Source organism: Notamacropus eugenii, chromosome 4 (assembly GCF_028372415.1).
Source record: "Notamacropus eugenii isolate mMacEug1 chromosome 4, mMacEug1.pri_v2, whole genome shotgun sequence".
Classification (NCBI taxonomy): domain Eukaryota; kingdom Metazoa; phylum Chordata; class Mammalia; order Diprotodontia; family Macropodidae; genus Notamacropus; species Notamacropus eugenii.
In genome coordinates, this window is record NC_092875.1 from 84,019,799 (window position 1) to 84,091,887 (window position 72,089).

General features: G+C 39.8%; 1 long non-coding RNA gene across 3 annotated transcripts; it reads right to left on the reverse strand.

Moving 5' to 3' along the window:
• Positions 1-24,080: 24,080 nt before the first annotated feature.
• Positions 24,081-34,050, reverse strand: LOC140500223 (uncharacterized). 3 transcript variants are annotated; one of them, XR_011965646.1, is made up of 5 exons: positions 33,962-34,050; positions 26,995-27,108; positions 26,273-26,386; positions 25,563-25,797; positions 24,081-24,612 (listed from the first exon to the last, which is right to left on the reverse strand). It is a non-coding gene; the product is annotated as an uncharacterized lncRNA (long non-coding RNA). The 3 variants fall into 3 exon arrangements; XR_011965645.1 differs by having other exon boundaries at positions 24,081-24,695; XR_011965647.1 differs by having other exon boundaries at positions 24,384-24,695; positions 27,074-27,261; positions 33,962-34,039.
• Between the last annotated feature and the right edge of the window lie 38,039 nt (positions 34,051-72,089).

The window sequence follows — 72,089 nt, forward strand, 5'->3', positions numbered from 1 at the left end:
GAGCCAATTGGTGTAATTGATGCTGTGAATTGGGCATGAGTTTCAAGTACAAAAGTAGAATGATTTTTTGGCAATGATCAGGAGCATCTGATGCTGTACTCTGGCTAGAAAACCTTCCACTGAAGAACAGGGACCTGAACTCACTCAGAAATTTCTGGAACACTTGCTCTACTTTGAAGGACTCAATATTTGTAATGACGCAGCATTCCTATGGTACTTGTGTTGGTATCAGAGGCACAGGGATGTTTCAGAGGATTGGTCTCTGACCCTGGAAGAACAGCCCATTCAACAGATATTAAATGGAGAGACAACTTCCACTGTTGCTCCTTTCTTTCTCTCTTTTTGGCTTGTGGTTTAGAGTTCCCTCTTTCTGGGACTTCTCATGAAAAAGTGAGAAGGGCATCTCCTAAACCCTGCCACTTTGTCAGCAATAGTGGATGTTCACATGTGACAGCATTAGTTGCCTAGACTACTCTGAGACTCGGTCTTAGGTTCCTTCTGCTTCATGTTTCTATGCCTGAGCAAAACTGACTAATAATGATCCTGAGATAGGCCGTTAGGTCATCCTGGGGCTCTTAGTTGGAAATCATCGTTAGCAGAAAGAGTTTTCTGCAGCCACATCTTGCTCACAGAAGATTACCTGTGATAGGAGGTTGAAGCCAAACCTTAGCAGACTTACCAGAAGACATGGGACTTGAGGTAACTGTTTGGACAGTGCAGAGTCAAGGAGAAAGTCAAACAGGTCATTCAAATATCAAGCTCCTGAGAGAACCTCATTGGAGTTATGGGTTATGCTTAGGGTTTGAAGTCTTTGCCAGTGGACATGGCATTTTTAAGCATTGTGTAGAAGAAACAATAAGCAATCCTATACTGATTCACAGTTTATAGTAATTCTACCTATACTTCCTTTTGTGGAGACCATAGACATGAGAGAACTGAACCTTTCAATCCTGCTCCTCCCTGTTCTATTTCTTGCATTCATTTGTCCCTCACAGAGGCCTCTCCCAAAACCCAAGAAATTTTTTTTTCAATCATAGGCCAGAGCATATTGACCTAGAATAATTATAGACTTTACAGTGGGGGCTGTAGGAAGGATATAATTTTGCTAGGTGTACTAAGGCAGTATTTTCTGTATCTTAGGGAGAGCAAATGTTGAGATCTCTTTTAGAAGTGTTGAGTTGAAAACCTTACCTGTATGTGATTACTTTTTCTGTAGTGAGAGGATAGATAACATAGCCACTTAGTTAATCTATGTGGAAGCAATAAAGGCTAGTGGAGACCTCATCAATGCCATCAAGAAATTTTCTCAGTATCTGAGAATGAGCTTTTGGTGACAGAATGACCTCCATCTTGTGAGTCAAAGGTAGAGGAATGAGGTAAGGAAGGGGATCCCAAATTCCAAGGAGGATCCTAATGAGATAAATGATGCTTGTAACAAGAGTCCAAGCAAGGGTAATCTCTCCATACCAGGAGAGAACCACCAAAGGCCAACTTAGATCTCAGTGGTGTGCATTTCCACATCTGGGATGCAGTATGTTTCTTTCTTTTTGCTTTTGTCTAATGGGTCTGTCTATTATAAATGGTTTATATATTATAAAAATTTTTCACTGATCTGTAAAACATAAATCTATATATTCACTTTTTACTTCTCAATAAACAGTGGAGAAAAAACAACATCCCAAAACACTGATCATTTAGATTAGAGGGAGAGAGTTGGGAAAAGAAAAGAGGGAGAGAATGGTAGACTGAGCCTCTCAGTCCTAATGTCAATGTCCTTCCAAAGGGAAAGGTCTCTAAGCAGGCAGGTATGGTGGATTTCCCCTCTCTACGCTTTTCCCTGTTATCCTTGCTTCCTCATCTTTCCACCCCACTCTTCCTCTTTCATTTGGGGTGTTGAACTTCTCCTCATATGATTATAATATTCTAGACAACAGTAGACTTACAGTTTTGTGTAATACTAGTCTGTCATTTAATTAAAAATAACACTGAACACCAGTACTGCTGTTAAGAATTGGTCCAGAGCTCCATCATCAACATCTCAATCTGTACCATGAGGTTATTGTAACAGACTTTATCAGATGTCTTAAGAAAATCCAAAATGATGCTGTGTACAGGCTCTCATTTTCCAAACTCTGTTTTGTGGCACTTTCATTATCTCATGAGGAGGGAGAAATTCAATGAGATGATATTGATATCAAAATTTCTATTCCTTTAGAGGCAGCTAAATAACACAGTGAATAGGCTACTGTACCTGGCTTCAAGAAGCCTGAGTATTAGATATTTACTAGATGTGTGATCCAGGGCAAGTCAACCTTGCTTACCTCAGTACCCTCAACTATAAAATGGGGATTGTAGTAGCACCTACTTCACAAAGTTGTTGTATGAGAATCAAATGACACAAGCTTTGTAAAGCACCTTTCTGGCACATAGTAGGGCTCTTATAAATGGTTATTCCCTCCCGCTAAAATACAAATTTTACATATTCATAAATATACATGTATATATACATATATATATGCAGCAAAGAAAGTGATCACTTGCAGAGATTTTTTTCCATATTCAACTAAGCTCTCCACGATATATTTACTTGACAAATATATCTGACCAGCCTTATTTCCTGCTGTATTCCACAAGGCCCCTAGCTTCTCCTTCCTCAGGAGCAGAATTTGTCGATCCCATGTACATATTCCAAAGTTCAGTGTTACCTGAATGAAAAATTTAGGGAGGTATCAGTCCTTGATCCACCATCCTTGATCTAGCAGTCTAGTACCCATGTTCTGGACTGTGTATGTGATGGAATGCCATGGCCTGGCTAGGCTTGGAAATGAGATACCACAGCGTGGTATAATATATAATTATAACATATAATATAATCACAGTTGTGAATATAATTACAAGCTGAACCTTTGCTCTGGCCCCTTCCAGTGGACCCAGTATTAGATCATTCCCATGACATCTGTGTTCTGATGCCTTGTTAAAAGACACCCACAACAATTAAGAGGAGCAAGTAATAGTGCATTTGTCAGATTTACGGAGAATGAAGAAATTCTTGACAAAACAAGAGAGAGAAAACATTATGAACTGCAAAATGGATAATTTTGATTACATTAAATTGAGAAGCTTTTGCACAAACATAGTGTGATCAACATTAGGAGGGAAAAAAAAAACTGGGAAAGATTTGCAATTAGTGTCTGTGATAAAGGCCTCATGTTTAAATTACATAGAGAACTGAGTCAAATGTCCAAGAATAGCCGTCATTCTCCAATTGATAAATGGTCAAAGGATATGAACAGGCAGTTTTCAGAGGAAGAAAGTAAAGCTATCTGCAGTCATATGAAAAAATGCTCTAAATAACTATTGAGTAGAGAGATGAAAATCAAAACAACTCAGAGGTACCATATTGCGGGGGGACGGACAACGTCCCCGGGTGGTTCAGTGAAGCAGTGATGATGAAAAGAACAACGGGTTGGGTGGGGATAGTAAAGAACAATCCCCATTTATTAACTGAGGCCAGGGGTTTATACAGACCCTTACAAGCAAGCCAGCAAGCAAGCAGGCAAGGTGATTCCCATGAGAACATTTTTTAGTTTGCTTTTTAGACATCCTATTCCCAGGGTAGATATCTTCAGGAACTCCTATGTCTTCCACCAAAGTCTTTCTCCTCTGCATGGCCTATGGGTTCCCATGGGTACAACAAAGCAAGAGGTCCTGGAGAGCCATAACAGATATTTGTGAGCACAGATTATAGAGCAGGCTTCAGAGAAACTCTGGCTTGGACTTTACCTACATTCCACCCTGGCCCTCAACACCATATCACACCTATCAGATCAGTTAACATGAGAAAACAGGAAGATTATAAATGTTGGTGGACTTATGAGCTGATCCAACCATTCTGCAGAGCAATTTGGAACTATGCCCAAAGGGCTACAAAAATGTGAATACCTTTTGACCCAGCTATATCACTTCTGGGACTGCATCCCAAGGAGATCATAGAAATGGGAAAGGGCCACACATGTACAAAAATATTTATAGTAGCTCTCTTTGTGGTTGCCAAAAACTGAAAACCAAGGGGGTGCCCATCAATTGGGGAATGGCTGAACAAACTGTGGTTTATGAATGTGTTGAATTACTATTTTCCTATCAGCAATGATGAACAGGAAGATTTCAGAAAGGTCTGGAAAGATTTATATGAACAAATGCTGAGTGAAAGCAGCAGAGCCAGGAGAACTTTGTACACAGCACTGACCCTAGTGTGTGAGGAAATTTTCTGATAGACTTAGTACTTCATTCCAACGTAAAAACTTAAAAAATGCTCACTGGAATCTTGAGGCAAAATGTCTTCCACATCCAGGGAAAGAACTATGGAACTGGGTGACTGAATGAAGTAGACTATCTTCTTTGGTATTATGTTACGTTTGTTTTGTTTTGTTTTATGGTTTCTCCCACTCATTTTAGTTCTTCTGTACAACAGGACTGTGGTGAAAATGTATTTAATAGGAATATATGTGTAGAACCTATATAAAATTATACACCATTTCAGGGAGGGAGTGGGGAAGGGGGGATAGGGGAGGGGAAAAATAACATATATGCAAGTGATTGTAGAACACTGAAAACAATTAAAGTAATTTAACCAAAAAAATTTGGAAAAAAGAACTATTTTTGTTGTTTTATTTTGTTCCTCTTTCTGTGCAACATGGTTAAATCTTTTTTGCATGACTTCACATGTTTGATCTGTATCGAATGCTTTTCTTCTCAAGGAGAGAGGAGGAGTGAGAGGAAAAGAGAGAGTTTAAAATTCAAACATTTTTAAAATGTTAAAAAAAATTTTGCTTCTATTTGGAAAATATTTAATAAACAATAAAAGAAATTTAAAAAGAAATTGTTAAAATATAGTGAATTTTAGAAAAGATAAATTTAGAATTTTGACTTGCTCTAAAGAAAATTAACTTGGCATGGATTCAATGAATGGAGTAGAGTGAAGAACAGCTTGAAAGAAGATGTGGAAACTTTTAAAAAACTGAATATTTAATATAAGTCAACAGTGGAATATAACAGCCCAAACCTATTGTAATCCTACGTTACATATTGAGGGCTTTGGTTCCATCTGCATTCAAATGTTTAGTAAAGAATTACTTTTTAATTAAAGATGAAAAGACTGAAGAATTAATGAGTCTGTTCTCTTCTATAGTTAACCAATGGCAGAACCTGTTAATTGGAACAAGATCAAGCTCACTTCTTACCACATTGTGGAAACTTACCCCTCACTGAAAGTTTCCTTCCATGAGTCATTAATATGAGGGTTCCAAGAAGGTAAGAGTAGGAATAAAATTTAAGTATATAGGGGTTAATCTGAGGTAGTCAGAAGGATGAAAATAAACAAGCAGCTGACTTGGAAGACAGAAGACATCCCTCTGTCCAGCACAGATGGAAATTTACATTTAGAGTAGCCAGAATAGGATAAAATTAGTTTCTTTCTTTTCCCTATAGTCCCACAGAAATAGATTCTGCCTGGGTCTTGAGGAGCAATCACCTAAAGAGATCAAGAGAATTGAAGAAAAAATACATGGAATGTATACATAAAATTAGGAGCTACCTTTTAACACCAATAAAAGAGAAATCGTTAACTAGTCAGAATCAGAGAGTGAAACCCAAGTTCCTCCTATCAAAATTAAGATGTATATATCCCAATAATAGGAGAGAAAACAAAGGAAATTATTAGACTAGTTTGCCAAATTGTATGTCAACAAAACTAATCAATGAATGATGACATCAATGAATAAATACAAAATAAAACTACAGAGATGGATAGAAGTAGAGATCATTTAAATAATGCAAAAAAGAGAAATAGAACATGGTGTCAACAAAACTGTAATGGGCAGGAAGGAACTATAGTATCAGATGGATTTATGTATGCATTCATCAGATAATTAATTCTAGTAATATATGCAGAGAAGCTCCTATGTGTAGGAGAGACACGAAATATAGAGCCCACCTTCTCTCCCTGCCCCACCTTCATTTTGGCAAGAGTTGTTTTGTGGCTACATGAATCAGGGAGACAGAATAGGCATTTGTAATCCTCCCCTGCTCTTTTCCAAATGCAAATTTCATTACTACTAGGGGAGGGAGAGGAGGAAGTTTAGGACAGATAGAGGCATTCTCACTCTAGAATTTTTACCTATCTGCTTCCTTCAAATTTTTATTCTAGGTGATAGATTGAGTTTCATCTAACTTCTCATTGCTCTGTCTTATTGTTATTGGAGGGAAGAGGACACCAAGCTTTCTATCCAAGGCTTGGCTTCTTTCCACCAAATACCAGTTTCACAATAAACTCATACAGTAAATAGTAAAGAAATCCTGTTTATCCAAATCAGTAGCAAAACAGAAATCAAAGATGGTACATATAGGATGATGTATTTGAGACAACAGAGAGAAGAATTCCCCACCCCCAATAAGTTTTATTTCATTAAATATTTCTTAATTCCATATGGAAAAATTAACATTCGTCTTCAAAAATTTTAAGCTCTGTATTTTTTCCCTTCTTCCACTCCTCCTGCTTGAATGCCCAGAAAAGTTTGTCAGCATTAAAGTCACTTTCATGAAGGCATGCTTTCCCTTCTATTAATGGACACAGCTTACACACTTACCCAGTCACTAGTGGAGTGAAAAAAAGCTGTGTGCTTTCTCTCATCCTCTTTGTTGTTGTTTTGAGCATCCCTTGTTTCTGAACAGGATCATGACATCAGGAAAATGATGACATTACTTGTAGTTGACTTTGATTTGAGTGAGGGAAGGCTGTGCAAAGTCAACAGCCTCTTTCTCCTCCAGAACCATCTGGATGCAGTGACATGATCTTCATCTGGATGTGAGGAGACGGCCCAGTATGCAGTGGGAGACCTTGGACCTTTCAGTCTAAGGTATTTTCAGGTATTCTAATGGAGTGAGGTAATGCCCATTCAGTGAACAGGTGTCTTTAAGAAGTAGTCAATATTTTAATCATAAAAAAGGAAAAAAGAAATCAAGCTGGGAGCACAAGGCCATCAGAGTTGCTGTTCCAAAGAGAAACAGTTACCATTGAGATTCACTCTAAGCCCAGGAGAGTTCAAAAAACAGCCATTAAATGGAGCTTGTGCAGGGATCTACTGTGGTCCAACATAGAGGTTTCACAATCAGCTGGGTTTAAGGTTTCATGAAAGAAAGAAAGAAAGAAAGAAAGAAAGAAAGAAAGAAAGAAAGAAAGAAAGAAAGAAAGAAAGAAAGAAAGAAAGAAAGAAGGAAGGAAGGAAGGAAGGAAGGAAGGAAGGAAGGAAGGAAGGAAGGAAGGAAGGAAGGAAGGAAGGAAGGAAGGAAGGAAGGAAGGAAAGAAAGAAAAGGGGAAGGAGGGAAGGAGGAAAGAAAGAAACAAGAAAGAAAGAAAAAAAAGAATCCAGCCACCAAATTTTGGCCACCAAAATTTACTTTCTTTTGGAGAGAAGGAAAGGGAAAAGAAGAGGATCCGCTGAGTTATCCATCTAGCTGAGTCACCATTCAGGCAGCTCAGTCTACTCACAGGTTGTCCTTCATTTTCAAAGAGAACCATAACATCAGGAATATGATGACATGACTTAGAGTTGACTTTGATCTGAGTGAAGGAGGGTTGTGCCAGGTCACCAGCCTCACTTTCTCCTCCAGAGACATGTGGACCCAGTGAACTGATGTTCATCAGCATGACTGGAGATGACCCAGGATACAATGGGAGACCCTGGCCCTTTTAGGCTAAGATCTTTTCAGCTATTCACTTAGAATGAAGTAACGCCCATTCAGTGAATAGGCGTCTGTAAGAAGTAGTCAAAGGATGATCCCTTTAATTAGAAAAAGAACAAAAGCCAAGCTGGGAGGACAAGGCCCTCAGTGTTGTTGTTCCAAAGAGAAAGAGAAATAGCATTTGGAAGAAATAAACAGAATGAAGCAAAACAAATTCCCAATCAGCAAAGTCTAAAAAATGTGTCTTAGTCTGCATTTATGCCATCACCACTCCATTAGAAAGTGAGTGACATTTTTCACCATTAGTCCTCCAGAATCAGGATCGATCAGAGCTCTTTAGTCTTGTAAGATTATTTATTTTTACAATGCTGTTATAACATAAATGGTTTTCTTTGTTCTCCTCCATCCATACAAGTCTTAAAAGGTTTCTATGGAATTATCAGTTTATTTCATACATTATGATAGTATTGAATTACAATAATATAATTTGTTCAGATATTTCCCAATTGATGGGTGTTCTCTTAGTTTCCTGTCTGAGGCTGCAATGAAAATTTCTGTAAACATTATTGTACAAATAGTATTTCCTCTTGCTTTGTTTTCGTTGGAATATAGAACCAGTAGTAGTATTGCCCTTTCAATGGATATGCACAATTTAGTAAGGTTTTGGACATGTTTCCACATTGGTTTGTAGAATGGTTGGATGAATTCAAGGCTCCACCAGCAGTACATTAATATATTTGTCTTTCTCTAGCCCTTCCAATATTTGAATTTTCCTTTGTTGGTCTATTTGGCAATCTGATGGGTGTGAAATGGGATCTAAGAAATGTTTTCATTTGCATTTCTCTACTATTAAAGATTCAGAGAATTTTATTCATCTGTCTTTAGAGAGCTTTGATATCTTCCTTTGAGACTTGCTTGATCATAGCTTTGGACTGCTTGTCAGTTGCAGTTGGTGAATGACCATCACAATTCCAGAGAACTAATGATGAAGCATGCTTCCCACATGATAGAGAAGTGAAGGACTCAGAGTGAAGAATTAGATATACACATATTTTGGACATGGCCAGTTACAAATGTTATTTTTCCATGTAGTAATGTAAGAGTTCAACTTTAGTAAGTCCCTTGTGGTTTCTCTTTCTTGTTTACCTTTGAATGTTTCTCTTGATTCTTGTGTCGAAAAGTCAAATTTTCTTTTCTGCTCTGGTCTTTTCATCAAGAATGCTTGAAAGTACTTTATCTTATTGAATGACCATTTTTTTCCCCTCAAGTATTATACTCAGTTTTGCTGGGTAGGTGATTTTCATTTTAATCATAGTTACTTTGACTTCTGGAATATCATATTCCAAGTCCTTTGATCCCTTCATATAGAAGCTGTTAGATCTTGTGTTCTCTGATTGTATTTCCACAATACTAGAGTTGTTTACTTCTAGCTGCTGGCAATATTTTCTCCTTTAAGTGGCTACTCTGGAATGTGATTACAGTACTCCTAGGTGTTGGTCTTTTCAGATCTGTTTCAGGAGGTGATTGGTGGCTTCTTTCAATTTTTATTTTGTCCTCTGGTTCTACAATATCAGGGCACTTTCCCTTGATAATTTCACGAAAGATGATATCTAGGTTCTTATTTGTTTGTGGCTTTCAGGTAGTCCTACAATTTTTAAATTTTCTCTCCTCAGTCAATTTTCCAGTTCAGTTGTTTTTCCAATGAGATATTACACATTCTCTTCCAGTTTTTCATTCTTTTGGTTTTGTTTTGTAATTTCTTGGTTTCTCATAAAATCATTAGCTTCCATCAATTCCATTCTAATTTTTAAAGAACTATTTTCTTCAGTGAGCTTTTGAACCTCCTTTTGCATTTGACTAATTCTGCTTTTTAAAGCATTCTTCTCCTCACTGGCTTTTTGCATCTCTTTTGCCAATTAATTGCATTAACCTATTTTTAAAGGAGTTATTTTCTTCAGCATTTTTGGGGTCTCATTTAGCAAAATGTTGACTCACTTTTCATGATTTTCTTGCATCACTCTCATTTCTCTTCCCAAGGTTTCCTCCACCTCTCTTAATTGGTTTTCATAGTCCTTTTTAAGGTCTTCCATGACCTGGGACTGTTGCATATTTATTTTGGAGGTTTTGTATGTAGAAATCTTGACTTTTATGTCTTCCCCTGATGTTAAACATTGTTCTTCTTCATCTGAAAGGATGGGAGAGAATATCTGTTCACCAAGAAATTAACCTTGCATAGTCTTCCCCCACCCTTTTTTGGTCATTTTCTCAGCAAGTTACTTGGGTTTGGGGTCCTTTGTCAAGAGTAGGGTATACTCTGGGAACCTGTAAGTTCTCAATTCCTCCAAGGTGGCATAATCCAAGGAGAGGAGATAACTCCCCAGCATGGCTTGTTGTTGAGATTCAGATCAGCTACCCAATTCCTCTAGTGGTTTTAGGCAGGGACAGGGCCACCACTCAGGGCTGAGGTTCAGATCAGTTGCTCTATTCCCCAGGGCCTTTATATGAGGGTCAGTGGGGCACTCAGGGCTCAGATTTAGATCAGCTACTCAATTCCTCCAGTGGCTTTACACTGAGTCTCTAATTATTCCTGCATCTGCCACAGCCTGCAACTGCCTGTGCCTGGGGCCAGTGCTAAGGGAGGATCCTGTTTCCTTGTCACATGGGTGAAAAAACCCTCACACTGACCTTTGAAGCTGACTCTGGTGTTTGTGGGTTGGGGGTCTGGGAACCTCTGCTGCTGTTGCTGGGAATTCCACCCCAAGGTCAGTAGTCTTGCTCCTTCCAGTGCAGCACCACCAAGACAGTGTTGTGGTCCACTCAATGTCTGGCACGACAGACCTTTCCTGTCTGCCTTCCAGGTACCCTGGGCTGGAAATCTCCTCCAGTCTGTAGTTCTTTGACTTCTGCTGCTCTAGTATTTGTTGAGAGTCTTTTTTCCTACAGATATTTTATGGGCTGTGGGGAAAGACCTAAGGTATATGCGTCTTTCTACTCCACCATTTTGGCTTCACCCTCACATGTGTTTCTTGAAAACAACATATTGTTGGATTATGGTTTTTAATCCATTTTCTTATCCACCTCTATTTTATGGGACCGTCCATCCCATTCACATACACAGTTATTATTGTTTTCTGTGTCTTTCCCTTGATCCTCTTTCCCCCATTTATGCTTTTAGTTCTCCCTTCTCCCTTCCCCTCCACAATAGAGATTTAATTTTTGACCAGAGCCTCCCTCAGTCTTCCCTCCTTTCAGTATCCCTCCCTTTTACTCCCTTGTTCCCTTATTCCTTCTTCCCTCCCTGTTATCCTCATCTCCCTTTTCTTTCCACTTTTATCTCCTACTGTCCATGGAGATAGTGAGTTTTCTATACTTTTCTGAAATTGTTGCTTCCTCTTTGAACCAAATCAGAAGAGAGTAAACCTAAAACAGTGCTCATCTGCCTCCCCTCTTTCCCTCTGCTGTAATATGTGTCCTTGCCTCTTTCTGTGATGTAATTTATCTTTCTCTGCCTCTCCTTTTCACATCTTTCACTGCAATCTATTTTGCACTCTTAAACCACAGTTTTGTCATCACATCATTTAGTTTATACCCACTCTCTCTATGTATGTATTTCCCTTCAAGTATCATAATAAATATACAGTTCTCAAAATTAATATATCATCTTCCTTTACAGGGATATAAAGATTTTGCCCATATTGAATAGCAAGTATTTTTTTCCCCTTCTACCTTTTTGTACCTCTCTTCATACTTGTTTTGGAAGACTGAATTTTCTATACAGCTGTTGTCTTTTCATCAGTAAGGTCGGGAAGTCTGTTATTTCGTCGAATGTCTATCTCCTTGCCTGAAAAAATGTGCTCAATTTTGTTGAAAAATTGACTCTTCATTGCAGCCCCAGCTGTTTTCCTCACAGAATATCATATTCCAATCCCTCTGAACTTTTAATGTAGAAACTGCAGGGTTCTGTGTGACCCTGACTGAAGTTTTTAGATATTTCAATTGCTTCTCTTTGAGTGCTTGCAATATTTTCTCCCTCACTTGATAGTTTTAGAATTTGACAGCAATATTCCTTGGTGTTTTCAGGATGAGGTCTCTTTCAGGAGGTAATTGGAGGATTGTTTTAATGACTATTTTGCCCTCGAGATTGAGGATCTCAAGGCAGTTTTCCTTGAAGATTTCTTAGAAGATGTTTTACAGGCCCTTTTTTGCATCATGGCTTTCTTGTAGACCAATAATTCTTAGATTTTCTCCCCTGGATCTTTTTTCCAGGTCAGTTGTTTCTCTAATGAAATATTTTACATTTTCTTCTTTTTTTTCATTCTTCAGATTCTTTTTGACTCATTCTTGATGTCTAATGGAGTCATTACCTTCTATTTGTCCATTTCTAATTTTTAATAGATCGTTTTCTTCAGTTAACTTTTGCATCTCCTTTTCCATTTGCCCACTTGTTCCTTTTAAGGAGTTATGTTCTCTAGTTAGGTTTTATACTTTCTTTTCTTTTGTCCAATTTCCCTTTTTCGGGAGCTGTTCTCTTCAGTGAATTCTTTTTTTTTCATAATTTTAAAATCATTGTCCAGTTTTTCTTCTATGTTTCTAATTTGGTTTTTAATATCCTTCTTGATCTTTTCCAAAATGCTCTTTGAACTTGGGACCAGATCATTTTGCTTTCTCAAGTTTCAGATGAGGGTACAATATCAATACTGATATCTTTGGTACTCCTGTTTTGGTGCTTGTCCCCATATTAAGATTCTATGGTCTTTTCTTTTCTAGTTTGGTTCCTGCTCATGACAATTGTCTTTTCCTGGATTTTAAAGTGGATCACTGTTTCTGAGGCACAGGGACCTCTGTCTCACAGTTCTTATGCTTGGAAGATGAGGTTTTGTGTGTTGTGGCCTTTGGTTCTTTCAGCGTGAAGTGAAAATTCTGCAGCTTACCTGGTGCTGAACTGACTGCTGTGCCAAAACAGAGGCCAGGTGAACTCTTTCTTAGTTTCCCCGAGTTACCCTGGAGTTTGCTGCATGAGGTATGGGAGGGAGGGATACTCTGGCTGCAGGAGGTCTTCTCTTTTGCCCTAGAGTACAGGCAGATTCAGTGGTTGGTAAACCCTACCTGCAATTATGTCTTCCTGGTTCTTCTAGCTGTTCTGAGGCAAGCCTGGTTTCCTGATGTGGGACTTTCTGGGCTCCACCCCTCTGGGGCTCAAGATCTCCTCCCAGTTTGTTGATGCAGGGCTGTCTGAGACAACTCTGTACTTACAGAGCTTCAACCACAGCAAGAGGAACCCCTCTTTGCGATTTTCTGAGCCTCTCTGGATAAGAAGCTGTTTACTCCTTCAGCTGATTCCACTATTACAGGATGTTTCCTGGGGAAATATTCTCTGGGTTTTTCAGGGTCAACAAGAGAAAGGAGATATCATTTACTGATCACTCTGCCATCTTGGCTCCAGGAAGTTCAATAGGTCATGTAAAGAAATTAAATCTGTGGACTGATAGTCTCAGGAGATGTTGTTGTTGTTACCTGCAGTTAGGCTCTTCTCTCTTATTCAGTTCACCTCAACTCTGCTTTTTGTGCTGATTTTGGTCTACCAATTGACACAAGAAAACAATAGTCTTCCATCATTCACACATAGAACCACTGGTTAAGTCAAATGGAATAGTTTTAAATACTGTGGAAAAGTTCATTTACCCTGGTAGTGTACTTTCTAGGGATGTACAGATTGAAAATAAGGTTGATGCATACATTGCCTCAACTAGCTCAGTGTTTGGGAAAGAAATGGTATTTGGGAGGCTCCAAAGGAAAGTGTGGGAAAGAAATGGTATTAGGCTGGCTACCAAACTGAACATCGACAGAGCCATTATGCTGACTTCATTGTTGTATGCCTGTGAAACCTGCAGAGTATAACTGAGCTGCCAAGAAACCGAACTTCTTCCATTTGAATTGTCTTAGGAAGGTTCTGAAGATTATCTGGCAGGATAAGGTATCAGATACTGAAGTCCTTATTCAAACTAAGCTTCCAGGCATTCGAACTTTACTGCTGAGATCATAGCTCCAATGTACTTGCCACATTGTTTGAATGCCAAATGTATGGTTGCCAAAAAGACTATTTTATGGAGAACTCACACAGGGTAACCACCAAGAAGTGCTCCAATAACACTCTGAAGGTTTCTCTTAAGAACCCTGGAATAGATCGTGTGACATAGGAGACTCTGTCACATGACAAGTCAGCATTGTGTGCCCACATCACAGAACATGCTGTACTCTATGAGCAAAGCAGAATTGAAGAAATGGGAGGTGGACAAATTTAGAAAATCTACCCCAAATATTCACATGGACTATTTGTGCACTACCTATGGTAGAACATTTGCAGCTTGTATTGGTCTGATCAGCCACTGGTCAACACACGGGAAGTTGACTGTAGCATACTGATGTTATTTTGGTCCTCTTTGAGAACAAAGGACAATAACCAAGCCAGTCTTTGGTTCCTTGCCTAGTGATATTGGCCAGAGTCCTTGACGGAAAGGAATCAAAGCTCTTTGTTTATGAAGAAGGGTCCTTGGGATTTGTGGGGGCAGGAAGGAAGTGGAAGGTGGAGGAGTAGTTTAAGAAGACAGTAAGCTATTGTCAGGACTATCTGGCTCATGAAGATTTGAGAAAGTCAAATAAGTCCTAGAAGGTGTTGACTAAGGAGGGATCTGAGGGGCTTGAGGGTAATGCTAGAGGCACACTTGGCAAGACCCAAGGTGAAGCAAGTGTATGGAAAAAAATGCTTTTGTGGAACTCAGGCATTCTTCCCTTGTGACTTCTGGTTGGTCACAGTTTCTTTTTGCTTTTGGATCTTACTATTCTCCAAACACCAGGCTAAGTATTGCATCCCTTGGGGATGTGAGATGGGGACTGCAGGTATGAGCATGTAGGAAGTCATTACTCTGTATAACTCTAGGTCAAGTAATCTCTTCATCTACCATTTCAGCAAGGCATGGTTTTCAGTTATGGAACTAAGCAAAGAATTATTCAGATAGTAGAAATGGAGAAAGATCTCAGAAAACAACTTAGATTCCAAATGAAAAAAATCTGGTCTTCCTTGAGAACCAACCTGCCTGGGGATACCCATAAAAGACAAGACAACTGTCTTCCCTGGACCGTAGTTTATAGTGACATTCCTTTTAATTCATGGTTAGCCAATTCTTAAAATAAGTTTGAATATTTGTGATTAAACATTTTGAAGTACATATTTGTTTCAAAGTCAATCTGACTATTATTAAATGGAATGCTGATGCAGGGGAACTTCCCTCTGCAGTTAGGGGAACAAATTTGATTGGAGTTGATACCATATGCAGAGAGCCTAGTTTACCCGAATTACATTTAAGTATTCAAGAGAGCCTCGGGGGAGGAGTAAAATATAACCAATCTGGCCTTTGAGAAAGTAGGCACCAGGGTGGTCTGTGTTATATTTTGTACTAGCATGGTTACCATAGTGAACACGGGCTGGAAGGGTTGTGAGAGCTGTGAATTGTTGAGTAGACTCAACAGGATTTGACATTTGATTGAATGTGGTGGGCAAGGCAAAATGAATCTAAATTCAGGTGCAGAAGAGGAGGACAGTGGGGCCAAGTATCTCTATTCTTCTCTACTTTATTCATGATATGACCGTTGATACAATAATACTTGCTAACATATGTAGTTCTTTCAGGTTTGCAAAGCACTTTATGTATGTTATTTCATTTACTCCTCACAACAACCCTGTGGAGTCAGTGTTATCATTTTCCTCATTTTACTGATAAGGAAGCTGAGACAGAGAGATTAAGTGACTTGCCCAGGGCCAAATATCTAGAAAGTATTTTTGGCAGTATTTGAACTCAGATTTTCCTCCATCTCCTATGTCACCTAGTTACCTCTTTTTCATGGATACATAATGAATGCTTGTGCCAATAGAGTCTTTATGTCATTGGGTTTAAAAAGTACAGTGCTACTGTATTCAATTACTTGTGGCTCATATTTCCCTAATCTATTCCACTGAACAACTTTTATATATTTAAAATCAGTATCAAAGTGTTTTGTGTGATTACTGCTTTGTAGTAGTATATTTTGCATCTGTTACGGCTTAGCTTATTCCTTCTCACTTATTTCTTTATTTCCCTTGGATCTTTTTGCCTTTCTGAATTTTGTGATAACTTTGTCTAATTCTGTAAAGCAGAAGTAATCCTTTGCTAGTTTCATTGTCAGGAAGCTGATTCTGTATGTCAATCCGGGTGGTATTGTCTCTTAGATCTTTGGGACATAGTGAAGAAGTTTGAAAGGAATATTTTTTTTTTATGTGTTTCTGATGGATTTTGTTCCTGATATTGAGAAAGTGGATTGTTTTGTGGAATTGTTTTATACCATACTGCTTTGCTAAAGTTCTTAATTCCTTCCATTAATTTTGTTTTATTTTTAATTTACTTCAATCTATTTAGAATCATTAGTTTTTCTACTTCTCCATTCTTGAAGAAGACCAAAATAGCGTCAATATGTTAGAGTCATGTTACAATGTGTCCAGTGGTGGCCAATCAGACCAATAGGAGCTTAAAATTATCTTCCATGAGTTGGGCACAGATAGTCCATAAGAATACTTGGAGTAGATTCTCTAAATTTTTGCATCTCACATTTCTTTAGGGCTACTTAAATTCTACTTTTCTCATAGAGCACAGCACTTCTCTGATGAGGGCATAACATGCTGGGTGGTTCTGTGCCAATTTTTCTCATGTCACACAATCAGTTTCAAAGTTCTTAGGAGAAACATTGAGAATGTCCTTGTGTCATTTTCTCTGACTGTCATGTAAGTGCTTGCCATGAGTGAGTTCTCCTTAAATTAACCTTTTTGGCAAGTATATATTTCGCATTCAAACAATGTGGAAAACCCATTGGAACTGTGCTCTCTACAGTAGAGTTTGGATGCTTGGCAGTTTAGTTCACAAAGGATCTTAGTGTCTTGTATCTTATTCTGCCAGGTGATATTCCTAAGATAATTCAAATGTAAGTGATTCAGTTTCCTGGCATGTCACAGGTATTCTGTCCATGGCATACAACAATGAGGTCAGCATAATGGCTCTGGCTCTGCATGTGTCGACCTCATTATCAACGTGTACTTCCTTGGAAAGTACGCTAGTAAGTTAAGTGAATTTATCTACAGTATTCAAAACTTCTCTATTTGATGTAAGCAATGGTTCTTTGTCTGGATGATGAAGCACCATTGTTTTCTTGGTATCAGTTGTTAGGTTAAAATTAGTACAACCAGCAGAGAATCAAACCATATTTTTTGGATCTTGGCTTCAAAGGATGTGTTGAGTACACAAGCATCTTCAAAATGGAAAATCATGCACCAAATCTCCCTCCACTTTGGTCTTGGCTTTTAGCCTTTTCAAGTTGAAGAATTTACCATCAGTGCAGCAGCTGACCTCAATTCTGAGTTGATCCTCACAGAAGACATTTGAAAATATGTCTGAAAATATCATGCTAAAAAGCATGGGAGCAAGCACACAGGTTTGTTTCACTTCATTGGTGACTGGGAAAGTATGAGCACATTATCCATTATCCAGAACCTAGGCAAACAGGAGGGGTTTGTTAAGGGATTAAATAATGGGAAAGGCTCCCTTTTATGGATTGGTGGTTAAACATCCCATTTGTACTGCTTTCTGATTGGTTAACTATTGTTGTCCTCTCGGGTCAATATTGATAACTATTGTGGCCCTGTCTTGGGCTAAAGGGATGGTATGATTGTGCATGAATGAAATGAGACAAATATGTTCCAATATGTGAATTGGATGTGGGGGTGGTGGGTAGCTAGGGGCAGTGGCGATATTTAGTCTGGAGGTAGTTTTATTTGAATTCCATCAATTTGATCCTTACAAGTACACTAGAAATAGGTGCTGTCATTATGTTCACTTTACATTTGAGGGAACTGGATCAGACAAAAGTTAAATTACTTGTCCAGGTTCACATAGTTAACATGTGCCCAAAGTTAAATTGCAAGTCAGAAAGGCCTGTAACTTCTTAAAACACTTCAGCATGACTCTATCCACTGCACCACTTAGGTGGCTGTTCACATAGGGCTTTCTAGTCCCTTAGGGTGGAGTCCTCTAAGAGAGGTAAGGAAAGGCTGATTAGAGCTGAAGGAATCATATTATTTCCCTTCTCTAAGGCAGGAGGCCAGGCTAGAGATCTCATGGAATGGCTACAAGTGAGAAGACAGCTACAGCCTCTTGATCAAAATATCCAAAGTTGGATACAAATAACTCTAGAACCCTTCCCCTACTCTTAGACTCTCTTTTCTTAGTCAATTAAAACTGTTTTTCACAATCAAAGGAACATTTAGTCAGTGTCCTGTGGTCACATAATCAAGTACACAAAGCAAAAATGAAAAGAAAAGCATTAAGTGCTTCTACATGGAGCCCTCTACCCCACACTCACAGAGAGTAAATAAGATTAAAGGCTGGACTTGCTTCTCTAAGGTCTTAGTAAGAGCACACAATTAATGTATCAGAAGGGATTTGAACCCACCCCTCCATAAGCAGAAAAGAATACTCAGAGAGTGAAGACAGAGTCTTGAGTCTGACACCTTAAACCACTCAGACTTGGTATAGTGGATAGAGCACCAGTGTAGGAGTCAGGAGGGCCTGAGTTCAAATTTCACCTCAGACACTTGACACTCACTAGCAGTGTGACCTAGGGCAAGTCACTTAACCCCACTTGCCTCATCCTAAGTCATCTCCAGTCATCCTGATGAATATGTGGTCACTGGTTCAGATGGCTCTGGAGGAGAAGTGAAGCTGGTGACCTGCACAGCCTTCCCTCACTCAAAACAAAGTCAAGTACAAGCCATGTCATTATTTCTCTGATGACATGGTCTTCTTTGGCAACGAAAGATGAACACACACACAAGAGGATAGAAAGAGAGAGAGAGCTACCTCCCCTTTCATTTCAGCAGCTAATAAGATTTTCAATAGTTGCCAGGGCCAGCTACTCTAGTTTTGATCTCTGTGTACCTCATATACAGGGGAGCATCATTCCTGGTCCTAGTTCTTCCTTCCCTGGTCCTATCACCTGAAGAGTTTTGGGCTGAAGTTATAGCCAAACTGTTCAAATCCTGAAGTATCAGTCTGATTACCAGGGCAGCTTAACACCACTGCCAATGGGGCTGGGCAGCTGCAGGGTGTACAAAACCCAAGAGCACAATAGAGATTGATTTATTTTATCTAGAGTAACAAGACTTAACAAAACTGCCTTTAAACATTAAGGAACAGTTTAATGGAACAGGAATCTTTCGATTTAAGCATCTGTCTAAAAACATGAAAGGGAAAATGGGAAGAGAGATTTGGGAGGAAAAAAAGATACTTCATTCACCTAGATTCGTGACTGGGGATAAGGAGGACACCTATTAATGCTCTGGTTTATCTTCTGCTTTGGTGCTGCCATCCCGTCTTCCTGTGACAGATGAAGACCTTGGTAACCCTGGCGACATGCTCAACTCCATCCCTGCCACCTCTGTCAGAAGCAGTATCTGCCTTCCTATCTCTCTCATGAAACTCCTGAAAGATTCATTCAAGCTATCTCTGGAATTTCCTCATTCTCCTCTGTTAGTTTCCAGTATTTCTCTGAGCAAGAAAATGAGAAAAATGCCAAATCCCAGAATTCTTAGAGAAGTTTTAAACTACTTTCCCCCTGAGATCTCCAACATTGCCCTCCCACCAAGAGAGGGATCAGACATATCATTCCTTTTTTTTAGTTTGTTTCCCAGGGCCTACTTAATAACAGGGTAGGAGAACCATTGAAAGTTGAGGGATTCTTTTCTTTTTCCTTCTCATAATTTTTCAAGTCGTTCCATTTCTTCTTACCGACCAACTTTCCTAGTAAGTATTCTTATTTTCTTTCATTTGCCTCTTCCTTCTCTGTATCTTCACTAACCTATATGGAGCCACCTTCTTGCTGTGTTTAAGACTTCAGAAAGCTCGAGAAGGCAGTTTCTGGATTCTTATGATCTAGAAGGTGTATAAGGCTGCATTGGACTGCTTAGATACTTCACAAGATATGCTGGCAATTTGGGGCTAGACTTTTTCTTCTTCCCCATTTATCAATCTCTGAAACATGTGACAATTAACTTTTTTGGGTCATATAGTTTATTCATTATGAATTAAACATTCATAATATCTTGAAATATAGCTCTGATACACCAGGCTTTAATAAAGCCCATTGGGATTCAAATACAGCTACTTGACTATGTCTTTGAACTCAAATCACTCTGGCTCTCACAGATTGGTCAATAATAGGTCCAGCTCAAGCCTCACTTGCTCATTGTTTGGGTTTTGATGACGCAGAGCGAGTATAAAGAGTATAAATAAATGAGGGCATTCCCCTCTCAGATTGATTCTTTTATGAAGTTACACACACACATATTCTGAAATCCAGAGGCACTGTCCTCCTTTATGTCCTTCAAACAAGTTATTGCATCGCCTGACTCCAGGCATTTTCTCTGAATGCCTGCATGCCTGGGTGCTCACTCTCCTCATCTCCACCTGTTGGCTTTCCCGGTTTCTGTCAAGTGTCACTTCAAAATCCTCCCTTCTACAGGAAGCCTTTCTCTATCTCTTCTTAATTCTAATGCCTTCCCTCTGTTGATTATTCCCCGTTTATTATAGATAGAGTTCGCATGCATATTATTATTTCTTTGTTGTTTCCTTTATTAGTCTGTGAAGTTCTTGAGAGTGGGAAGTGTCTTTTATTTTCTTTTATATCCCCGTTCCTTAGCATAATATCTAACAGTAGTGGTGTGTGAGTCAGTGAAAGCTGTCTCATTCTAAAGTAGTAGACAGTCTCTAAAGTTGAGCCAGGACTAAATGGGGAGTTGGAGGCATCAGTTTCAATTTACCCTTTGTCAAGTGATTTCTGGGAAAACAGATATTTTTAAGTCCTTTGCAAAGCTCTGATTGCCATGTCAGTGCAACTACTGCCAAATAAGGACTTACACATTTATTTGGACTAGAACTCGTCCTAGTTTGGGGCAGCAGATTGTGAGATCACCTAACTCCTTCAATGGGGAGAAAAGGTAGAGCACAGGGTGGGGTAATTCTGTAAAAGTATATAACCTGCTTCTGTGTTGGATGCCACCTGCTCCCTTCAGTAATCAGCCCTGGTGAGGAAGATGCCCAACTCTCTTGAGATTGCTAATAACCTTTTTTTTTTCTGTCCCTACCAGGAGAAGCCTCTGTGGTTTGTTGGGGGTCTTGGGTGGTCTTCTACCCCCCACAGTAAGTACTTATTAAATGTTTCTTGACAGGCAGAGAGAATACTTCAGTCTTTTGGAAAGCCTCTCATGCATGTGCCTGAGGTTCTCAAGAGACTTATTGAATAGTGTGCCCACCTAACAGGTAATTCAGATAGGACCACTCCCTCACTGTGTAAAATCCTGTCACATGGTCTCTCTGAGGTTTAAGGAAGGTAGCACAAGAGAGAGTTTGGAATGTTTACAAAGCAGTGTCACCACTGTAGTGCCACAAGTATTATACTATGGTGGTGCTGAGAAAAAGCATTTACATTTGCTAGCTTTTTCTAGGCCCCTCAAAATTATATAAAATTAAAAACATTTTGTATGAATAAAATATATATCATGAGGATTAGAAAGGAAGGGGCCAACCAGAAAAATTTTGTATCAAATATCTCTTTTTTAAGGGTATGATATCCACCATATATAAGGAAATAACAGAAATATATGAGGACCATTCCTTAATGGCCAAGTAGTCAAAGAATTAGGAACATCCAATGTTGCAGAAACTGTGGAAAGACAGTGACATTGAGGCACTGCTGATGGATCTGCAAATTGGTTCAAGTATTCTAGAATCTACTTTGGAAAATCATGCCAAGAAAATGACTAAAATGCCTGTACCTTTAACTCCCAAGATTCCACTGTTAGTTAAGTGAACATTATTCCCCCCTCCAGAGCCCCTGGGTTGAACAAATGTCTGTTGAGTTTCTACGCAGGGTTGGGCCTAGTAGCCACTTTCTGTTAGTGGCTACACTCTCTGTTGTACCCCTTTGCCTAGCAGCTGCCTGGGCCCCCATCTCTGTTGTGCCCCCTTGCCTAGCAGCACCTAGGAACCCCTGTCAAAACTGTTCTGTGAAAAAATGTGTGCTATTGGAACCGCAAGGCTGTATGGGGAAGTGCTAAGATGCTTAAAAGGCACACACACCTTTGTTCGGGACTACCTCTTCTGAGGATGGTCGCTGGCTAATAAAGACGCTCCCAAATTCTCAATTGACTCTTGCCAGTGCTTGTCTCGGTCCGTCCATTTCAGTTAGGAAAATAACATAAGGAAGGCAAAGACAGAAAGAATAGCACATAATACAACAAGATATTGAGGGTAGTTTTCTGCACGAGGAAAGAACTGGATACAAAGTGTTGAGGTTTGGGGTGATATGGGACCCCAAAACATCGACATGCCTGGTCCTGCTCGAATGAATTGGGCACAAGCCTTCATAAAGCCAAAGAAAAACAAATTTTATTGAAGATTCCCCATACTGGGTTGACTCTTAAGGAGCCTAAGTATTTGTAATGCCAGTCAGATAGAATCTCAGCTAGACAGAATCTGAGTTGCATTGAATCTAAGTACCTTCATGGAGGAGAGATGGAACTTAAATACAGAAAAAGACTGAGGGAAGAATCCAGGTGTTGCCAAGTAGTCTGGGGGTCCCAGGGATGGTACTGATAGAGGAAAGTCAGCTTGGAATGTAGATCAATTCTGGGGAGGATCCTTTTTGGAGTTGCCAGTAGTCCAGACAATCCACAATCCTGGCTGGGAGACTTGGACCTCAAGAGAATGCTAAGAAGTGGCTGGTAATAGGATAAAGGGAGGAATAGAAAAGAATGCAAAATCAAAGAAGGAAAATGCAAGCAGCCCCTTGGCCAGGCTTTCCTGAGCCCTTCAGACCAATGGAACTAAAACCCTCATGGTCCAGGGACAAAGGTCTCAGCTTGGGCTTGTTTCCCATCAAAAGTAGATCCAATTCATTGTGGAATGGCTAAAAAAATATTTTGAAACATGAATTTAATAGAATATTACTTTCTTTTAAGCAATTATGAGAAAACTATAAAGAAGCATGAGAAGACATATACGTTGAAGTAAAGTGAATGAAAGAGAACCAAGAACACAATACATACTGTAACTGTAAAGAATTACAACAACAAATCAACCTTGGATTATGTGGGATTTTATTGAAGAAAACTGATCTAAAAGAAGAGATAAAGCATTTCTTCCTATTCTTTGAAGATTATCCATGCAGGACATTGCATCTACCCAGAGACTTGTTTTTAAGGTGTTGGTCAGCTTTGCTAAGATGATTTAAACATCTTTTTCTTGCTCTTTGTTGCAGGAGATGTCTTGCTGGGCAGCAGAAGGATGAAGTGGGAACTGAAGTTGATGTAAAATCAAAACATAGCAATTAAAACAATTCATGGTACAATTTGACCACGATGTACCTTAGACTTTGAAGCATATCTTCCCATTCCTTAAAGTGATCCATAGAATCCATTGCTTTGTTATTTCTACTGAAAAATTCTGGGCAGTATTATTTTCTGGATTATGGAATTCAGGGTTTTGGCTAGTCAGTCTTGGTTACTTTTGGGGAAGCCAGTTATTCTTAAGCTGTTTTTGTAAAATAAATCCACTAAGTGGTATAGTGGATGAAGTGCATGAGATGGATTCAAGAATGAATGAAAGCAAATAATTAAAAGGCTGCCATGTTGAAGAGCAATTTGATTTCTTCTCTTGCTGGGAACAATAGGTACATATTATTTGGAATCATATTTAGGGCTGAGATCAGGAAAAGCTTCTTACCATTTAGAGCTGTTCCACAAGTGGGATGGACTGCCTCAGGGAGTGGCCGGTTCGCTTTCACTGAAGACTTCAACAGAAGCTGGAGGGCTACTTGTCAGGCATACCGTAGTCAGTATTTCTTTTTCAGGTGTGCATAGCATTACATTATAGAATCACAGAGTGTTAGAGTGAAAAGGACTCTCAGGGTGGAACACATGCATAGAAAATAATCTCTACTTCAGGAAACGCAATACCCTTTTGGCTAATGACCTCTTGCCACAGAGAATCCACAGTGCTCTGAAGTGGCTCATTCTAATTTTGGACAGCTGTAACTGTTAGCAAGTTTTACCTGTCATCAAACTAATTAATTTGTGTCTTTATAACATCCACTCCATTGTTCCCAGTTCTCTCCCATAGGTTAGATAGTATAAGTCTAATCTCACTGAGGTCTCTTTCACCTTGGACATTCAATGATTCAGAAATGACAGTCATAACAACTGATTAAGAACAATGTTTTTTAATATTTTTGCATTTGTATATAGTTTTTAAATGTTACAATATTGAATACTTATAATATCCTAACTTTACAAAATAAAAACTTTCACACCGTAAAGACCTAGTGGAAGACATTTGAACCACGTGGAAGCAAGACAAATTACACATAATTCCCATCATTCTCTCTGCTATCAGAAGTGTCCTGAAGGTACCTTCAGGGGGTCTACAGAAAACAAGCTTACATGCTAACATTTTTACTCATTTTCTGCTCAGTGACATAAAGTAGTCATAATATTGAGCTGTGTAATAGCTGGAATATATTTGGTTAGCCCTGTAGTCTAGGGTGTTAGATGAGAGGCTTGGCTCCTTTGGGCACACTCTGTCTTCCCTACAGATAATGAATAAAGTCTGTTTCTCAGAAGATCCTCATAGAACACCAGATTGCTAGGTCCATCAGGATGGGCTCCAGGGTTGGCATTTGTACTCCATGTCAGCAATCGTCCCAGTGTACCCTGGTTATAGAAAAACCAGACCTTTCCTAGGGAAAAATGTGAAACTTGAGATTCCTCAGGATATATTTCAAGATTTTTCCAGAGTCCTCACTCTAAGAAGAAATATTTTCTGGGAAGGATAAGGAAAGGAGAAGAGAGTTATCAAAGGATCAGCACCCTAAAAAGTAGTTATAGCTACAGAGGCAAATTCACTGGGGTCAGAATGGGTAGGGACATGAGGTGTATGCTGCTTGGAGGTCAAGTCTAGGGTATTGCCCAGTGGTGGGGAATGCACGTCCTTGAGGCCTCACCTGGCCTGTGTTAACTTTAAAATTAAGAAAAACTTTTCATTTTTTGAAATTATTAAGTACATATTAGTTAGATTTTTTTATGAAATAATATACTTTTTAAAGTATATCTAATTGATGATTCTTGAATGCGGTCCTATTTTATTACTGGTAAATTGCTAAGATGAAAAGGTTCCTCACCCTTTGTAGAATCTAGCTCATGCATTTTTTCTACAGATTGCAGACAAAAATATGCATACTGAGATTTGCAGTTTCCTTGAGGTAGGGGGAGGGAAGTGCAGCTCTCTTTTCCCCTGTGGGAAACTGTCTTAGGGAAGGAGCATGACTATGATGAAACATTGAGAGATGGTGAGGTCGTGGATCAGCTAGAAACAGAAGGAAGAAAGGACTGAATGTGAGAAGGAAATAGGTCACCTTTCAGGGAAAGATGTAGGGATACTTTCCTGGTATCTTCCTGGGATGCCTCAAGGTCAAGTCCTAAACCTCCTGGCCTACCTTCTTTCTTGGTCCATCCTTTTCTCCTAGCTTCATCTTTGTTAGCCTCCCCTTTGTGAACATTTCCCCATTCTCTCCCAAACTGAGCATCAGTGACCCTGTGGGTTAAACACTAGACAATATTTAACTCCTTCCCCACGAACATCTGGCCTTTTGCTGTATGCCAGTTGGTTGACTAAATAAGCCTCAGTTACCTGAATCACTGAGTCATGAGGATATACTGAATTCCAGTTAAAAGCATCCTTAGCATTGGCAGCAGAAAGATGATGCTCTCAGTAGTGCTGAAATTCACTGAAAATATCAGCATCATAAAATAGAAGCCAAAATAATTAGGTAGAAATGTCAACATTATAATTCCTGAGCATGCCACGAAGAGAACAATGAAGAACATAAGCAGCCAGTTCACCCAATCCTCCATGAAGATAAACCCTGCAGAGCAGACCAAGGTTTGTCACTTTTCAGAAACTGGTCCAAGGGAGACTATACAGTTTGTCCTCCCCAAGCCCACCTCTAGAATGACTGGAACCACTTGAATCTTTTCCCACCTGCAGTCACAGCCCACAGCTGGCTTTCTCCACCACCTCTGGATTACCTGACATACCAGATTGCACAAAACCTCCTCCATCTTCAGGAACCCTCCCCTCTTCCTACCCCAGAATTTCTGAAGAAATCTGTGGGCCACTGTGCATGTGAACAAGAGAAATCTACATACAGCTGTGGGAAACTGGGGCAAGTCACACTTGTCTTTGACAGGGAAGAAGGAATCCTTGAACTGAGGCTGTCCAGAGATTAGAGTAAGAACAGAATGAGGATGGGGAGGTGACCTTCAGTATATCAGGAGGACAGCCCTTTGATATTGTACAATTACCCTGCACCCCCATCTCTGCGCCCATGTCATCATTACCTTGGCAACTGTGACGTGCCCACAAGTAACAAATACAAGCGCCTATTTCCATTGAACATGTCACTGTCAGGATCCCATTCAGGAGCCGCAACAAAGCATGTCTCAAAATTCGTTCTGAAAGAGGACACAGATAATCAAGGTCATAATCACTCAGACTGTACCCTAAAGCCCTTGATTGTCAGCTCTGACTAAAGGACTTAGGACCCCTCTAAAGGACTGGAAGTAGGAGTTTTCTTCAACCAATCTGACCACTTGCCCAAATCCACAACTAAATGGAAGAGGGACTGAAGTGGAAAGATGTGAATCACTTATGATTCCATTATCCTCAAAGACAACTCATTACCACTTCTTTTCACCCATGTTTTCTCATGCAGGGGACATTCCAGAAAAGGATACAGACCACTAGCCTCATGAATAGAAATAGTTAGTGTGAGGATCCAGGGACTCAGAGATAATTCCTTAGGTCCATTCACAGATCCCAGAGGAAAAAGGAACTAAGACTATGATACATATTGTACCACTGTAACTTTTCTGTCTCTATCGCCTTATGTGTAAGACACCCCAGAAAAACTCAAGGGTGTTTATTTTAGAGATTTCTGCTGCTATTATTGGGTTAAAAGGGTGGGAAATGTTGGAGGCACCGAGTGTTCAAATCCCTCTAACTTCCCACATCAAGTTGGGTTCAAGAGGTGTGTTTTTCCCTGATTTTTCATCATACTTACTTCTGTTGGCCAGTAACATATATGTGGAAGTCATAAATGTCATTACCCAGAAGAAACTGATGTTTCTCATCATGCTTACCACCTGTGGATCCATTGGAATTGTCTTTTCCTCACCTGAAACACATCATATCAACTCAGGAGAATCTGACCTGCATACATTCTCCTGACACAGGAAAAGGTATTCCATATTGTTCTTTGGGAATCTCCTCCCCAGGTAGAAGGTCACATATGTGGACATCTTTCTTGAAGAGATGGCCATCCTTCTTCCTACCTCGGTGAGAGAATGGAGATATGGCTCATCATACGAAGAACAGGGGTCATGGCCATACACTCCAGGCTGTCGATTTAGTAGACCCATCCTTAGGTCTCTCTGGCCCCTGCTTGCCCCTACTGCTCACCCACAGATTTCTCCACTCAAACCCCAGAAACTTTCCATCAACTTCACAACAGAGCATGCTTATTGAGGATAAAGTTACACTACATAGAGGAGACTGCAAGGAGTGTATTAGTGTGAAAGGTGTAAAGAGGTACTTTGAATATTTTGGGGAGTCATTCAATCAATAATTATTTACTAAGTGTCTATTGTGTGCCACACATTGTGCTAAGTGTAGGGGATACAAGAAAAAGGCAAAAAGAAAACTGTGATCTCAAGGAGCTCATAGTCTAATGGGGGAAACAACTTTCAAAGAGTTATGTGCAAATATGCAATGTTGTAGGTAAGAGGGAAATAGTCCTTCCTTCTTCCCTCCCTTTCTCTCTCCCACTCTTTCTTCCCCCTCCCTCCCTGCCTCTGTTCATTCCTTCCTTCCTTCCTTTCCTTCATTCCTTTCTTCCTATCATCTCTTTTTCTTCTTCTTCTTCCATCCCTTCCTCTCCTTCTTCTCTTTCCCCTTCATTTCTGGATTCTCCTCCTTATTTTCCTCACTTTGTACTCTCTTCTCTTTTTCCTTTCTTTCTTTCTTGTTTCTTCCTTCTTTCTTTCTTTTTTTCCTTCCTTCCCTTCTTCCTTCCTTCCTTCCCTAATGCTTAGACAAGTGCTTGGCACATAGAGGTCACTTGATAATATTTACTGAATTGAATTGCTCTCACTTGATCCTCAGCAATATTTTTCTGTAGTATGTGCTGTTATAAATCCCATTTTACATATGAGCAAACTGAGGCTTAAAGGTCAAGGAACTGGTCTAGGGTCACACAGTAAGTGTCTGAGGCAGAAAGTGAACTCAGTCTTTTCGGACTCCAACTCTGAACATCGACTGTACTACTCAGCTCCTTCTGAACCACATTGTTCCTGGGATCTCACTTCTTTAATTGTATTCTATGGCACCTCAAAAGGAGCAGTTCAAAGTGATAATGCTGCTGCCATTGATATTTTTCCTCTTAATTTATTAGCCATTAAAATCATATGTGTGTCAAATAAATGCAGTAATTTCTCACAGGAGAATAATATCAGCCACTTCCCACATCAAAATATCACCTTTCACAAGCCAAAGATGGATCATAGCAGCCTGTTGATGCTTATATGCTCTTGGAAGAGTGGGTATTCTCTACAGATGGTAATCAACTCTGATTAGGTAACAATTAATGAGAATAATGAATACTATAATAAAAGGTGGACCTGTTCTAAGGAGGGGTTAGGAAATAAGATTTTGATTATATCACTCTTACTCCCAGGCCACACCCAGCCCCCAGCCATCTAAACATCTAACCCACCCACCCTAGCCTACTAGAACACAATGAGCTTCCCCAGCTGGGTGGGGTCTGAACAAGATTGAGGAGAATGTTCAATTCAATGTCATTAACAGGCCCATTCTTCAGGGGCTGATTTGACAAAGAAGAGAATGGGGGAAAGAGGAAGGGAAAACATCCTGGATCTCCCCAATAGTAAGTGGTTATTAATATAAGCAAAAAAATAATCATTTTCTCAACTTAGTTCATAAATTGGCAGAATCATATGCAACCTTGTAAGCCACTTAGATCATAACGACTCCAGAGACTGTCTTCCCCAATTGTCTGAAGTCTAAGAAAGAGCAATAAAAAGTGGCCCTGTAAGGGTTATTGAAGATAATATGGAGAGAGAAAAAAGAGGCAAGGGAAGGAGGCTAAGAGCAGTTACTGGAAAAAGTTGTTAAGTAATAAGAAACTGAATGACTTGAAAGATTATGGGAAGGAATAAAGAACAGAATCTCTCAGCTTTCTGTGATTCTCCACCTCATTCTTAATTAGGCCCTGGGAAACAAACAAACAAAAAAGTAATGATACATCTGATCCCTCTCTGGGTAGGAAGGTAATGTTGGAGATCCCAAGGGGGAAGTAGTTTAAAACTTCTCTGAGAATTCTGGCATTTGGAGTTATTCTCATTTTCCTGCCCAGGCATATATTGGGAATTAACAGATGAGGATGATGCAAGCCCAGAGATAGTTTGAATGAGTCTTTCTGGAATTTCAGGAAAGTGATTGAGAGACCAACACTGATTCTGACAGAGGGGGTGGAGATGGTATTGACCATGTCACCAGGGCAGCCAAGGTAGAAGACAATCCTGATCATTAATGGATGTATTTTTCTCCCCCAGACATGAATCTGGGTGAACCAAGAAGTGTCTTTTTTCAACTCCTACTATCTCTTCCCCTCTTCTCTTCCATTCTTCTGGGCAAAAACTTATGTCCAAAAGTTTCTATTCCATTAAAGCTTTTCTTAAATGTTTAAAGGAGGTTTCATCAAGCTTCGTTTCTGTAGACCAGGCATGCTGCCCTCAGTTCACCTGCAGCCTGCCAAGAAATTTTGCACAGCTTGCCACTGCTCACTGTCTTCTGTTTGTCACATGACCTGCAGCAATCAACCATGTTCAGTCTGTCTCTACTTACCTTTACTTAGAAAGTGAGCTGCTAAAAGCCTACCTTTGGCCTAAAGAACTTTATCCTATTTTAATTTTGGCTTCTATCAACTGCCAAGTTTGCAGGTCTGCTCTAGATAAATGAACGAATCTCTATTGTGACTATGGGTTTTGTACACCTTGAAGGTGCACCATGAGTCAGGGGTATTAAGTTGCCCTGGTCCTCAGAATGACACTTTAAGATTGGACCTGTGAGGTTGGAGCTTTAGCCCAAGACTATTTCTTCTGATGATAGGACCAGGGAAGGAAGAGCTGGGACCATGATGGATGCTCCCTTGCATCTGAGGCACATGGACATTAAGACTGGAGTTACCGGGCCCAGCAATTATTGAAAATCCCAAAGGGACTCTAAACTGCCATGTGAACAGAGGCACCTAAGTGATGCAGTGGATAGAGCACTGCACCTGAAGTCTTCCAAGAAGATGTAGGCTTTTCTGATTTTCCATCTAACTTTAGACATAGATTAGCTGTGTGAACCTGGGAAAGTCACCTAACCTTTATCTTAGTTCCCTCATCCTTAAAATGGGGATAATGATGGCACTTATTCCTAGTGTGTTCGTGTGGGTTAAATGAGATAATTCAAAAATGCTTAGCAGTGTCTGGCACATAGCAGGTACTGAACAAAAATTGATTTCCTTCTTTCCTACGGAAAATGAAAATCTAACTAAGTTCCTCCTCATTAATTAACAAACACCACACTGATCACAACCCTCTCCCATCCCAGTATTTATAAACCCATGTGCACCATTCAAACCCCATTCCCTATCTTTCTTTGCCTGATCCCTTATTCCTCTACCCTTCAGCCCCACCCAGTGTCCCATTTTTGCAGTTAGCCACTCCTTCAGCTGTGCTCTCTGATATGCCTGCTCCTGGAACAATAAACTTTGATGCTTTGATGTGTAAATCTTTTCATTCCCCCTCCTTCCATCTTTTGGCCCTCACTGAGACATGGCCTTCTCCTGACAACAGAATCTCCCTGGCCGCTCTTTTCAACACTGGTTGCACTTACATTTATTTCTCCAACTCACTGGTCAAGATGGGACACTTGGAATTCTCTTGCTCCCTATTGCTGTCTGCAGATTTTTCTCTAGTATCACTCAGTAGTCTTCTCTCCTTCAAAATTCACTCAATCCACTTATAACACCGAATCCTTTTTAGTAGTGGACCTCCAGTACACTCCCCTTCTTTACCTCAGAAGTTTAATGCTTGACTCACAGTCTGTCCTCAACTCCTGCCTTCACACTAGTTGACTTCAACATACATACGTACATACACACATATTTGACCACACACAGATATATATATGTATATATATATACACAAATGTATGTATTTATATCTCTAGAGATATAAATAGACAAATAGATGCGTCCTCAGACACACTAAACCTTGTTCCTCAACTTATTCATTGCCCTGACAGGTTACTTCTCTACCTGACTTCTGCCACCTACAAAAAAAATTGTGTCTTTGATTTTGCCACTTCCACAGATGTACCTCTTCTGTGCTCATGATCTTTGAAACTCCCTTATCTAATCATAATCTATTATCATTTCATCTTTCCTTCTGCCTTGCAACCCCTAACGTTGTTCTTCATCCACATCATGACCCCCAGTCTGTCAAGCCCTCAGTTCTCTCGCAGGCAATCAACCATCTGCTATCTACACTCTCCTCCTTTCCCCATCTTGACTTCTTGGTGAACTGGTTTAAGTCTACACTGTCCTCTTCTCCTGAGTCCCTTGCCCCCTCATTCTCTTATAAAACCTTGCTCTTTCATTCTTCAGTCTGGCATCACTCCCACATTTTTCTTCCTTGTCTGCTACACAACACTGCTTAATGAAGCTGGAGAAAATGATGGAACTCTGATGGCTATGTTTATGGTATATTACCTCAACTGGGTCTCAAGCAATGCAATTCTTTTATAACTCCCACAGCAACTCACCATCCCTCACTTCCCAGTGGTTCTTCCAAACCTTTTTACCCCTCTTCAGACCTCCCATGGTTCCCCCCTCCTTCACTCTCCTAGTTGAGAACCTTGAGAAATATTTGACTTAAAATAATCTGAGGTCATTCATGGATAGCTCCCTTTCCTCCTCCTCATTTCACAACATTCAGATGCCTTCTGCTATCATCTCCATCCTTTTCCTAGCAAAACCAAACTTCTCTACATGAACAAGTGATCTCATTCTAGTTCAGCAGATTGCTCCTTTCCATCATCCCCACTCTCTCATTTATCTTCAAATTCAATCTGTCTACTGTTCACTTATTCTCAAAAAATCCACACTTAACCCATCCATCCTGGCTATCTCTTCTCTTCTTTTGTGGCTAAAGTTCTTGAGAAGGTGGAGGCCATTGCACATCGTCCCAGCCAATGTCTTGCCACTGGACTTAATTGATTCTGGAGGAGAGAGTGAGGCAGAAGACTTTCTACAACCCTCCCTCACTTAAGTGAAACTCCCTTGAAAGTCAAGATATCACACCCCTGGTTTCACTGGTCCTCTCTGAGAATGAAGGGAGAACAAGAATCTGTGTGTCATACTTGCTGATCCCTGAGGACTCAACTGAGCTGTTCCATTTGGGCAATGCTGCTATTTCCTCTCTCCACCTCTTTCTCTTCATCTCCCTCCCCTATTCATTTCTTCTTCCTCTGTCCATGTGTAGAATCATATTGTTATATGCAGCTTTGATTGATTATACTTTGCAAGATTTCTTGGGGTTGGACTTTATTTTTTTCTTCCACATTTATTTATTCTATAATTTTTTTTAAAAGCCAAGGCAATTAGCTCTTTTGTCTCATGTTGTTTTCATTCCTGATGTCTTGAAATATGGCTCTGATAAATCAGGCTTTGATAAAGCCAATTGGAATTCAAATAGAGCTACTTGACTATGCATTTAAACCCAAATCAATTTGACTCTCTATTTTCTTGATTGCCGGCCTCAGTTCCCTTAACTGTAAAATGGGGGGGTATTGATAGCACTTCCTTTTTCAAGTTCTTGTGAGGACTGTTTGTGACTGGCACTACAATAGCTATTTTGCTTTTGAACTGATTATTCCCTAGTCCTAGGTAATGGCTTCCTCTCTAGGACTCTTTCCACAGTCTCATTATTCTTCCTTTCTTGCTCTCAACACCTACTCAGCCACTGACCTACACCCCTCTCCCTCCATTATTTCAATCCTCATTCCTTTAGTTCCCTTAATGTCCTTCGTCTTGAAGTGCCTTCACCTCTTAAATTCCTTAGCCCAGTTTTGGTCCAGAGACCTTTTGTCCATTCAGAATCCTGAAGAATTACAGTTTCTAAAGATTACCCGATCAGAGTTCATATTTTATATTAATTTGAAATTATCTGGCATTGTGAGAGCTTGGTCTTACAAAGACAAGAGTTGAAAAACTGGTCTTTACAATAATAGTAATAAAGATTTTGTATCACAATTTAGAAATTGCAAAACATTTTACAGACATCATTTCAAATACATCTAATAAGAATTTTCAGAAATAGATACTAGCACTTCAGAAGGTTTTACTATTGCCATTTTAAAGATGGGGAAACTGAGTATCAAAGAACTTAAAGGATTTTCCCATAGTCACAAAGTTAGTATCAACAGAGGAATAAAAGCCCAGGTCTGTTGATTCCTACTCTCTATCCTCTACCTCATCTGTGCTCCACTCACCACTATACCTTCCTCCATTGTAAATGCACAGACACAGACACAGACACAGACAAAGACACACACACACACACACACACACACACGCACACAGACAGACACAAACACATTTCCCCCACCCCCAGCAGACACGAGGGACTTCCCAGCAGTCATCTCTCAAGACGTCAGGCTCTCTGGTCGATTTCCTCTGAAATATATTGGGTGGGGGAGGTAATGGAGTGGGAAATTCTAGTATTATGGAGTCACATAGAAGGATGGCACCTAGGAGATGATGAAGTCCAAAATTCCCCCCACCCCACCACTACATTCCACTCCATATTCACTCAATATGCACATTTTATCATAAGAAAAATACCAAAAAGACATAAGGAGACTTATGGAAGGTCACCCATATTATTTATGACATTGCCTACCTTGGCACTTAGGAGAGCTCTTCTGGAGTGCGAGTAGATTCTGTGTTCTACCTAAAGTGAAAATGAAAATTAAATCACAGACAGACAGCTAAGTCAGTGGTTTTGAATTTCTGGGAGACTATTGGGTAGGAATGGGTCAGGTGACAGGGCTTGGTGACAGTCACTAAGTAGGTGGAGTTGTAGAACACTGTCTGTTCCCAGAAACATGCAAGAAATCTTTGAATGGAGGCTGGACTGATAGCAACCCTGCTGCAAACATGGGGATAAGCTGGAGCCAAAGGCTATTGAGAAGGGAAAAATGAGGCTGAGGAAAGAGCAGGGTGGTTGTACATGGCAGTATCAGGGACAGTCTCTGAGGGTGCCTTTGACTTGAGGCCTCTGGTGCCATGGGTTATTCTCCTGGTAGATCAATTTCCTGTGACTCTCTTTCCTGTTTTTGTTCTTTGATAAAGGAGCCTCTGGTATGTGACTGGCCATAATTAGCTGGAATGAGGGAATAAACAGCATGGAGACCAGTTCATGTGGTATGGGATGTGAGGGAGACAGAGACAAGATCAGCTGCTCATGCAAAGCCACAAGGTAACCCTTGGAATCCCGGAATTAAAGGAACAAAGGGAGGACATGAGTGCTTAATGAGTAGCTACTATGCCTGACACTGTGCTGAGTGGTTTAAAAATATTTTCTCTTTTGATCCCCACATCAACTCTGGAAGGTAGATATGATTATCATTATCTCTATGTTATACTTGAGGAAACCAAGGCACAAAGAGGTTAAACAACTTCTCCAGGGTCCCATAGTTAGTAACTGTCTGAAGTTGGATTTCAACCCATGTGTTCCTGACCTCAGGCCCAGCATTCCATCCACTCTACCACCTTGCTGCCTGTAGGAACAGCTGTCCCTCTGGAGAGCCAATTGGTGTAACTGATGCTGTGAATTGGGCATGAGTTTCAAGTACAAAAGTAGAATGATTTTTTGGCAATGATCAGGAGCATCTGATGCTGTACTCTGGCTAGAAAACCTTCCACTGAAGAACAGGGACCTGAACTCACTCAGAAATTTCTGGAACACTTGTTCTACTTTGAAGGACTCAATATTTGTAATGACGCAGCATTCCTATGGTACTTGTGTTGGTATCAGAGGCACAGGGATGTTTCAAAGAGGATTGGTCACTGACCCTGGAAGAACAGCCCATTCAACAGATATTAAATGGAGAGACAACTTCCACTGTTGCTCCTTTCTTTCTCTCTTTTTGGCTTGAGGTTTAGAATTCTCTTTTTCTGGGACTTCTCATGAAAAGGTGAGAAGGGCATCTCCTAAACCCTGCCACTTTGTCAGCAATAGTGGATGTTCGCATGTGACAGCATTAGTTGCCTAGACCACTCTGAGACTTGTTCTTGGGTTCCTTGTGCTTCATGTTTCTATGCCTGAGCAAAACTGACCAATAATGATCCTGAGATAGGCCGTTAGGTCATCCTGGGGCTCATAGTTGGAAATCATTGGCAGCAGAAAGAGGTTTCTGCAGCCACAGCTTGCTCACAGAAGATTACCTGTGATAGGAGGTTGAAGCCAAACCTTGGCAGACTTACCAAAAGACATGGGACTTGAGGTAACTGTTTGGACAGTGCAGAGTCAAGGGGAAACTGAAACAACTCATTCAAATATCAAGCTCCTGAGAGAACCTCATTGGAGTTATGGGTTATGCTTAGTGTTTGAAATCTTTGCTAGTAGACATGGCATTTTTAAGCATTGTGTGGATGAAACAAATAGTAATCCTATACTGATTCACATTTTATACTAATTCCATCTATACTTCCTTTTGTGGAGCTCCTAGACATGAAAGAACTGAACCTTTCAACCCTGCTCCTCCCTGTTCTATTCCTTGCATTCATTTGTCCCTCACAGAGACCTCTCCCAAAACCCAAGAAATTTTTTTTTCAATCATAGGCCAGAGCATATTCACCAAGAATAATTATAGACTTTACAATGGGGGCTATAGGAAGGATATAATTTTATTAAGTGTACTGAGGGGCTATTTTCTATATCTTGGGGAGAACAAATGTTGTGATCTCTTTTAGAAGTGTTGGGTTGAAAACCTTACCTGTATGTGATTACTTTTTCCATAGTGAGAGGAAGGATATCATACCCACTTACTTAATCTATGTGGAAGCAATAAAGACTAGTGGAGACCTCATCAAAGCCATCAAGAAATTTTCTCAGTATCTGAGAATGAGCTTGTGGTGACAGAATGATCTCCATCTCGTGAGTCAAAGGTAGAGGGATGAGGTAAGGAAGGGGATCCCAAATCCCAGAAATAATCCTGATGAGATAAATGATGCTTGTGCACGAGTCCAAACAAGGATAATCTCTCCATGCCAGGAGAGAATCAGCAAAGGCCAACTTAGATCTAGATGGTGTGCATTTCCGCATCTGGGATGCCGTATGTTTCTTTCTTTTTGCTTTTGTCTAATGACCTTTTCTGGGTCTGTATATTATAAATGGTCTGTATATTATCAATGTTTTCACTGAACTCTAGAACATAAATCTGCATACTCACTTTTTCCTTCTCAATAAATAGTGGAAAAAAAAAAACAACATCCCACAACACTGATCATTTGGAGTAGGGAGAGACAGTTGGGAAAAGGAGAGAGGGAGGGAATGGTAGACTGAGCCTCTCAGTCCTAATGGCAATGTCCTTCAAAAGGGAAAGGTAACTAAGCATGCAAGTGTGTAGGATCTCCCCTTTCTACACTTCCCTTTGTTATCCTTGCTTCCTCATCTTTCTACCCCACCTGTCCTCTTTCATTTGGGGTGTTGAACTTCTCTTCATATGGTTATAATATTTTAGACAACAGCAGACTTATGGTTTTACGTAATGCTAGTCTGTCATTTAGTTAAAAATGACATTAAATCTCAGTACTGCTGTTAAGAATGGGTACAGTGGTTCATCAACATCTTAATCTCCACCATGAGGTTATTGCAACAGACTTTATCAGATGTCTTAAGAAAATCCAAAGTGATACTGTGTACAAGGTCTCATTTGCCAAACTCTGTTTTGTGGCACCTTCATTATCTCATGAGGAGGGAGAAGTTCAATGAGATCTTGATATCAAAATTTCTATTCCTTTAGAGGCAACTATGTAGCACAGTGAATAAGGTACTGTACCTGGCTTCAAGAAGACCTGAATATAAATCTGACCTTAGACATTTACTAGATGTGTGACCCAGGGCAAGTCAACCTTGCTTGCCTCAGCTTCCTCAACTACAAAATGGGGATTATAGTAGCACCTACTTTCACAGGGTTGTTGTATGAGGATCGAATGACTCAATATTTGTAAAGTACTTTTCTGGCACATAGTAGATTTCTTAAAAATGGTTACTCCCTCCCCCTAAAATAAAATTTTACATATTCATAAATATATATGTATATATGTATATAGCAAAGAAAATGATCACTTGTAGAGATTTTTTTCATATTTCAGTTGACAAATATATCTGACCATCCCTATTTCCTGCTGAATTCCACAAGCCCCCTGGCTTCTCCTCCCTCAGGAGCAGAATTTGTAGATCCCATGAATGTATTCCAAAGTTCAGTTTTCCCTGAAAGAAATAGTTAGGGAAGTATCAGTCCTTGATCCATCATCCTTGATCTAGCAGTCTAGGAATCATGTTCTGGATTGTGTATGTGATGGAATGCTGTGGCCTGGCTAGGCCTGGAAATGCCTTTACACCACAGATGTGATTGCAAATACAAGCTGAAACTTTGCTCTGGCCCCTTCCAATGGACCCAATATAAGGTCATTTCCATGACACATCTGCTCTTGTCTTGTTGAAAGGCACCCACAACAGGAGTCTCTCAGTTGATCCCTTACTCCCCGTTACATTAGGGAAAAGGAGGAACATTCTTTCAAAAAGGATTGACCTCTCAAGCAGAAGGACCTGTACATTTAGAAGGTTTAAAAAGTTAAGCAATCTCCTTTCTCCATCCCCCTATTCCCTTTGAGTATTTCTCTTGGAATTGTTCTTTTTCAGACTTTGAACATAAAAGGGGAGAGGGGATCTCTCCTTTTACTCCCTTTTCAGTAGCAGCTTTTATGAGTTTGTGCAGGTGGCACTGTGCGCACATACTTGCAAGAAACCAAATCTTAAGTCCTTAATTGCTTTTTTTTGGTATCTTTACATGAACACAGATGATGGAGTAGCAAACATGAGATGGATGGGGACCACCTCATGAATTCAGGTGCTTCACAGTCATTGAAACTTCTGGGTGCTTGTTGGAAGGAAGTGTTTCCTGCAATGATGCTACTTTTTCAAGACTTGACCACCAACAGGAGGATGGGTCATGCATGCCTGGTTAGCCAAAAGATAGGTATCTTTTATGAGTTGTTCATCCAACATGAAGGTGAAATCCCGTTCAACAGACCTGTAAACCTTCTGGATGTCTTTTCCTCCTGGCAATGCATAGTAAAAATGATGGATAGCATAAATCCTGTAAATGTCCATTGATAGGTGCCTTTGTTATGGGTTTCTGTTTCATGTTTTAAGTATTTGTAAATGTGTACTTATACCTTCTCTGTTTTAGGTGGAAGGTCCTTTTGTGGAAGAAGAAATAAATCACTATCTTAAACAGAATATTTAGTACATTGCATATTGAGAAATTATTAGAAAAGATCTAGTTCATGCATTTGTGATGTCCCTTGAGATGAACCATACCCAAACTTTGGTTAAGAGGTTTTCTCTGGAGTTCTGATTTGGGGTAGGGTATAATAAGTCAGAGAGTATAAGACAAGACTATTTCCATTTCTTTAGACATCAAGCCTGCTTAACGCTAGGACTGAGGTTTTCTCTTGGGACAGTGTCCCCCAACAGCCTTGTTACATAGGCTATACTGAAATCAATCAGTGTTTATTTAGTATGTATTTTATATGCTAAGCAATAGGTTGGATGTGGGGGGAATACAGAGACATAAGTAAAATCATTCTTGCCTTCAAGGACCTTATAATCTACCTGAGAGAAACAAATGTACCCATATGCAAAATAGATACAAGGTAATTTCAGGAGTGGCACTTTGAATGCAGCCTGGAAAGAAACTAGGCAGAGGAGAGGAAAGAGAATATTTCCAGCATGAGGAATCACCAGCATAAAGGTGTGAATGGAGATGACAGATGGAACGCCAAATAGGAGGAATCATAAGATCACATAGATTGGGGCCAACTTGTGAAAGAGTTTAAATACCAACTCAAAGAGTTTATATCTAATATTAGAAGTAATAGTGAGGTAAAAAAATTTTTTTCCAGTAATGGAGTAACATGGATAGACCTGTTTTAGGGAAAACACTTTGCAAGTTACATGGAGAATGCTTTGGAGGCAAAGAGATGAATTGGGAAGCCCAATTCGGAGACTGCTGCTGTAGTCCAGGGCAAGAGGTGACAAGGGCCTGAACTGAGGTAGTGGCTGTGTGTGCAGATACATGGAGACAGGTGTAAGAAGAACAAAGAAGATGTTTCTCCTGCGAATTTCTCTTCCCTCTCCCTTCCTTTCCTCCTGTATTTTCCTTATTCTCTCCTTTCCTTTAAGCTTTCCCATTTCCTGTCTTCTTCGCCCTCTTCTTCCAGAAATACTAGTTTGAGGGCCAGCACAGCAGAGGGAAAAGGTGTGGATAGCACTCCACTACCTTATGAGGATATCTCAAGTGGAGAAAAGAAATGAAACATATCCTCATCTTTCCAATATCAAGTGCTCCCAATCTTGGTATTTTCTCCCTTCTCTCAGGGTTGACTATCTTGACTTCAGATCAAAGTTGCAAACTTCTTTTTCACATCTTGTCTAGGCTCTCTGATTTCCTTATCCTAGAAACTATAGCTTGACATGACAAAATATTCTTTTCATGATTTCTGGTTTGGTTCCTGAGATCCATCCACTTTCTACACTTAAGGTAATTGTCACTAATCACCAGAGACTCCTATTCTGCTCCAAGAAAGTGATTTGAAAGTCCTTAAAAACCAGAACTCAAAACTAACCTGTTCCCTATTCTTAGGTTGGGCAGTCTATTTACCCATCTATTTACCCACCATGCCAGGCTTCCAGCTAAGGGCACCAGGGATCCTGCTATAATCACAGTTGGATCAGACCCTCCAAGAACTGGTTCCACAAAGTATCTTACAGGCAACAAATGAGTATCTCTGATGGGATTGTGAGAGCACTGGAAGGGAGAAAGGGGGCAAGAGGAGGAAATCTAGAGAAAGGACTGGGAAAGTTGGTAGAGAATGAGGGAATGAATGGTTTGCAGGGTAATGGAATGAAAAGAAGATGACCTATGCAGACTCACCCCTCAGTGAGCCTTTCCTCACTGAATCTCACTCCCTCCTATAGAACTAGGGTCTGGAAACAAATACAAACACAGTCTTCCATTAGACCAATGAAGACATCTCAAGGAGGAAGGTAGAAATGAAAAAACTACAAAAAGAGAAGGGAGACTGCAGGACTGAGAGTCTTCAGACCTTGGAGAGAAAAACAGGGAATGCTGGTGTGTGTGTGTGTGTGTGTGTGTGTGTGAGAGAGAGAGAGAGAGAGAGAGAGAGAGAGAGAGAGAGAGAGAGAGAAAGAACGTGTGTGACTGAGAATATTAAAAGTCAGTTATTGTGACAGGTCTTGGAGTAGGAGAAGAGTTAAGTGACAGTAAGAGGGACACATGGCATATTTGATAAAAATCTTATCCATTTGAAACAAAAAGAAACTGAAATAGAGAAAAGACTTTGCAGTTTCTTCTGTGGGTCTGTTCTCAGAGACCAATAGCTATCATCTCTGTATACCTGTGTCTTCCCTTTTCTATAATATACAGAAAGGGTAGGGAGGGTAAATGGGTGAAGAAAGGGAGGGGAAGGAACTTGACTGCAAGCGATAGGAAAAGAACAGAGAGGCTGGGCAAATCAAAATAAGAAGAAAGACATGAGAAAGTGAAGGAGTTCAGCCCTCTGAGGACCAGCAGACACTGCCTGCAGCAATACGTGAGACTCTGTAACTTCTCCAAATGTTATTTTTACCTCCTGAGTTGTCACATGAAACCTTCTGATCCACCCCAGGGAGACTTACTTGGTCCTGGAAAATCCAAACCTAGACTTCTGCACAGTTCCCAGTAGGGAATCCTCCTCTTCCTTTGGTCACTGTTGCTACCACTCTCCAATTTGGCTGCACTCCCCTCTCCTCCCAACTCTCTCTTTTCTCCTCACAAGCTCATTCTCCTCTTCAGGATTTCTAATACCTTTAAACTTCATTAGCCAGACAGGAGCACACTGAATGTACTGTGAGAGCTTAAGCAAGGAAGCTAAACCTGGAGTCTCCTTGGAGGGCTATGGACAGAATTCTAGAGGTTTCTGAACTTGGATAGGAAAATATTGTATCTCTATTTTCATCTACTTCTAACAGAAATTTAGCATTTCCTTTAATTATTAATGTAGGCAAGTAAAACAGAAAGGCTCCAAGGGCTTCACAAGACTGCCAAATAGGGACAGGACCCAAGAAATATTAAGATTTCCCCAGGTAAAGGGACATTTATGATCTCATGGAATGTGCCCAGTCTCCTCCTTCCTCTGTCAATCCCTTCAGCACCAACAGCCCTAAGAAACTCCTCAGTGCCATTGCAGGGTCCTCACTCTCTGGTCCTCACTTCCTCAAATCCCCTTAGTGCCCTCAGTTCTTAGTCTCACAAGATCACAGATTTAGTGCAGGCAAGTTTTTCCCTTGACTTTACAGTCAAGCCCCTAAGTCCCCCAGTCAACTAGGACTTCATTTCCATCTGCTTCTCAAGCCAATTATTCAATCAATCAACAACTATTAAGTGCGAAGTGCTGTGCACGTTCTGTGGATACAAAGACAAAAGTGAAATAACCCTTCCCCTCAAGCACCTAACCCTCTATTGAGGGAAACAACATGTATGTACAGGAATGTACAAATCATTAGGAAAAATAAATGCAAGTCTATTTCAGGGAAGAGGAAAAGCTTCATGTAGGAGACCCTCCCTGAATTCAGTCCTTTAGGAAGATAGGATTCTAAGACAGGGAGATGGGAGGGGAGGAGGAGAGCATTACAGGCAAAGGAGGCCAGGTTCTACTCCCTAGGTTCCTCAATTGTCTCAACTTTGTTGTGTTCCTCATTCTCTTTAATCCTCTTAGCTTCTTTGGCCCTTCAGGAATAAAGTCTCTTCAGTTCCCTCATTTCCCCCAGTTTCTTCCACCTTTCCACTTACTTCAATCTCATCAGTTCATTCCTTACTTCCCCTTTCTCACTTTATAGCTTGATTTTACAGAAAGCACTTTGGATATTAGTGAGAGGACCTGGGTTCAAGTCCTGGCTGTTAGACTTGTTGGCTAGGTAACCTTAGTAAAGTCAACTAATCTCTTCAGGCCTCATGTGTGAAATCGATTGCACTTCATTATCATTAAATTCCAAGTCCAATATTCTGTGATTCTAGTCCTCTAAATTCCATCTCCCTAGATTCCAAACCCATCTGAATCACTCAGGTCCCCATTCTCCTTCTGCTCCTTACTGCTTATTACATTGTCTAATATACTATGGCATTCAAGGCACTGCCCTATCTACTCACTATCATCTCCTGAACTACTAGAGGCTGATTCCTCAATATAAGGCAGATTTCTTCATTAGCCCCTCCACCTACCGTTCACATGCACATGAAGCTTTTTCCTACCTACCTGTATCTTTGTTTTCACTCTTTCTCCTCCCCTTCTACATAAGGTATAATTCTCTATCTCATTTTCTATATTCTTCCAACTTTTGTCATTTGTCCCAGGAGCACCTACTCTATGAAGCCTTCCCTGATTGCACCACATACAGTGATCTCTCTGAAGTAGGCCCAGGGAGTCAATAATGTTTTTAGTCCTGAGGACAGTGGTTTCTACCTGATGCTCTAAAAAAACCTAAATAACCTAGTTTCTGGAGTTCCAAGGCAAACACATTCTTACACACAAAGACTAGGGGCTGAGGATGCTAAAAATGAAGTCCTACTTTTTAAGTTGAATTGAATGGTGAACTATATGGTGTTATCACAGTGGCTGACCTGTTTAGAGCCTGTACTAAGAGGGCCCTCACATTGCAGAAAGGTCATGTTTGGCCTTCTGTGGCAGCTCTATGCCATTTAGATATCACCAGTTTTGGGAACTGACTCTACAGCAAGTTTTATCTTCCCAATAGCTATCTCCTCTCTACTTGGTCCCTTCTTCCACTCTGTCCCCTGATTTATTTCTATTTGATAAGCTAAACTGCAGTGGGTAGAGAGAATGGGAGAAATCAAACATCTCTCAAGGTTGGAATTTTGATCTTTATTTGTTTTTACATAGTTTTCTTTTTGTTTGGCTCTCCTTTGTTAACATACCAAGACCATATTTGTGTCATAGGAGGAATTTCATGTGATCCCTTCTTTTCTATTTTTTTTCCAAAAAAATTTCTGTTGTATTGGAATTAATTATCCTTTAAATGTTTGGTAGAATTTGAATCTGATCTGAAATATGAGAGGGTGGGCAACGGATATCACTTGAACCTTGCTCTCTTCAGTATTGGCTAACAGAGGGTATAATATACCTGACAGAGTGAATATAGAAATCTATCTTTCCTGACAGGGAAGTAGGAGGGGAGGAGATTAATTAAATGGGTGGGTGGAGTGGCAACTGACAGAAGGGATGGCTGATCAGGGGAGGTGGTAGAGAAAAGCAAAATACTGGTGAGGAGGCAAAGGGTGAAAGTAGAGAAAGGACAAAGGAGAGGAAAAATAGGACAGAGGGAAATACATACATAGTAATCATAACTGATTGTGAATGGATGACTTCTTCCATAAAAAGGAAGCAGACAGTAGAGTGAATCAAAAAACAGAATTCTACAATATGTTGTTTAGAAGAAACAGCCTTGAAGGACACACACACACACACACACACACACACACACACACACACACACAAACATATATATTTTAAAGGTAAAGGGGTGGAGCAGAATTTATTATACTTCAGCTGAAGTAAAAAAAAGAAAAAAGCAGGGGTAGCAGTCCTGATCTCAGACAAAGAAAATGTAAAAACAAATCTAATTAAAAGAGATAAGGAAGGAAACAACATCTTGCTAAAACTGATGATGAAGCAATATCAATATTGAACACATATGTATCAAGTATGTACATCCAACTTCTTTTTTTAATGTTTGTTTATTTATCTTTAGTTTTCAACATTCATTTCCACAAAATTTTGAGTTCCAAATTTTCTCCCCATCTCTCCCCTCCCCCCACCCCAAAAGGAAGTGCATTCTGATTACCCCTTTGCCCCATCTGCCCTCCCTTCTATCACACCCCTCCCTTCCCTTATCCTCATCTACTCTCTTGCCTTCTAACACAAGATTTCTATACCCCTTTACTTGTATTTCTTGTTTCCCACCTGTATGCAGAAACAATTCTCAACATTCTTTCCTAAAACTTTGGTTTCCAACTTCTTTCTCTTCCTCCCTCCCCACCCATCCCCAGTGAGAAGGCAAGCAATTCAATATAGGTTATATATGTGTAGTTTTCAAATGACTTCCATAATAGTCATGTTGTGTAAGACTAACTATATTTCACTCCATCCTATCCTGCCCCCCATTGCTTCTATTCTCTCTTTTGATATTGTCCCTTCCCAAAAGTGTTTGCTTCAAATTGCTTCTCCTCTAATTTGTCCTCCCTCCCATCATCCCCCAGTCCACTTATCCTCTTTGCCCCTACTTTCCTGTAGTGTAAGATAGATTTTCATACCAAATTGCGTGTGCATGTTATTCTTTCCTTAAGCCAAATGTGATGAGAACAAGCTGCACTTTTTCCCTCTCACCTCCCCCCTTCTCTCCATTGAGAAAGTGTTTTCTTGCCTCTTTTATGAGAGATATCTTGCCCCGTTCATTTTCTCCCTTTCTCCTCCCAATATATTCCTCTCTCACCCCTTAATTTTATTTTTAGATATCATCCCTTCCTATTCAATTCACCTGGTACTCTCTGTACACATGTACACCATTTCTGTTGTATTGGAATTAATTATCCTTTAAATGTTTGGTAGAATTTGAATCTGGTCTGACATATGAGAGGGTGGGCAATGGATATCACTTGAACCTTGCTCTCTTCACTATTGGCTCAGAGGGTATAATATACCTGAAAGAGTGAATATAGAAATCTATCTTTCCTGACAGGGAAGCAGGAGGGGAGGAGCTTAATTAAATGGGTGAGTATATATATATATACATACACATGTATATGTATGTTTGTATAATCCCTCTAATCAAATACTGAAAAAAGTTTCAAGAGTTACAAATACTATCTTTCCATGTAGGAATGTAAACAGTTAGGCTTTATTAAATCCCTTGTGATTTCTCTTTCTTGTTTACCTTCTCATGCTTCACAAGATATGCTGGCAATTTGGAGGTAGACTCCATGTGCATGCCTAGACCATGTGGTCAGGGGAGGTTGTCCCCTCCCCCTCCCAATCTGAGTTAATTGGGAAAGCTGGTCTGCTGGGCCTGGGAGAGGCGAGGGGAGCTGGAAGATGACTTTTCAGTGCTTTAAGGAGGCAAAATAAAAAAAAGAAAGAGGAGGGCTAATATATTTATCATTAGTTTATCATTAGAGATTACAAACCATGGTTTGATATGATTTCAAATTAGAATCTGTCTTGAAGGAATAACAAGTAGCATCTGAGAATGTTCTTCCTATCAGGACTAAGCAGAAAAAAAATATTGTTATTTGGCATTTATGATTTAAAGTGCTTAACATAAAGATGGGTGTATGTTAGATGCAACATTAATCTAATGCAATTGTTACACAATTTTTAAATTTAGAGTTTGTTATAGATTGAGGTTTTAAAAAGGATGTGACAGAAATTTGATAATTTGAAACATATTTGACTATAAATAAGCAGTAAAAATATTGGTATTTGCCATATAATAGCAGAATTAACTTTTGCTTTGTTTAAGCTAGAATGAGAAAATATTGTTATATTAGAAATTGCATTGTTAAATTAATGATGAATTGGTTAAAAAAACTGTTATGAATTCTGTGTAAGAGTTTCTATGTTGTAGAATACTTATTGAGAAAATGAGAATCTTTGGGGAAAAAAAATACATGTACTTTTTTTCATATATGGGTTTGATTTTCAAGCCTATTCCATCTAAGGATGTATTAAGTATGTTAAAAAATTCATTTCTGTTGGTAAGAAGGAAGTTTTAACTAAAATTGATTTTTGCTATGAATCAAGTATTTAAGAAAGTATGTAAAAGGAAGCTTATGGCCAAATGTGAAAAGGCCTTGATTTTAGATCTTATAATTTTTGTCAATTACAGTCACAAGGGATGTGATAAATTGTAAACTGTTCTTAAGAGAGTAAAATATTTGTTGTATCAAGAAATGCTTTATAAAATCTTTTGTACGATTTCTAAAAGGTCTACCTATCAAATTTATGTTTGTAAGTTAATTTGTTATAACTTCAGGTTTTGGGGTGGGGGGGGAGTTGGGAGATTAGGGACTAGAGGAAGGAGACCAGGAATTTTATGGCTCCAGGTAGTTCTGTGGTAAATTTTAAGAAAGCCCCCTGGCCCATTCCCCTTTCCTTTGGAAGTCCACTCATTACAGAAGGATTTCTTAAGATCTAATCTGAACTGGAAATGCTCAGAGGAGAGATGTTAACTATTTCCTATTGTGAAGGAAAGGAGTGGACCCAGCTTCACACAGGGGCCCCTAAGATCTGAAGAGTCTAAAATGACCAGCCAAAAGGTGTGGCCCTTCACTTTGTTAAAATAATCTCTATGTAAAGTGTAAAGTGGATTTGAAGCTCCTCAACCAGGAATTTGTTTAGGTGATAATCTCTAGTGACTGGTTTTTAGGACAAATTTAAAATTTAAGAAGTGAGTCCTGGTAAAATTTTTGATTAGTGAAACCTACTATCTAATGTACAAGCCTCAAGGGATGATTGTGTCCTTAGCCTGGGATGGGATCCTTCTGGCTCAGTTTCCCCATTATGTTCCTTTGAAAAGTAATACTTCTTTTAAAGTTTCCCACTTGACTATTTCTGAGTCTGGCTATAAGGTGGAGATGAAATCAAATATAAATGTGATGCTGTTTAAAGTATTGTAATTGTATCTTATCTACAGAGGGACTAAGGAAGGTGTCTGGGATGGCCCAAGGTGGTCTAGGGATTCCAGGCATGGTCTTGATGGGAGTGGCCAATAACCTGGAGAATTGAATTGATAGGGCATAGTGATATGCCTCTATGGGCCTCTAGATAGCCACTTCACTTGGCACAAAGTGACATTTTCCAGGGCCTTTTAAACAAATGGGACTAAAACTCTTTGGGGGTAATGTACTAAGGTCTCAACTTGGAATAAAGTCTACCTGTTACAAAGACCAATTGGTTAAATAGTATTGACTGAATCATGTTACTGAGACAAAATCAGAGACATCTGTAGTTTGGGGAAAAGAATTTCAGTCTAAGTTTCTTAGAGATAGGTAACCTCTGGTAATGTTTTACACTGATGGAAAAGTTAAATGTTTCTGTTTCAATATGAATTCATTTCATGAACATAAGTTGAAGCTAGTGTTTGAACTTATCATATGTGTAGCTCATTCTTTTACACTGAGCAGAGTTAGGAAGGGATAGAGTAGTTTGGGAAACAGATGTAAATCTGTTAGAGCAATAACCTAAGGTTTTAATGGCAAATTTGATTTTATGATTGTTATTTAATCAAGGCATGTAAGCTACTTAAGACTTGCTTCGAAAGATTTTCCTTAGCCAATGTGAAATTATAGTCATATCTGAAACTAATAACTGGAGCTTGCTATTTTAAGATTTTATCGGACTCTTATCTGACTGTTCTTCTGACTCTAACTGCAGGTATGGATAGCAAGAAAGGAGGTCCAAGCCTTTGATCCATGATGCCAATAAGCCTGTGAGATGCTGGTATGAACTGCAAAAAGGTGATCTCATGGGAAGGTTAGGAGAGTGGCTGTTCAGTCTGGACTGAGGTAGGATTCTTCTGATTCAATTTCCTCACTGACACCTCACAGACTTTAAGTCTGGCTGGATGCCAGTTGACAATGTACTCCTACCTGGAACTGACATGAAGTTGGGGAGGTATTGTTTCCCTGCAATGTCCCTACTCTTAGTAGAACTTTCCTGTAATGAAAGGTTTTGTAAGCTTAATACCAGATCTATGAAATAATAGATTGTTGGTAGGGGAACATCTGAGGTTACATCTAAAATTTAGCTATTAGGCTTGGGATTTCAGACTTAACAGCAATAAGTTAAGGTCCTTTAATTCTTAGTAATAGTGTGGAGACAATCGGGTCAAAGGCTTGTGAAGTTAGCACATGTAGTTATTATTTTCTCTCAGTTGGTTAATGTTAAAAGAAAAATGGTTTGTGGCCTATATTGTAAATACTTTAAAAGAAGCATCATATGACCAGAAGTTGGAATTGTTTTATGATGTGATACGTACTGTGTTAAAAAGGATTATTTATTGTATTTATGTATGGAGTCTGTTATTGACTCCTTAGTGAAATCTCATCTTCCTGATGGGGGAATGTAAAAGGTAAAAACTGGGTTCTAAAGTGAATTTCTTAAGCATGACAATTGGTCAAAGTTCCAATTTTTGATTTTGTAAGAGTGATAAGAATATAAAGCTTAGGAATGGTCATCTAAAATGGTATTAAAGTCAGTTTTGTAGGAGAGTGGACATCTGAATTTCTACAAGAAGATAAAGGGAAGAAGATGCAGGGATGCTGTGCTGAAGATGGCCTGAAAGAGCATCCAGACCAGAAAACTGCAGCAGATGGTGTTCCTCCCCAGACTGCTGTATGAGATGGAACCTCTGAAAGGATAATTCTTTGATCTACCTTTTTCTTTTGAATCTCTGTATCTGTACTTATAACAAGGGGACTCCCCCCTTGTAATTAGTCAATGGGTCGGTCAACTTTGTTCCCTTCCCATGTTCATATAAAGGGGAATAGATGAAGGGAAGAATTCATAGGGGAAAGTATGTGAGGAGGTATTTATTGATTGGATTTATGTACGGAAACAGTAATTTTAATGATAAAAGGGGAGTTTGTGGGAAACTAAACCTCTCCACTTGCTGTATGAAGATTGATGATGTAGGCCAAATAATTTGAGATATTAATCAGAAAAATAGGAAGATTGCCCATGTTCCCATTCAAACTTGGTCTTCTCCTTTCAGTACATCTTGGTGGTCCCAGTTTGGTGGTACCTGGTGGAAGCAGGCCCTTTGGTTCTTACTCATAGCTATAAGTGGTGTTATTTTGTTCCCTGTATGTCTTCCTTGCATGATGCAGCTTATCACTATCACTGTTCAGAAAACTCTCTCTAAGATGATTAAACTAGAAGGGACGGCCAGTGGATCCTTTAGATTAATGGTGTTCAAAAGTCAGGGATGGAAGCCTACAGATCCAGAGGATAGGCAAAAGGATAGACAAAAACCTGATGGGGAAGAAGACTTAGAACTAGAAAAGGAAATTGAAAAGACCTACCAACTTTGGTATGAGACGCTTTCAACTATGAAATGAGGGGAGGGATTGTGTGAGTTAGTAAAAGCTATCTCATTCTAAGGTAGTTGACAGTCTCTAAAATTGAGCCAGGCCTAAAAGAGGGTGGTGGGGTTGGAGGCCTGAGTTTCAATTTACCCTAAGTCAGGTGATTTCAAGGAAAACCTAATTTTTTTAACTGCTTTGCGAAACTCTGATTGTCGCATCAGTGCATCTAGTGCCAAATAAGGATTTATACATTTTTACTGGACTAGAACTCTTCCTAGTTTGGGGCGGCAGACTGTGAGGTCATGTATCTCCACCAATGGGGATAAAAGGTAGAGCACAGGGTGAGGTAATTCTGTAGAAGAATATAACCTGCTTCTGTGTTGGATGCTACCTGCTCCCCTCACTAATCTGAACTTGTGAGGAAGATGTCCAACTCTCGCAAGACGTACTAATAAACTGACTTTTCTGTTTCTACCTGGAGAAGCTTCTGTGGTTTGTCAGGGGTTTTGGATGGTCTTCCACCCCACTCAGTAGGTACTTATTAAATGTTTTTTTGACAGACAGAGGGAATACTACAGTCTTTTGGAAAGCCTCTCATGCATATACCTGAGGCTCTGAAGAGACCCACTGAGTAGGGTGCCACCTAGCAGGTAATTCAGATAGGACCATTCCCTCACTGTGTAAAATCCTGTCACATGGTCTTTCTGAAGGTTTAAGGAAGGTAGCACCAGAGCCAGTTTAGAATGTTTATAAAGCAGTGTCACCACTGTAGTGCCCCAAGTATTGTACTATGGTGGTGCTGAGGAAAAATGTTTACATTTCCTAGCTCTTTCTAGGCCCTCCAAAATTACATAAAATTAAAAATATTTTATAGGAATAAAATATATATCATCAGGATTAGGAACAAAGTGGTCAACCAGGAAAATTTTGTATCAAATGTCTCTTTTTTAAGGGTATGATACTCAGTATACATAGGGAAATGACAGAAATATATGAGGCTAAGGGCCATTCTTTAATGGCTAAGTGATCAAAGAATATGAGCCAACCAATGAAAAGTGACCAAACAACAAGGGAAATTTGTCCCAAATCAAATTTTCTCCAATGGATTTTAAAAGATGGCAAAAATTAGGAACATACAATGTTGCAGAAGCTGTGGAAAGATAGTGACACTGAGTCACTGCTGCTGAATCTGCAAATTGGTTCAAGTATTCTAGAAACCATTTTGGAATCATGCTAAGAAAATGACTAAAATGCCTATACCTTTAACCCCCAACATTCCACTGTTAGGCAAATAACATAAGGAAGGCAAGGACAGAAAGAAAGGCACATAATACACCAAGATACTGATGGTAGTTTTCTGTAGGAGGAAAAAACTGGAAACAAAGTGTTGAGGTTTGGGGTGATATGGGACCCCAAAATATCAACATGCCTGGTCCTTCTCAAATGAATTCGACGCAAGCCTTCGTAAAGCCAAAGAAAAACAAAGTTTATTAGATTCCCCATACTGAGTTGACTCTTAAGGAGCCTAAGCATTTGTAATGCCAGTCAGATAGAATCTCAGCTAGAATCTGAGCAGGATTGAATCTGGGCACCTTCATGGCAGAGAGGTGGAATTTAAATACAGAAAAAGACTGAGGGAAGAATCCAGGTGTTGCCAAGTAGTCTGGAGTCCCAGGGATGGTCTTGATAGAGGAAAGTCAGCCTGGAATGTAGATCAAGTCCAGGGAGGATCCTTATGGGAGTGGCCAGTAGTCAAGACAATCTACAGTGCTGGCTGGGAGACTTGGACCTCAAGAGAATGCTAAGAATTGGCTGGTAATAGGATGAAAGTGAGAAACAGAAAATGAATGCTAAATCAAATAAGGGGAATCCAAGGAGTCCCCAAGACCATGCTTTTCTGGGCCTTTCAGGCAAATGGGACCAAAACCTTCCTGGTCCAAGGACAAAGGTCTAGGTTTGGGCTTACACCCCATCAAAAGTAGATCCAATGCATTATGGAATGGCTAAAAAATTTGTGAAACATAAATGTAATAGAATATTACTATCATTTAAGCAATTATAAGTAAGAAGAATATAAAGAAGCATAAGAAGACACACACATTGATGTAAGGTGAATTAAACAGAATCAAGAAAGCAATACATGCTATGACTGTAAAGAATGGCAACAACAAACCAGCCTTGGATTATGTGGGATTTTATTGAAGAAAATTGATCTAAAAGAAGAGATAATGCATTTCTTTCTGTTCTTTGAAGATTATCAGTGCAGGACATTGCATCTACTCAGAGACTTGGATTTAAGGTGTTGGTTAGTTTTGCTAAGATGATTTATGTTATTTTTTTTCTTACTCTTTGTTGCAGAAGATGTCTTGCTAGGCAGGAGAAGGATGAAGTGAGAACTGAAGTTGATGTAAAATCAAAAGATAGCAATTAAAACAATTCATGGTGCAATCTGACCACTCTATGCCTTAGAGTTTGAAGCACTTCTTCCCATTCTTTGAAGTGATTCATAGAACCTACTGCTTTGTTATTTCTGTTGAAAAATTCTAGGCAGTATTATTTTCTGGATTATAGAATTCAGGGTTTTGGCTAGTCAGTCTTAGTTACTTTTGGGGAAGCCAGTTATTCTTAACTTGTTTTTGTAAAATAAATCTACCAAGTGGTAAAGTGGATGAAGTGCTAGAGATAGATTCAGGAATGAATGAAAGCAAATACTTGAAAGGCTGCCATGTTGAAGAGGGATTTGATTTCTTTTCTCCCTAGGGTCAATAGCTACTTATTATTTAGAATCATATTCAGGGCTGAGGTCAGGAAAAACTTCTTGCCAATTAGAGCTGTCCCATAAGTGGGATGGGCTGCCTTGTGGAGTAGTTGGTTCCCTTTCATTGAAATCTTCAACAGAAGCTGGATTGATTGCTTGTCAGGCATCTTGTAATTAGTATTTCTTTTTTAAGTATAGATTGTATTTACATCATAGAATCCCAGTGTTAGAGTGAAAAGGACTCTCAGGGTGGAACATATGCATAGAAAGCAATCCCTACTACAAGAAACACAATACCCTTTTGGTTAATGACCTCTTGCCATGGAGAATGGACAATGCTCTGAAGTGGCTCATTCTACTTTTGGACAGCTATACCTGTTAGGAAGTTTTTCCTGGCATCAAACTAATATTTGTGTCTTTATAACATCCACTTCATTGTTCCTAGCTCTCTCCATAGGTCAGATAGAATAAGTCTAATGTCATTGAGGTCTCTTTCATCTTGGACATTCAGTGATTCAAAACCACAGTCATAACAACTGATTAAGAACAATGTTTTTAATATTTTTAGATTTGTATATACTTTTTAAATGTTACTATATTTAATACTCATAATATTCTGACTATACAAATTAAAACTTTCACAACATAAAGACCTAGTGGAAGACATCTAAACCATGTGGGAACAAGACAAAGCACACATAACTCCCATCATTCTCTTTGCTATCAGAAGTGTCCTGATGATATCTTTGGGAGGTCTACAGGAAAGAAGCTTACATGCTAGCATTTTTTTTACTCAGTTTTTGCTCAGTGACATAAAGTAGTCATAATATTCAGCTGCATAATAGTTGGAAGAAATTTAGTTAGCCCTGTAGTCTAGGGTGTTAGATGAAAGGACTGGCTCCTTTGGGTACACTCTGTCTTCACTACAGATAAGGAATAAAGGTGATAAAGAATCAAGTCTGTTTCTCAGAGATCCTCATAGAACACCGGGTTGCTAGGCATCAGTCGGGATAGGCTCCAGGGGTGGCATTTGTACTCCATGTCAGCAATTGTCCCAGTGTATCCTGGGTATGGAAAAACCAGACCTATCTTAGGGAAAAACATGAGACCTGAGATTCCTCAGGATATATTTCAAGATTTCTCCAGAGTCCTGACTCTGACAAGGAATATTTGCTGGGAAGGGTAAAGAAAGGAGAAGAGAGTGATCAAAGGAAACAGAACCCTAAAAAAGAGTTATAGCTACAGAGGCAAATTCACTGGGGTCAGAAGGGGTAGGGACATGAGGTGTATGTTGCTTGGAGGTCAAATCTAGAGTATCGTCCATGGGAAACCCACGAACTTAAGGCTTCTCCTGCCTTTAGTTAACTTTAAAATTAACAAATACTTTTCATTTTTTGAAATTATTAAGTACATAGGAGTTAGATTTTTTTTATAAAATACTATACATTTTAAAGTTTTTCTAATTGATGATTCTTGAATGTGGCCTTATTTGATTACAGCTAAATTGATAACATGAAAAGGTTCCCCACCCTTCGTAGAGCAATACTCATGCATTGTTTAAACAAATTGGAGACAAAAGTATGAATACTGAGACTTGCAGTTTCCTTGAAGTAGGGGGAGAAGGGTACAGTTCCCTTTTGCCCTTTGGGAAACCACCTCAGGGAAGGAGCATGACTATGATGAAGCATTAGATGTTGGAGAGATGGTGAAGTTGTGGACCAGCTGGAAAAAGGAGGGAAAAAAGACAAACTTTAGGAAGCAACATGATTCACCTTTCAGGGGAGTATGTAGGGATATTTTCCTGCTAGTGGGGAGCTAGTTGCAGCTTTAGACAGAAAAAAGGAAGAAGAGAGCAAGCAGAAAGAAAAAAAGAAAGCATATAAGTATAGAAAGAAAAAATAAGATGGAGGGAAGGAGTAGGGATGGAGAAATGAAGGGACTATGATTTTGATTTTTGTCACAGACCACATCTTCTTCCTTAGGTGCCTCGAAGTCAAGTCCTAAGCCTTCTGGCCTCCCTTCTTCCTTGGTCCATCCCTTTTCCCTGGCTTCATCTTGGTCAAACCACCCTCTGTGAACATTTCCCCATTCGCTCCCAAACTGAGCATCAGTAACCCTCTGACTTAAACACTAGACAATGTTTAACTCCTTCCCCAGGGAAGTCTGGTCTAGATCTATATGCCAGTCAGTGGACACAATGAGCCTCAGTTACTTGAATCACCAAGTTATGAGGATAAGCCGAATTTGGGTTAAAAGCATCTTTGGTACTGGTAGCAGAAGGATGATGTTCTCAATATTGGTGAAATTCATTGAAAACAGCAGTGTTATAAGAAAGAAGGTAAAATATCTGGGTAGAATATTCATAATTATTATTTCTAGGAGTGTGATGAATACCAAAATGAGGCTCCAAGTAAACCAGTTCATCCAATCTTCCTTGAGGATAAACCCTGCAGAGCAGACCAAGGCTTGTCATGTCTCAGAAACTGGTTCAAGAGAGACTATACAGTTTCTCTCCCCCAAGCCTACCTCTAGAATGGCTGGAACCACTTGAATCTTTTCCCACCTACAGTCACAGCCCACAGCAGGCTTTCTCCACCACCTCTGGATTACCTGACATACCAAGTTACACAGAACCTGTTCCATCCTCAGGAACCCTCCCACTTCCCCACCCCAGAATTTCTTAAGAGATCTCTGGGCTACTATATATGTGAAAAAGAGAAATCTATATACAGCTGCAGGAAACTGGTGAGAGTCACACCTGTCTTTGAAAGGGAAAAAGGGATCCTTGGGTCAGGTTGTCCAGAGATTAGAGTAAGAACAGAATGAAGATGGGGAGGTGACCCTGAGTATATCAGGAGGACAGACCTTTAATATTGTTTAATTACCCTGACCCCCATCTCTGCCCCCATGTCACCATTACCTTGGTAACTGTGATATGCCCACAAATAACAAATACAAGCACCTACTTCCATTAAATATGTCACTGCCAGGATCCCTCTTAACTTCCACCAAAAGGGAAGTCTCCAAATTCGTTCTGAAAGAGGACACCAATGGTCAAAGTCATAATTACTCAGATTCTACCCTAAACCCCTTGAATATCAGCTCTAGCTATAGGACTCAGGAACCCCCCACCCCCAAAACACTGGAAGTAGGAGTTATCTCCAACCAATCTGTCTCATAGCAGATGACCACTGGCTGAACTCTCCAGCTAAATGGAGGAGGGACTGAAGTGGAAAGATGTGAATCACTTATGATTCCATGGTCCCTAAAGATACCTCATTGCCACTTCTTTGCACCCATGTTTTCTCATGCAGGGGACATTCCACAAGAGGACACAGACCATCAACCTCACGGACAGAAGCTGTTAGTGGGAGCATCCAGGGACTCAGAGATAATTCCTTAACTCCAGTCACAGACCCCAGAGGAAAAAGGAACTCAGACTGTGATGCATATTGTACTACTGTAACTTGCCTTATGAGCAGAGCATCCCAGAAAAACTCAAGGGTGTTCATTTTAGAGATTTCTCATGCTATTGTTGGGTTAAATGTATGGGGAATGGTGGAGGCAACAAGCGTTCAAATCCCTCTAACTTCCCAGCTCAAATTGGTTTCAAGAGGTGTTCTTTGCCCTGATTTTTCATCATACTTACTTTTGTTGACTAGTAAGAAAAACATAGAAAATAAATATGACATTGTCCATAAGGCACTGATGCTCCTCATCATACTTCCCACCTGTGGATCCATTGGAATTGTCTCTTCCTCACCTGAAACACATCATGTCACGTCAGGAGAAAATGACCTGCATACTCTCTCTTGGCACAGGAAAAGTCACTCCATATTGTTCTTTGGGAATCTCCTCCCCAAGTAGAAAGTCAATTGCAGGGACATCCTTCCTGAGGAGAGCGGCATCCTTATTCCTACTCAGGGAAGAGGATGGAGATGTGGTTGAACACAGGAAGAACAGGGGTCATGGCCACACACTCCAGGCTTTCCAATTAGTACACCCATCCTTGAGTCTTTCTGGCCCCTGCTTATCCCCATTGGTCAGCCACAAATTTCTCCATTCAAACCCCAGGGGTAAAGAGGTACTTCTTTGAATATTTTGGGGAGTCAATCAGTCAATATTTATTTATTAAGTGTCTACTGTGTGCCGCACATTGTTCTAAGTGCAGGAGATACAAGAAAAAGCAAAAGGCAATCTGTGCTCTCATGGACCTCACAGTCTAATGGGGGAAACAACTTTCAAACAGTTATGTACAAATATGCAATATTGTAGGTAAATAAGAAATAGTCCTTCCTTCTTACCTCCTTTTCTCTCTCCCACCCTTTCTTCCCTCTCCTCTGCCTCTCTTCCTTCTTTCCTTCCTTCCTTCTTTCCTTCCTTCTCTTTTCCCTTCCTTTCTACATTCTCCTTCCTACTTTCCTCACTTTGTCATCCCTCCCCTCTTTCCTTTCTTTCTTTCATTCTTTCTTTCCTTTCTTCCTTTGTTCCCTCATGCTTAGACCAGTGCTTGGCACTTAGAGGTCATTTAAAAAATATTTGTTGAATTGACTTGTTCTCATTTGATCCTCAGCAATATTTTTCTGTGGTATGTGCTGTTATAAATCCCATTTTACGTATAAGCAAACTGAGGCTTAAAGGTCAAGGAACTGGTCTAGGGTCACAAAGTAAGTGACTGAGGCAGAAAGTGAACTCAGTTCTTTCTGACTCCAACTCTGAACATCGAGTGTACCACTCAGCTCCTTCTGAACCACATTGTTCCTGGGATCTCACTTCTTTAATTGTATTCTATGGCACTTCAAAAGGAGCAGTTCAAAGAGATAATGCTGCTGCCATTGATATTTTTCCTATTAATTTATTAGCCATTATAATCATATGTGTGTCAAATGAATGCAGTAATTTCTCACAGGAGAATAATATCAGCCACTTTCCACATCAAAATATCTTTCACAAGTCAAAGATGGATCATAGCAGCCTGTTGATGCTTATATGCCCTTGGAAGAGTGCGTGTTCTCTACAGATGGTAATCAACTCTGATTAGGTAACAATTAATGAGAAGAATGAATATTATAATGAAAGGTGGACCTATTCTAAGAAGGGGTTAGGAAATATGACTTTGATTATATCACTCTACTCCCAGACCATTCCCAGCCCCTAGCTATCTAAACTCCCAGACCCAAGCCTAGTACAACACAATGAGCTTCCCCAGTTGGGTGGGGTCTGAACAAGACTGAGGAGAAGGCTCAATCCAATGTCATTATCAGGCCCATTCTTCAGGGGCTGATTTGACATAGAAGAGAATGGGGGAAATAGGAAGGGAAAACATCCTGGATCTCCCCAATAGTAAGTGGTTATTAATATAAGTGAACAATAATCATTTTCTCGCTTGGTTCATAAATTGACAGAATCACATGCAGCCTTGTAAGCCTTCTAGATATAAGGACTCGAGAGACTGTCTTCTCCAATTGTCTGATGTCTTAGAAAGAGCAAAAACATGTGGTTGCATAAGGGTTAGTGAAGACATGGAGAGAAAGAGGAGGCAAAGAAAGGAAACTAAGAGCAGTTACTGGAAAAAGTTGTTAGGTAATAAAATATTGAATGACTTGAAAGATTATGGGAAGGAAAAAAAGAACAGAATCTCTTTCTGTGATTCTCCACCCCATTCTTAATGAGACCCTGGGAAACAAACAAACAAAAAAGTAATGATACATCTGATCCCTCTCTGGGTAGGAAGGTAATGTTGGAGATCCCAAGGGGGAAGTAGTTTAAAACTTCTCTGAGAATTCTGGCATTTGGAGTTATTCTCATTTTCCTGCCCCAGCAAATATTGGGAATTAACAGATGAGGATGATGCAATCCCAAAGATGGCTTGAATGAGTCTTTCTGGAATTTCAGGAAAGTGATTGAGAGACCAACACTGACAGGAGGGGTGGAAATGGTCTTGACCATGTCAGCAGGGCAGCCAAGGTCTTCAATCAACCCAAAGAGATGGGATGGCAGCAACAAAGTAGAAGATAAGCCTGATCATTAATGGATATATTCCTCTCCCCCAGCAATGAATCTGGGTGAATGAACAAGTGTCTTTTTTCTCCTCCCACTATCTCTTCCCCTCTTTCCTTCCACCCTTCTGGGCAGAGATTTATACTCAAAATTTTTTTATTCAATTTAAGCTTTTCTTTAATGCTTGCCGCTGGCCACTGCCTTCTGTCTGTCACATGACCTGCAGCAATCAACCATGTTCAGTCTGTCTCTACTTACCTTTACTTAGAAAATGAGTTGCTAAAAACCTATTTTTGGCCTAAAGAACTTTATTCAATTTTAATTTTGTCTCCTATCAACTGCCAAGTTTGCAGGTCTGCTCTAGACAAAAGAACTCTATTGTGCCTTTGGGTTTTGTACATCTTGAAGTTATGACATGAGTCAGGGGTATTAAACTGCCCTGGTCCTCAGATTGACACTTTAAGGTTGGACCTATAGGGTTGGAGTTTTAGCACAAGACTCTTCTGGTGACAGCACCAGGGAAGGAAGAGCTGGGACCATAACTGATGCTCCCCTGAATCTGAGGCACAGGGAGATCAAGACTAGAGTTGCTGGGTCTGGCAACTATTGAAAATCCCAAAGGAACTATAAATTGCCATGTGAACAGAGGCACCTCAGTGGTGCAGTGAATAGAGCACTGGACCTGAAGTCTTCCAAGAAGATGAAGGTTTTTCTGATTTTCAATTTAACTTTAGACATATATTAGCTATGTGAACCTGGACAAGTGACTTAACCATTGTCTTAGTTCCCTCAACCTTAAAATAGGGATAATGATAGCACTTATTCCTAGTAAGTTTGTGAGGGTTAAATAGGATACTTCAAAAATGCTTAGCAGTGTCTGGCCCATCGCAGATACTGAATAAAAATTTTTCTCCTTCCTTCTTATAGAAAATGAAAATCTACCTAAATTTATTCCTCATTAATTAACAAACACCACTCTGATCACAACCTGCTCCCATCCCAATATTTATAAACCTTTGTTCATCATTCAAACCCCATTCACTGTCTTTCTTTGCCTGATCTCTCATTCTTGTACCCATCAGCCCCACCCAGTGTCCCATTGTACAGTTAGCAACTCCTTCAGCTGTGCTCTCTGATATGCCTGCTCCTGAAACAACAGACTTGCTTTGACGTGTAAACCTTTTCTTTCACCCTCCTTCCATCTTTTGGCCCTCACTGAGATATGACCTTCTCCAGACAATAGAATCTGCCTCTCTACTCTTTACAACACTGGCTGCACTTACACTTATTTCTCCAACTCTCTGGTCAAGATGGGAGAGTTGCAATACTCTTGCTCCTCATTACTGTCTCCAGATTTTTCTCTAGTATCTCTCAATAATCTTTTCTCTTTCAAGGTTCACTCAATCCACATACAACACTGAATCATTTCTGATAATTATTGTCTATAGACCTCCAAGACACTCCCCTTCTTTACTTCATGAGTTCAGTGTTTGACTCACAGTCTGTCTTCAGCTCATACCTTCACACTAGTTGACTTCAACATACATACATGCACATACATATGTATATGTATTTATATCTACAGAGATGGAGATATATAGAGATATAGATATAAATTTAAGGGTTCTGAGACATCCTAAACTCCTGCTCCTCAATTTATTTGTTGCCCTGACCAGTTACTCCCCTACCTAATTTAAGCCACCCACAAAAAAGAATTATGCCCTTGATCTTACCACTTCCATAGATGTACCACTTCTGAACTCATGAGTTTTGAAACTCCCTTATCTAATCATAATCTATAATCATTTCATCTTTCCTTCTGACTTGTAACCACTAACCTTGTTCTTCATCCACATCATGGCCCCCAGGCTCTCAGTCCCTCAATACTTTCCCAGGCAATCACCCCTCTACTATCTGCTCTCTTCTCCTTTTCCTATCTTCCTTAACTGATTTAAGTCTACACTGTCCTCACTCCTATGTTTTGCTTCCTTGTCTGCTACACACTATTGCTGAATGAAGCTGGAGAAAATGATGGAACTATGCTAACTAGGTTCATCACAGATTTATGTTGTATAACCTCAACTGGGCCTGAAGCAATGCAGTTCTTTTGTAACTCCCACATTAACTCTCTCATTCTCCACAATGGTTTTTCCAAATCTTTTTATCCGTCTTCAAACCTCCCATTGCTCACCCTCCCCCACCCTCCTAACTGAGACCCTTGACAAATATTTGACTGAAAAAATTCTCAAGTCATTCATAGATAGTTCCCTTTCCTCCTCCTCATTTCACAACACTCAGATGCCTTCTGCTACCATCTCCACTCTTTTCCTAGCAAAAGCAGGCTTCTCTACATGCACAAGTGATCACATTCTAGTTCACCAGATTGCTCCTTTCTATCATCCCCACTCTCTCATTTGTCTTCAAAGTCACTCTGCCTACTGGTTCATTCTCAAAAACCCCCACACTTAACCCATCCATCCTGGCTATCTCTTCTCTTCTTTTGTGGCTAAAGTTCTTGAGAAGATGGAGGCCATTGCACATTATCCCAGCCAATGTCTTGCCACTGGACTCCTTTGACTCTGGAGGAGAGAATGAGGCAGATAACTTTGCACAGCCCTCTTCCCATAAGCCCAATTCACTTGAAAGTCAAGGTATCACTCCCCTGGTGGCACTAGTCCTCTGTAAGAATGGAGAACAACAATCTGTGTGTAGTACTAGCTGACCCCTGGGTACTTAACTGAGCTATTCCATTTGGGCAAAGCTGTTATTTTCTCCCTCCTCCTTTTTCTCTTAATCTCCCTCCCCTATTCTCCTCATCTCCCCCTGTCCATATTTAGAGTCATATCCCTAAGGGCCATCAAGGTGGTGCAGTGGATAGAGCACCAGTACAGGAGTCAGGAGGACCTGAGTTGAAATCTCACCTCAGACACTTGACACTCAGTAGCTGTGTGACCTTGGGCAAGTCACTTAACCCCAAATGACTCATCCTGGGTCATCTCCAGTCATCCTGATGAATACCTGGTCACTGAATTCAGGTGATTCTGGAGAAGTGAGGCTAGTCACCTGCACAGCTATCCCTCACTGAAAACAGTCAAGTGCAAGTCATCATTTCCCTGATGGCATGTTCTTCTTCGGCAATGATGGAGGAACACACATGTCCTTATATGGAGTTTTGATTGCTTATATTTTGCAAGATTTTGGGGGGTTGAACATTATTTTCTTTTTCCACATTTATTTATTCTATACATATATTTTAAAACTAGGATAATTAGTTCTTTTGTCTCATGTACTTTTCATCCCTAATGTTTGATAATCCAGGCTTTGATAAAGCCCACTGGGATCCAAATAGAGCTACTTTAAACCCAAACCACTTTGGCTCATTATTTTCTTGATTGCCACTCTCAGTTTCCTTAACTGTAAAATGGGAGACGGTAATGATAGCACTTCCTTTTTAGAGCTCTTCTGAGGACAGTTTGTGACCAAACTGCTAATTTGCTGCTGAACTGATTATTCCCTAGTCCTAGTTAATGGCTTCCTCTTTAGGGCTCCTTCCACTGTCTCATTATTCTTCCTTTCTTGCTCTGAACACATTTTCAGCCATTGAAGTACACACCCCTCTCCCTCCATTCTTTCAGACCCTCATTCTCTGAGTCCCTCTAATGTCCTTGGTCTTGAAGTGCCTTCAGCTCTTAAATTCTTTAGCCCAGTTTGGTCCAGAGACCTTCTGTCCATTCAGAAGCCTGAAGAATTACAGGACCTAATGATGACCTGGTCAGAGTTCGTATTTTCTATTCATTTGGAAGTATCTGATATTGTGAGACCTTGGGTCTCACCAAGACAAGAATTTAAAAGCTGATCCTTTCTCTACAACAATAGTGATAAACATTTTATATCCCAATTTGGAAGTTGCAAAACATTTTACAGACATCATTTCAAATACATCTATTAAGAACTCTGAGAAATAGGTGCTACTACTTCATTAGGCTTTACTATTGCCATTTTAAAGATGAGAAAACTAAGCATCAAAAAGCTTAAGGGATTTTCCCATAGTTGCAAAGTTAGTGTCACCAGGGGAATAAAAGCCCAAGTCTGTTTGATTCCAACTCTCTATCTACTGCCTCATCTGTGCTCCACTCACCAGTACACCTCCCTCCACTGCAAATTCATACACACACACACACACACACACACACACACACATACACACACACACACACACACACACACACACACACACACACACACACACACACTTCCTCCACCCCCAACAGACCTCAGGGACCTCCCCAGAAGTCATCTTTCAAGCCATCAGGCTCTCTGGTCCATTTCCTCTGAAATGTATTGGGTGGGGGAGGTGAGGGAGTGGGAAATTCTAGTATTGTGGAACCACATAGAAGGATAGGACCTTGGAGAAGATGAAATCCAAAATTCCCCCCACCCCACCACTACATCCCACTCCATAGCCACCCAGTCTACACATTTTACCACAAGATAAACAGCAAAAAGATAGAAGGAGACTTATGGAAGGTCACACATATTATTTATGATGTTGCCTACCTTGGTACCTAGGGGAGGTCTTTTGGAGTGGGGGTAGATTCTGTGTTCTACCTGAAGTTAAAGTCAAAATAAAATTGCAGACAGCTAAGTCAATGCATTTAAAATTTTGGGAGACTATTGGGTAGGGATGGGTCAGGTGGCAGGGCTTGGTGAAAGACACTAAATAGGTGGAGTTCTAGAACATTATCTGAACAGAGAGAGATGGAAGAAATCTTTGAATGGAGACTGGACTGTTAGCAGCCCTGCTATAAACATGGGGATAAGTTGGAGTCCAAGGCTATTGTGAAGGGAAAAATGAGGCTGAGGAAAGAGCAGAGTGGTTGTACATAGCAGTATCTGGAACAGTCTCTGAGTGTGCCTTTGACTTGAGACCTCTGCTGCCATGGGTTATTCTCCTGACAGATAAATTTCCTGTGACTCTCTGTTTCCTGTTTTTGTTCTTTGATAAAGTAGCTTCTGGTATGTGACTGGCCATAATTAGCTGGGCTGAGGGAGTAAACAGGAAGGAGATCAGCTCATGTGGTGTGGGATGTGGGGGAGACAGACACAAGATCAGCTACTCATGCAAAGCCACAAGATGACCCTTAGAATTCTGGAATTGAAGGAATAAAGGCAGGACATGAGTGTTTAATGAGTAGGTGCTATGCCCATCATTGTGCTAAGTGGTTTAAAAATACTATCTCTTTTGATTCCCGCATCAATCCTGGAAGGTATATATGATTATTATTATCCCTATGTCGTACTTGAGGAAACAAAGCACATAGAGGACAAGTGACTTGTCCAGGGTCCCATGGCTAGAAAAAATCTGAGGCTGGATTTCAACCCATGTGTTCCTGACCTCAGGCCCAGCATTCCATCCATTATACCACCTCACTGCCTGTGGAAAGAGCTGCTCCTCTGGAGAGCCAATTGGTGTAACTGATGCTGTGAATTGGGCATGAGTTTCAAGGTGGGGAAACATTACAAAAGTAGAATAACTTTATTGGCAATAATCAGGGGCATCTTATTCTCTTGTCTTGCTAGAGAACATCCCACTGAAGCACAGGGAGCTAAACTAACTCAGAAATTTCTGGAACATGTGCTCTACAATGTAACAATTCCATGTTATTTGCGTTGGCAACAGAGTCACAGGGATGTTTCAAAGAGGATCAGTCACTGAGATAGGAAGAACAGCCCATTCAACAGGTTTTAAAAGGAGAGACAACTTCCACTGCTTCTCCCTTCTTCCTCTCTTTTTAGCTTGTGGCTTATAACTCTCTCTTTCCAGGAATTCTCATGAAAGGATGAGAAGAACATCTCCTAAACCCTGCTACCTTGGCAGCAATGGCAGCTGTTCACATGTGACAGCATTAGTTGTCTAGACCAGTCTGAGAATAGTTCTTGGGTTCCTTCTGCTTCATGTTTCTATGCCTGAACAAAAGTGACCAATAATGGTCCTCAGATGGGGCTTTAGGACATCCTGAGGCCGTTAGTTGGAGCTGATTGGCAGCAGAAAGAGTTTTCTGCAGCTATATCTTACTCACAGAAGATTACCAGTGATGGGAGGTTGAAGCCAGACCTTGGCAGACTTACCAGAAGGCATGGGACTTGAGGTAATTGTTTGGATAGTGCAGAGTAAAGGAGAAAGTGAAACAGCTTTTTCAAATGTCAAGCTCCTGAGAGAATATCATTGGAGTTATGGGTTATGTTTAGTGGTTTAGCTCTTTGCCAATGAACAGGTATGACTTTTCATTTTTAAGCACTGTGTGGAAGAAACAAATGGCAATCCTATATTGATTCACATTTTATACTAATTCCCTCTATACTACCCTTTGGGGAGACCCTAGACATGAGGTAACTGAACCTTTCAACCTTTCCCTTCCCTGTTCTATTCCTTGCATTCATTTGTCCTTCACAGGGCCCTCTCCCTAAACCCAAGAAGGTTTTTTTTTTTTAATCATAGGCCAGAGAATATTCACTGAGAATAATTCTAGACTTTACAGAGGGGACTGTAGGAAGGATATAATTTTGTTGGATGTACTAAGGGCCTATTTTGTATGTCTTAGGGAGGGGAGATGTTGTGATCTCTTTTAGAAGTGTTGGGTTGAAAACCTTAATTGTATGTGATTGCTTTTTCTATAGATAGAGGAAGGATACTCAGTTAATTAATTTATGTAGAAGCAGTAAAATGTGGTGGAGACCTCATGAATGCCATCAGGAAATTTTCTCTGTATCTGAGAATGAGCTTGTGGTGAGAGCTCCATCTTGTGTGTCAAGGGTAGAGGGATGAAGTAAGGAAGGGGATCCCAAATCTCAGGGAGGATCCTAATGAGATAAATGGTGCTTGTATGAGTGGTCAAGCAAGGATAATCTCTCCATGCCAAGAGAGAATCCGCAAAGGACAACTTAGATCTAGATGGTATCCATTTCCCTATCTGGGATGCAGTATGTTTCTTTCTTTTTTGCTTTTGTCTAATGACCTTTTCTGGGTCTGTATATTATAAATGATTTATATATTATAAAATTGTTTCTCTGGTCTGTAGAAAATAAATCTGTATATTCACTTTTTTCCTTCTCAATAAACGGTGGAAAAAACAACATCCCAGAACACTGATCATTTGGAGTAGGGAGAGACAGCCAGGAAAAGGAAAGAGGGAGAGGATGGTAGACTGAGGCCTAATGATAATGTCCTTCAAAAGGGAAAGGTAACTAAGCATGGAGGTGTGGTGGATCTCCCCTTTTTACACTCCCTTTGTTATCCTTGCTTCCTCATCTTTCTATGCCACCCTTCCTCTTTCATTTGGGGTGTTGAACTTCTCCTCTTATGATTATAATACTCTAGATGACAACCAACCTATTGTTTTATGTAATGCTAGTCTACCTTCAAATTAAAAACCACAGTAAACATCAGCACTGCTATTAAGAATTGGTCCAGAGCTTCATCATCAACATCTCAATCTGCACCATGAGGTTATTGTAACAGACTTTATCAAATGCCTTCAGGAAATCTGAAGTGATTCTGTGTACAAAGTCTCTTTTTCCAAACTGTGTTTTGTGGCACCTTTGTTTTCTCATGAGGAGGGAGAAGTTCAATGAGATGATCTTGATATCAAAATTTCTATTCCTTCAGAGGCAGTTAGGTAGCACAGTGAATAGGGTACTGTGCCTAGCTTTAGGAAGACCTGAGTATAAATCTGACCTCAGACACTTCCTAGATGTGTGACCCAGGGCTAGTCAACCTAAACTATAAGATTCCTTAACTCTAAAATTCCTTAACTATAAAATAGAAATTATAGTAGCACTTACTTCACAGAGTTGTTGTACAAGGATCAAATGACTCAATATTTGTAAAACACATTTCCTGGCACATAATGGACACCTTATAAATGATTATTTACTCCCTCTAAAATAGAAATTTTACATAGTTATAAGTATATATATATACATATACATATATATAATATACGTATAGAGCAAAGAAAATGATCACTTGCAGAGATTTTTTCCAAATCAAAGTAAGCTCCACATGATATACTTCACTGACAAGTATATCTGACCATCCCTATTTCCTGCTGTATTCCACAAGCCCCCTGGCTTCTCCTCCCTCAGGAGCAGAATTTGTAGATCCCATGAATACATTCCAAAGTTCAGTGTTCCCTGAACTAATGTTTGGGGTTGGCAGGCATGGGATCTGTGCCAATTCCTTTTATTTTGTAAAACTGTCAAGGCCCCTTTCATGTGGACAAGGTCATCAGTCCTAAGAAAGAAATTTGTTTGGCTTATGTAATTCATAAACAATGAATGTGACTTGCTCAAAAGTTGTAATAGATAGAAAAGATTTTTAATAATTGACTTTTATATCAGGACAAGTTTTAAATTTGAGAAGGAAGGTTCTTAAATGGAATCTCTTACGTATGTGAGTCCTGTTAATCTTCATTGTTTATTGCAACTCCATGGGAATACAAATAACTGCATTTGGCTTTAAGTTGTGATTAGTGAAATTTGCTGTTTAAGGTAAAAGCATTTGGCACCATAATATTTTTGTTTAAGTTTGAATTTGGGTATAGTTGTCTGCATTAAATCAGTATCTGAGAAAATATACCACAAGTTACTCAAAGGGACTGTGATGCTGCATCCTGTACTGTTATCAGGTGAAATTTGTATCTGGAGAGGAAACACCAAGGGGACAATTCTAACCTCAATCTAGGATTGGATCCTCCTGGTCAGTTTCCCCATTGTGTCCTTTTATAAAGGAATTTTTCCCACCTGAGTATTCCTGAGGCTGGCTAGAATACAGATACTGCATGATTGGAAAATTTCACTACTATCTGAATTCAGACAGAGTCAAAGATGTTTTATCCTATCATATTTACTATATCACATGTCCCTATTTTTTCCTTCTATAGCAAACTTTTATGATCAATTAAAAGTAGTCAGTATAACATGTGAGCCTTTTTGTGTAATCTTACTGGAAAATTTAGTATTATTTTTATCTGAAATTGGAACATGTTCAGAAATTTATGTAAATGACTTAAGACTCACCTAAAGATGTCCCTATTGTTTGAAGGATTTTAAAAGCAATAATGTTTTTTTTTCTGTAATCAGTCTCTTACTGTTACCAACGTGAGATTCTATCATGCACTTTTACTAAAGCATTTTGTGATATGTAGGAATTCTGTAATACCTAAGAATTTGGTTTGTTATAATACTTTGGGAATTCATATTACTTAGGACATTTTTATACCAAGTTTAAATAAATTTTCATTTTAAAAGGTTTATTTTTGTTTCAAAGTGAAAAGACAACTATCATTTTAAAAGGTTTCACCTAATCTTCTTTATAGAAGTTTAGTAATATTCTTAACATCATGATGAAATGTCAACTGTTCAAAAAAAATTAAAATAAAAAAAGAAAAGAACAAGAAATATTTTAGAAGAAATATTTTTCAAAATAAGGCTAAAGCCTATTAAAATTTTCATTTTCAAGATAATGTATTGCTACTTAATATGTAATGATCTATAAAGCAGAAAAGATCTTGCTGTTTTAATAAGCAAAAGTTAAAATTAATGTGTGAACTTATTAACAACATGATTTCTAAAGTTTTTTCTTCCCGAGTGAATATAATCAGAGAAAGATAAACAAGCCTGTGAAACAACGTTGAACATCTATTCAATTGTGAGACTCAACTTAGAAATCTCTATTGTTTAAGATAATACAGCTATGCTAGTGAACAGTAATAACTTATGGACTATCTTGTCTATGGTAGAAATATAAAGGAATATGAAGCAGTCTGAATGATCATTTCCAGAGATTTGGAAAGCTAAATACAAGCTTGACCAAAAAAGATAGAAAGCAGATAAGGAGGTTGGGGACAAATGGGAGTCATCTAAACCCCTCCTATCCCTAGATAGTTACTAAGTATGTCAAGAGAGTGTGAGGAAGTCTGACAGTATTCTCACACACACCTCGCTTCTAGTTATTTTATTCTTACTCCTTTTTGGTCCTTGTTTGTTTAATCTCTGTGCCAGATTTGTGTCTTCTAGGTTTCTTTGTTCAAGACCATCACCTACCACCCTCTGAATCATCAAGTTCCTCATACTGGTTAAAGACCCAACCCCTCCAACATTAGGACCCTGTGAGGCAGGGTCAGCTCTATGTCCAATCTCGGCAGGAAGCAGTTTCAGAAGCCGAGACCTTCATCCCTTATCCCAAAATATGTTGGGTCCCATCTGTTTAAAAGGGGACAGCATGGGGTGCTTGAGTGCATGTACTTGGGCCCCAGTTCTAATATTACATTTTTCTTTACAAATCATTCATATTTCAGGAATACCATATAACCCTATGGGTCAGGCAATAGTATAAAGGAAGAATAAAACTCTCAACCTGTTCCTTCAAAAACAAAAAGGGGGAATGCTTGGTAGGTCCCGGAGGGAGCAATTGGCACAGGCTGTATATACTATCAACAACTTAACCTTAGATTATGACAACTTTATTCCTTCATAAACATTTTTTTCATTTTTTGGCCATAATGATATCAGAATTATTAGTAAAAAGCAGATTGCACCCCAGCAACAACAGGTGTTGTGGAAGGATGTCAATGAGGTGTGGAGAGGACCTGATAGGGTGGTAACTAGAGGGAGAGGATTTCTTTCTGTCTCCACATATGGCGGAGTCATGTGGGTCCGAGAAAGAGATACGAGACCTGTCCAAGCAGATACAGAAGCTGTGCCTGCACAGAAAGACCCACCAGGGCGCAGAAGAAGAGGAAAGGCTAAAGGAAATACCAAACAGACCCTCACTGGGCTCCTGTTTTTACTGAATTCCCTTAACTTGGTTAAGGTTGACAAAAATGGGACTGTGACAGCACAAGGGGACAACACTTTTAATGTCACTTGCTTGAATTGCTCTGTGAATGCTTGCATAAATGAAAAAGTAGGAGGCCGAAAGGTGTTTGTTATTAGACAGAGTCCATTCGCTCTCCTTCTGGCCAAGGAGACTCAATGGTATCAAGCTCCAAGAGATCAGACTATCGATTTGCTTTACAGAAAATTGCGTTCTTGTAAAAAAAAGGTGCATTTCCTCTATTATTTTTGGAATTATTGCTTTAGTAGCCATTATTGCTAGTAGTATACCTTTAACAGAAGGTGTTATGAGTGTACAAACAGAAGTTAAACAAGCCAAATATTTAGACCAATTGTCCAGAAATATTACAAGGGCATTTCAAGTACAAGAAAATATTAATAAGGATTTTTATCAGGCTATTGATGAATTGCAGTGGGATGTAAGAGAAATTAATGAACCAGTTGAGATATTCACCTTATATAGAAGATTGAAATATTGTTATAGGTTTACCCATTTTTTGTTTGTTAAATGTGAATTATAACTTTACCAAAATTGCTAATCACTTAAGAGGATAATGGAATGTTAATAATGTAACTACGGATATGGATGATTTGGAACAAATTGTTCAGATTATTGATGATGTCAGAAGTCATAGCAACTTGGATCCACCCGAGGCTGCACAACAGATTGCAGATATGATAAATAGAGCATTTGGGTTTTTAAGTGACCTTGCACAAGACCTTGGGCTGTTGGTCACAGGCCTTGCAAGAGTATTTTGCATTTGTATCTGTGCTCCTGCCCTGCTGTCCTTGATCATCAATACTATACATAACCTGGCACTCAATATTCGGGTGAATAGGAAAGAGTCATTGTAAAACAAAAAGGGGGAGATGTAGAGAACCTAGAGGGATTTGAAAGAGCCCCTTATTCAAGAGTTCCCCTCCTCCAAAGGAGAGTAGCTGACTTGAGAAGTTAAGTGATATATTGTTCTCAGGTGCACGTCCTTGAATTCGGGTGTTGAAGTTCCAGGAATCAGGACCCCTGCTATACAGGATAACATTCGATAAAGAAGCCTTGAGACCTCCCTTTCTACTTATCACAATCTGTTCTGTTTCGTGCCTCAATTGCTACCCCTATGGCTTTTTACTATTTAAGCACCCCGACCCCCTAATTTATTGACTCAGTATGTCTAGAATAAACTCAGCTTGTTCAGACTGCTGTGTCCCGCCTGTCTTTTCATCCTCGCTCTGTGAACCTCATAACCTCCCCAGACCTGCTGGACTGCGCTGGCCACAGCAGATATTTACACTTTGCATACTGAGAAATTATTAGAAAGGATCTTGTTCATGCATTTGTGATGTCCCTTGAGATGACCCACACCCAAACTTTGGTTAAGAGATTTTCTCTGGAGTTCTAATTTGGGGTGAGGTGTAATAAACCAGAGAGTCTAAGACAAGACTATTCTCATTTCTTTAGAGATCATGCCTGCTTAAAGCTAGGACTGAGGCTTTCTTGTGGGAGAGTGTCCTCCAACAGCTCTGTGACATAGGCTATACGGAAATCAATCAGTGTTTATTTAGTATGTATTTTATGTGCTAGAAAATAAACTGGATGTGGGGGGGATACAGAGACATAAGTGAAATTATTCTTGCCTTCAAGGACCTTATAATCTACCTGAGAGAAACAAACATACCTATATACAAAATAGATACAAGGTAGATTCAGGTGTGGCACTTTGAATGCAGCCTGGAAAGAAACCAGGCAGAGGAGAGGAAGGAGAGTATTTCAAGCATGAGGAATCACCAGTGTAAAGGTGTGGATGGAGATGGCAGATGGATGGAGTGCCACATAGGAAAAATAATGAGGCCCCATAGCTTGGGGCCAACTTCTGAAAGACTTTAAGGGAGACTACAGGATTGCGTCTTTATCAGACCTTGGAAAGAAAAACAGGGAATGCTCGTGTGTGTGTGTGTGTGTGTGTGTGTGTGTGTGTGTGATTGAGAATATTAGAAGTCAGTGATTTTGACAGGCCTTGGAGCAGGAGAAGGGGTCAGGGACAGTAAGAGGGACACATGGTGTATTTGACAAAGATCTTATCCTTTTGAAACAAACAGAGACTGAAATGGAAACAAGACTTTGCAGTTCCTTCTGTGGGTCTGTTCTCAGAGACAAACAGCTATCATCTCTGTATAACTCTGTCTTCCCTTTCTATAATTTACAGAAAGAGTAGAGAGGATGAGAGGGTGAAGATAGGGAAGAGCAGGAGCTTTAGTGCCAGAGATAAGAAAAGAACAGAGAGAGGCTGGGCAACTCACGATAAGAAGACATGAGAAAGTGAAGGAGTTCGGTCCTCTGAGAACCAGCAGACACTGCCTGCAATAAGAAGTGGGACTCCCTGTAGCTTTTTTGAAATGTTTGAAGCCTTCTGATCCACCCCAGGGAGACTTACTTGATCCTGGCAAATCCAAATCTAGACTGCTGCACAGTTCCCAGTAGGGAATCCTCCTCTTCCTTTGGTCACTGATGCTACCACTCTCCAATCTGGCTGCACACCACTCCCACTCCCAGCTCTCCCTTTCCTCCTCACAAATTCATTCTACTCTTCAGGATTTCTAATACCTTTAAACTTTAATAGCCAGAGAGGAGCACACTGAATGTACTGTGAGAGCTTAAACAAGAAAGCTAAACCTGGAGTCTCCTTGGAGGGCTATGGACAAAATTCTAGAGGTTTCTGAACTTGGACAGGAAAAAGAATGCATCTATATTTTTACCTACCTCTAACTGAAATTTAGCATTTCCTTTAATTATTAATGTAGGCAAGTAAAACAGAAAGGGTCGAAAGGCTTCACAAAACTGCCAAATAGGGACAGGACACATGAAATATCAAGATTTCCCCAGGTAATGGGATACTACTGGTCTCATGGAATGTGCCCAATCTCCTCCT